At 44.7% G+C, this 72,089-nt stretch overlaps 1 long non-coding RNA gene across 1 annotated transcript; it reads right to left on the reverse strand.

The window, feature by feature from the left end:
- Positions 1-17,476: 17,476 nt before the first annotated feature.
- Positions 17,477-47,296, reverse strand: LOC309643752. Its single transcript, XR_014254054.1, has 2 exons — positions 20,617-47,296; positions 17,477-18,826 (listed from the first exon to the last, which is right to left on the reverse strand). It is a non-coding gene; the product is annotated as an uncharacterized lncRNA (long non-coding RNA).
- Positions 47,297-72,089: the final 24,793 nt, after the last annotated feature.

Here is a 72,089-nt window from a genome sequence, read left to right on the forward strand (position 1 = left end):
TTAAGAAGGATATTAATGATGATACAGAAGAGAAAGGTTTAAAAATGACTGCTATTTATTTAGTTTTATTGAAGTACAGTTGATTTACAATGCTGTATTAGTTTTAGGTATACAGCAAAGTGATTCAGTTATATATATATATATATATATATATATTCTTTTTCAGGTTCTTTTCCATGATAAGTTATTACAAGATATTGAATACAGTTCCCTGTGCCATACAGTAGGTCCTTGTTGTTTATCGCTTTTATATATAGTAGTGTGCGTCTGTTAATGGCTGCTATTTATTGTGTAACAACTGCACACATGCACTTGCTAAGGGCTGACCTCCCCTATCTGCAATCTTTATAAGTAGCGAGTCTACCTGCCTGGTACAGATAAGGACAGTGAAGCTTAGAGAGGACGTGTTCGTCTTGTGGTGGACTTCTGAGTAAGAGGAAACGCTGCTGACACGCTATTAGTGGGCTGTGCTCTACCCCAGGAGGGGTGATGGTGTGTGCTGATTCTCCAGTGACTCTTGCTTGTCTTGAGCTCCTTTTTGTGGCTGACGTTTTGAGCCTGCCTGGGTCTGGGGTTGAGCCTGTGGCAATGGACCACGTGAGCACTCGAGCCATGGGCATCTCGATCCTGGTGAAATCGAGTAATTATTTGAGTTATCAGTTTTCATTGCTGTTCCGTGCATGTCTCCCACTCTAGAAAGCTCAGGGGATGTGTAGCACAGCAGGGTAGGGAACTCAATCCTTGGCAAAACTCAGGGCATGAGCAATACATTTGGAAGAATACTAGCTCAGAGCAAGTTTTTGTTCTGTGTTGCCCTGAGATGAAATAAAGGTTGTAGAGGTTGGAGAAGGGCGGAAGAGATCTGAGAAGTGGCCCAGGGCTCTGTCTTTACCCCCTTACCTCTCACCAGTGCTGAGTCCTTGGCTGGAGTGGTGATGGAGGTCCCTACAGAAACCTCAGATATGTTTGAGAACTCCAAGAGGAGAGAGTTGATCCTTGTCATCCCTGAAATTCCCTCGGTAGGACCTGCGGAAACAGTCTTAACCCAGAGTCTCCCTGGTGCCATCAGGTGAAATAGTTTCATCATGTGTTTGGATGGACAGGCCTGAAGCAGCCTCCTCACAGGCCCCCCCCACCTCATGCCTAGAGAACAAGCAACAGCACAGAATGTTGACTTCAGGGCCAGAGACGCCTAGGGGGCCTCTGCACCTGAAGAGGGTCCACAGATGGGACACGGAGGAAGGAGGGGTCAGTTGCATGAAGTGACGCTAGGAGGCTGGAGGGGACACTTTTGTGGACGCCCAAATGTAGACACTGGTGGATGGCAGTGACCAGGCTCGGAGGCACTCACGCGCCCACCCACCTCATTGTCACTGCAGGGCATCGATGTGAGCCTGTGAAGGAAGAGATGCGACTCTGAAGTTAAATTCGGTCATAAAAATACAGTATTTATGCCGTATTTCTTATGTTCTCTGATCTGCAGGCCAAGATTTGCAGCCACTGCCTGAGTGAACCAGCAACGGCTCTGCTCTCGCATGACACTGGTGGGGAGAGCTGTCGGTTGTGGTACAGATTTCAGGGACACCTTAGTGACAGTGCTGCAAGGTCATGGGGTGAAGGGTCACGGGCGCTAGGAAGCCTGGTGTTTCAGTTCTGCTCTTGACCTTTATTCAGAGCATGGCCTCAGCCACTGATTCACCTCTCTGGACCTCAGAGTTTTCATTTATAAGTTAAGGTTGGGTTAAATTATCTCTGATGTCTCTTAGCATTCTAATTTTGTGAGACCAGGAAATGAAAATCAGATCCTATATTCATTTTAAATGGGGAAAGGAAAATACCACGAGTTCCTTCTCCCCCCTCTTACTTCTATTATCAACCAACTCACGATCTTTTCATTTCTACCCTATTTTGTGCTTAGTTTTTATGCAGCCCTGTAAGCAGTCACTTAAAGAATGTAGACAAGGTGACTCAGTCCCGTTCTGTTCCATGGCTCATTGGTGACATTTCTCCTAGGTGACTGCTTAGGAATTCTAGATATTTGCCTTGGTCCTTGGTTCTCCAGCATTCTTTGTTTGGTCTTAAAATAGGCACATGCTTTATCATGTGCTGACCTACTAATGTGAAGAAATCCCCAGTCTCAGTGATTAAAAAGGGAGCCCCAGGAAGATCATAGCGTACTTGTCCCCGCTGGCGGCCATTAAGGATGCAACCTTCCTCATGTGGACATCTGTCCTTGGATGTAAGTTTTGTACTTTTAAAAAACCATGGAACCAGCGAGACCAAAACGGAGAGTCTTTGATAAATATGTTATTCTCCAAACGAAGAAGAATATCTAGGTCAGAAAACATATGAATTCTAATATTTCACATTTTCACTAATTATCTAGTTGTGGAACGTTATATTTATTTAGTTCCAGTGAATGACTGAATAAAGATGGAAAGAAAAATCGTTACACTTGTATATTGGGGGCATCTTTCTTTGTATGTCCTACAGATGATAATCCGTAGTTCAACGATACAAAAAGTGACTTTGCAGACATAACGGTACTTTTACTTGTGATTGTGATTGCCGTCTGCCCTGCCCCGATGTAGTGCCCAGTGCCCATCTTTGTGCTTCTTTGGTACCCTCAGCTCACCTCTTATAAAACATTTCTCACCCTTTCCTATGATTTTTGTTAATGTGTCTTCTTTCCACACCAGACTGTGAACGCCTTTAAGAGAGCAGTTGTGTCATTTATTATTTTCTACCAGTGCCTAACAACTGTTGAGTGGCTGGAAGGATGGATGGACGGGGTGATGGGTGAGGAGCAGAGATGGTGAGCAGAAATGTGTGACCATTATTTGGCACAATGAATTAATACCAAGTAATGCATGAAATTAAATGGATGCAAGTGAGCTGTTTGATCAATTAGAAGCAAGCCATAGAGCACAAGTGCTGCTAGTAGCTAGAATCCCTGATTTCACACAAGTTTTAAAGAAGGTGAAGACAGGTCATCATGTAAACAACTCACTTGTCCATGATGACTAAGGCATATTTGCCAGTTACCAGCTTGACCAATGAAATGACTTTGGAAGTCAAGGTGGGTTCGAATAAAATAGATGACCAATTGTAAGAAGGATTTCTAATTTGAAACTCTGTTACGTTTGTTTCCAAAATATCAAGCTCATTATAATATATATATTATATAATTACTATTATATATATTATCTTATAGAAGTGGTTCCTAAACTTAATTATACATTAGAATCACCTGGGAAACTAAAACAATCCTGATTCTCACGCTGTGCCCCAGACATTCTGACTCCCTGGGGGTGGAGTCAGGCATCCATAGTTTTTAAAGCTTTCTAGGTGATTCCAATGAGCAGCATGACCTCTTACCTGGACTAAATACATACCCTAACCCTAGACTATAAATTGCAAGAAGAAGTTGGCCCAAATAGAGCAAGAACTTGGTTCAGAGCTTAAAAATGGATACTTTGAAAAAGTATCTTCAATGAATAATAATTCAAAAACTCATACACACTAAGAATAGAGTGAAAATGCTCTACAAATCAATTTTATTGTTTTAAATTCATTGTTAACTAAAACCATTGTTTTATACCCAACTTAATTGGATTTCATGCCCTAGATCGAGCTTTCTCTGTGCTTAGAAGGGTGAAGATGTTTCTAGCACACTGTAGTTGTGGGTGTGAGAGGGCAGGAGTTTCCTGGCTCAGCTGCCACTCACTCTGGAAGCCACCGTCTCAAATGCCACAGGTGCAGCAGGGCCAAATCTTTTAATACCACTTCCACCCCTGGGAATTAAATTCATTCCCAGTGAAAAGGGATTCATAAATCCTGGCCCTGCCTTCCAAACAGCAGTCTGATTTCACCAGGGTGATAAATTGCTCCTATCAAAACAGACATCAAGTCTCCCAGGGAAATAATGCGTTCCAGCATACCAAGTGGAACATCTTATGTGCTTACGAACAGGGGATTCCTGATGAAAAATCAAGTCTTGGGAAATCAGTGACTGTGTATGTGTGTGTGTGTGTGTGTGTACTTGAACATCTTTCAACCTCTCAAATTGTAAGAGGTACAGAAGAGCAGCTGAAAAGGCTAATGGGATTAACTGTATTTTTAAAAAAAATTTTATTGGAGTATAATTGATTTACAATGTTGTGTTAGTTTCTGCTGTACAGCAAAGTGAATCAATTACACATATACAGATATCCATTCTTTTTTAGATTCTTTTCCCATATAGGTCATTACAGAGTACTGAGTAGAGTTCCCTGTGCTATACAATAGGTCCTTATTAGTTATCTATTTTACATATAGATATAGTTATCTATTTTATATATAGTTATCTATTTTATATATATATATATATATATATATATATATATACAAATGTGTATATGTCAATCGCAATCTCCCAATTTATCCCTCCCTCCACCCTTACCCCCTGGTAACCATCAGTTTGTTTTCTACACCTGTAACTCTATTTCTGTTTTGTAAATAAATTCAATTTGTACCCTTTTTTTAGAATCCACATATAAGCGATATCATACGATATTTGTCTTTTTCTGTCTGACTTACTTCACTGAGTATGAGAAGCAGTCTGCAGATTCAATGATTAACTTTAAATGAAAAAAAAAGCCCCATCATAAAAATGTCCCTGGGAGCACATTTGCTTGAGGGCGTTGTTTGAGCTGGGCGTTGGCTGGCCGCAGGAAGGTGTGGGGGCTGATCTTTTGCAGTGCCTCTCTGGCAGGATTCCTGGGTGGGGAAGCGGGCTGTCAGTGAGCCATGATTTACTGCAGGCTGAGGGGCATTCCTGGCCTGAGAGAACCTCTTCCTGCCCGACCCGCCCTAATTCCCTACAATTCTCTCATTACTGGGGGTGAAGTCAGAGGCCGCCCCCCCACCCCCACCCCCGCCTGGTGAAAATGCAAATGTTGTCTGGACAGAAAGACCCATTAAACCCTCGCCAGCTAGTAACCAATTATCTTAAATCATTTTCCCCAAATAGCCACCTGGCCTCTTTAGATGGCCTAGAAAGAAATGGATGGAAGAGTTATGTCACGTGTCTTTTCCCCGTTTCCTAACACATTATCTTGTGCTCCTAAGACAATAGCCTCTTCCCCAACTCACAGTGTGTTTCTGGTTCCTAGGGCTGTTTCTTGGGTCTGGAGATGTCTTGGCTGCATCCTCCAGGACCCGGCTCAATGCCTTAGGAAGCCTTTGTGAATTCCTCCCACCCTACCCTGGGGGATCAACCGCTGCTTTCATAGCCATCTGTAGGTCCTGTAACACTTAGGGGAGCAGAGCAGCATCTGAGAGCACAGGTGACTCATTCATTCAGGCATGTATTCAACAGGAATGAGTTCCCACTATGGACCAGGCACTATGCCGTGCACCCGGGATAGAAGAGAGATCCTGGACAGAGACCCAGGTCAGTGTGCTTTGTATCCAATTCTAATATGCTTTTCCAGGCGGCAGGGAAGCCTAGGTTCTGGGGCTGGTTCTCTATGCAGAGAATGGGGGGCGGCCCTTGTTTCTTCATCAGTAGAGTGAGAGGGTTGCGGTAGATAACGCAAACTTTCTCCCAACTCTGAGAGCCTGTGAACTGTCGAAATCTAAAACAGGAATACTTTTAAAAAATGTGATTCCTTCTGTCTCTGAATTCCTAAAAAAGTAAAATACTTCCCTTGTAGAAAGTTTATATATACAGAGGATCGAAAAGAAAATAAAATCATCATGATTCTACACCTTAGGGGTATCCACCATTAACATTCTACTTTGGTAATTAGGTTTTATTATGCATACATTCCTTTAACGGGGTCAAGAGCAGCTACTGTTTTGTTTCCCCATCAATTCCCACAGGTATGGCTTTTTCCATCGGTCTCTCTTCCCCTTGGACATGATTTTTATGGTTTACTATTACTACTGCTACCATTATTATTCTTACTCTTTTTACTAAGTAGTGTTTATCAAGTAATTACAACATGTCAGGCACGGTGCTGAGCGTGCTATATAGCTTAGGCGCTTTAATGACCCGATGACCAGTGAGGGAGGTACTGTGATTTCCGTTTTACAAATGAGAAAGTTGAGGCTGACAGTGCTGTGCAATGTACTGAAGATTTACCCTGGTAAGTGGGTGTCCTGGCCGTGGAACCCAGATGTCATGGGTTCCACGATGCCCTGTCACTGCACATCTTTTCCAGGTGTGAGCGCTAAGGTATGGGATCAGCTCCCCCATTGTCAGCCCTTTAGACGGTTTCCTGTTTCCCATTGTTATAAACAATACCCTGATGAAATCCTTGGAGCTAAAAATTTGCACAGGATCTGGTCTTATTCTCTTTAGATAAATCCTTAGCTGAAGATTTGCAAAATCAAAGGCCAGGTTCACTCTGAAATATACGTGGCCAAGTTGCTCTTCTCTCCACCACTAGAGGTGTAACAGTGAACACTCCGGCCAGTGCTGTATGAAGTGCTCCAAACCTTGGTGAGCAGACAAAGGGAACCGGTAGAATGCTAAAGAAAAGATGAAAAGATCAGACACATCCAAAGAGAGACAAGCATGCTGAGAATGGAGGGAGGCAACTGACCCCAAATTGGAAGCCTCCCAATTTTACTGGTACCTGGCACCCTTGATTTACAGCAGGTAGAAGGACCACCTTCCAGGTTATGGGTTCTACCCAGTTGTATCATGTCCATCGAGAGATGAATGGATAAAGATGTGGCACATATATACAATGGAATATTACTCAGCCGTTAAAAAGAATGAAATAATGCCATTTGCAACAACTTAGATGGACCTGGAGATTATCATACTAAGCAAAGTAAGTCAGAGAAAGGCAAATATAATATTGCTTATATGCAGAACCTAAAAAAAATGATATAAATGAACTTATTTACAAAACAGAAACAGACTCACAGACATAGAAAACAAACTTATGGTTACCACAGGGGAAAGGTGGGGGGAGGGATAAATTGGGAGTTTTGGGTTGACATATACACACTGCTCTATTTAAAATAGATAACCAACAAGGACCTACTGTAGAGCACAGGGAACTCTGCTCAGTATTCTATAATAACCTAAATGGGAAAAGAATTTGAAAAAGAATAGATATATGTATATGTACAACTGAATCACTTTGCTATACACCTGAAACTAACACAATATTGTAAATCAACTCTAATATAAAATAAAAATTTTTAAAAATAATAAAAAAATTAAAAATAAAGTTACTGATATTCAACAAATGCTGACTTTTCATTTGCCTTGAATTAAAAAGATAATACCGCCTTCATTGTCTTTTTCTGCTATCATCAAGGCTGATGCTTTTGCCAACTTTTCCCCTATAGAAATGTCAGAATAAATTCCAGTGCCATCAGATGAGACCTTTTTTCCTCCACCTGCACATTATGACTCTAATAAACAAGTTATCAGCTCATGAAAATGATGGCAAACAGGTGACTGAAGGATTTGATAAGTCAGCAGCGAAGATGAACAGTTCTTTTCAGAGAAAGCTGTGAGAGGTTCCCCTATTTAAAACAATTGTGGCGTGTGAATTTACAGCACTTAAATCATTATCAGCAATTAGTTCGTGTCAAAAAGGTTGCAGCTGGCTTCAATTACAGGTAAAATTTTTATAATTTGAACTTAGTAGTGTGTCTGATAAGTAGGACTTCGAGGAACACCCTTAGAGGTATTTACAATTTGAGAAAAAGTTCAAGGCATTTCAAAATTCAAAAATTCATTATTTTCAGCAACTCTTTGTTATTGACATTTATTATTAACTTCCAGAAAAATTTCCATAGACTTTATCCTTCAGCTGTTTTCTTCCCTAACAGAAAAATTACTGATTAAAAATTGCTTTTATATTAGAAAAGCACTACATGCACATTATAGAAAAAATCTGAGTAGCACAGAAGATGCAAAATAAAGATAACTTTCTAAATATCTCCTCATCCTTAGTCCTCCTTGCCCCAAAGATAGATGCTTTTGCTTTTAATTCTTCTAGAAATTGCCACCATAACTTCATCTAGAATTATTTTTACCCTTATATCTTGATCAATCAACTTTGGACAGTGTGTATTAACTCTTAACTAGGAAAGATATGAAATTTAATGCCTTTACATATTCTTCCATCTCTCTTTTACCTGTTAACTTTTGTTGATTATGTATTTTTAAAGTTTTTTCAGTAGCTTCATAACTTTAATATGATTCTCTATTTCAAGATCCATTAACTGTAGATTTTCACCATTTTAATAGGTATATAGTGGTCTCTCATTGTTTTAGTTTGCATTTCTCTGATGACGTATGCTGTGAGCATCCTTGAAGATACTTATTTGCCATCTGTTTATCTTCTTCCATGAAGTGTCTGTTCAGATCTTTCACCCATTTTTTAAAATGGAGTTGTTTATTTTCTTATTGTTGAGTTTTAAGTGTTCTTAGTATATTTTGGGTAACAATTTTTTCTCAGATATGTCTTTTGCAGATATTTTCTCCCAGTCTGTGGCTTGTCCTCTTATTCTCTCGACAATGTCTTTCACAGAGCAGAAGTTTTTAATTTTAGTAAAGTCCAGCTTATTATTTCTTTCATGGATGGTATCTTTGGTGTTGTAGATCCATTAACTTCAGATGTTATCTGTTGATTCTCCATTAAGGAAGGTGGAAAAATCAGCATCTTTATAACTTGCATCTTTCCTCTTTGTCCAGCTGTGCCATTATATTTTTGTATTGTCAGAATCAAAAATATTTATGTTTACTACTGTAACTATAATTAAGTTTTCTATGCTTTTAAGGATCAATTCTAAAAATAAAAAAACAGCATTTATATTATTATGATTATTTAATATTTTATGTACTGCAAAATAAAGAAAAGTTATTTCTATGTTAACCCAACTGGTGTATTTGAAGGATGATCTCCTAAGAGTCAATATTAAATCTAATTTTCTTTTCCTAAACTCCATCTATTCCTCAAATTAGGTCACCTGTAAGTTTGCTTCATATTTGGAGCATGCATGTTTTGTACAGCTGTCTTCCTCTTCCTCTAATTCCTCTGGTGTTTCCTTTTTTTTTGTTTTTTAATTTGTTTGTTTGTTTTTTGGTAAGTGTTGACTGCAGGGACATATGTAACCAACATGTCATTTAGACCTTTCAGGCTATCATATAATGTGTGTGATTGGATTTGTTTCTGTCTTGAAGGTGTTCTTCACAAGACATCTTACTTTCTCTTTTAAGTGGTCCATTGCTTTCTAGACATGCTGCACAGCTGTCAACCTTGGATTTCTTTCCATTGGTCTCCTACTTATTTCACTGTGAGTTAAATTTTGTAACATCTTTTTTCTTGAGTTCCTTTTTCAGTTTTTTAGAGTGTAGCCTCTCTGTGCCACTGTCTCTTCATCTATAAATTTGGGATAAAAATAACATCATAGGGTCAATGTGAAGATTCAAGGAGTTAAGTACATGCTAAGTGCTAAGAGGAGTACCTTGCAAGTATTCACTACTCTGCAATTTTTTCAGAAAGGGAAGTAAAACTCTCTGAGTCCTACAACTCTTAAAATATCTTTATTTTCCATCACCCCACTTGGTTAATAGTTTGGAATATACTTTTAGTTCAAAATAACTTTCACCTAAAAATTTGAATGTCTTGCTCCTTTGTCCTTCAGTGTTACATTCTATTGATAAATACCTGGGGATTTTTAGTTGAATCTTCATGAATGAAGGACTGTGTTGTGAGCAAAGGTAGTTGATGTGGTTTCCTTTGCACATGTATTGGTCTGTAAAGCAGAACCACCCCGCTCTTGACCCAGAAAGCTGCCTGCAGGCTCTATGCACATGGGCAGTTTTAGTGACAAATGTGCTTCCCCTGACGTATTAGAGCAGAGAGCAGGCAGGCTTGGGACCTTCCACACTGGCACTTTCCTCAAATTATCCCAATTCCTTGGAGTGAAAAAATATATCAGTAAAATATAAGGGCGATTATATAGTTGTCTCACGGTGCAAACCTGTATATTAACTAAATTTTATTTTCTCTCATTGTTGAAGGGAGAAGGCACATTACAAGGGACTGACTTGTAATAAAGGATTAGATACAGAATTTGTAGATTAGCATAAAGGTTTATAGACATGGAGCCCCATCGCAAGTCTCCATACATGATTGCCTATAGTTTATCCATCTTTTTGCTGTCATTGAAGCCGAACACTTGCTATTGAAGCTTTCACGTGCTCCCCTCCACTCATTCCCAGAAACATCACTTACCAGGTCCTCTTAGCTGAGTCAATGCAATAGTCTCTTCCTAGGGTGTCTCCATCTTTGGGGTCTTCTTAGTATCCTGATACTCCTATAACCTCTCTCAGTGTCAGCCATCCTCTCTGTGCTGATAAATCTCCCAGGTCTCTCTCTGAAGTTCCACTTGGGGGTTCCCACAGGTTTCTTACACCCATGATTCCAAAGCTGAGGTGGGCATTTTTCCCATACTCTTCTTCCCAAGTTTCTATTTTGCTTTATGGTCCCCCGTCTAGCTGCCCAAGAATTAAAGCAGGAAACATCTTACACACGGAGCCCTTTCTTTCGTCCACAGCTCATTAATTACATTATCCTGTCTTTCTTAGCCAGTTTGGGCTGCTATAACAAATATCACAGTTCTGGAGGCTGGAAGTCTGATATCAGGGTGCCAGCATGGTCAGGTGAAGGCCTTCTTCCTGTGTCCTCACATGGCAGAGAGAGAGAGATCATCTCTCTCATGTCTCTTCTTACAAGGGCACTAATTCCATCATGAGGGCTCCACTCTCATGGCCTAATCACCTCCCAATGGCCTCACCTCCTAGTACCATCACAGTAGAGATTAGGCTTCAACACATAACTTTTGGGAGGACGCAAACATTCAGTCCATAGCATTGTCTTGTAACCTCTGGCATCTCCCCCAGGATGTGATGTAACTTTCAATTTTCTATCTTGATGTGTATGTGTGTGTGGATGTGTCGGGGGGTTCATTTCAGAGGCCTTCACCTGATTTTCCCCACTGTGGTTCCTCTTACCTCCTATTCCAAGAAACCAATGTAGTAGTTCTTCCAGTCTCCAAAGGTTGTTTGAATTCTATATTTGGGGGCTGGGGAAACGACCATGGTTGGGTCTGTGGACACAGGGGAGGCACTCTGAGCCAGACCCAGGCAGGTATTCCTTTATAACTGGCCCCACATGCCTTTGCTTTAACAGGGGGTTCAAGATCAGTGTCATCTCAGATCTTGTGCCCGACAGTACTCAAAGTGTCTGGGCATTCCCTGCCCTCCAGCGTGTGGTTACCTGTGTACGTGGCATGATCTCTTTGGGGAAAGAACCAGGGAAATCATTCACATATACACCTGCTGTGATGCTGCAGCTCCTTCTTCCTGGGGACTCACCTGTCCTTTAGTCAATGGGTTCTAGGCCTGAAAACTGGCTCAGGTCCAGATACCAGGTCCACGGCTGAGACTTGGATTTTTATTAGGGTAGTTCTTTCAGCCTCTTGATCATCTTTCCTTGAAAATTTTTTCTTTCTTTGAGTGTATAGATTGAGCCATACCCTTTTGGCCACCCATCCATCTCAACCCTAGGCATGCTGTATCCATCACTGTCTCTGCCTCAGGGCCCTCTGGCTTCCACTCCTGCCATGTGCCTCATTGTAATTGTGCCCCCCTTGCTGCTAATTAAATATCACACTAGCTTCTATTATTTCAAGATTCCATTAGGTAGTCAGTTCTGTAACAACAGGGTGGTCACTTCTGAGCATTTCAACAGTGTGCCTTTCAGCAATGCATTTCTTATCGGCTGACGAATGGAGTGTTTCCCAGCTCTCTTGATGAGCATGGCTGGTTGGTTTTGCAAACTCATGTGATGTATCTGCTCTGGAATGCCCACTTTCCTGACATTCTTCTTCCATTACTCCACAGTCTGGATGGCAGCTTGGAGTTTCTGCTTCCTTAGTATGGACCACTGCTTTCTCCAAGTTACTAGGAACAATTCTAATAGCCTGTTAGCACTGCTGGGGGCCTTGCTGGAATTGAACACTCTGTTATGGGAGAGTACACCCACACGGATGAACACTTTTCCACACTTAGGCTCTGCCATCTCAATCGGCCCCGTATGTTCCTTGGTTCCTGTCAGTGCCTCGTGAGCTTCTGCAGAGTCTTGCCTCCCAGAGAAGGCCAGCACTTTCCCCACTGGCTACTGCTGTGGTCTGTGGTTGGGAGGGCAAGTGGACTCGTTTTAAAAGACAGAAGTGGCGTTTATAATTGCCAAGACATGATAGAACCTAAGTGTCCACCGACAGAGGAGTAGGTAAAGAAGATGTGGTACATATATACAATGGAATACTACTCAGCCATAAAAAAGAATGAAATAATGCCATTGGCAGCAACATGGATGGACATAGAGATTATCATACTAAGTGAAGTAATTCAGACAAAGACAAATATGATACTGCTTATATGTGGAATCTAAAAAATATTACAAATGAACTTATTTACAAAACAGAAACAGACTCATAGACATAGAAAACAAACTTACAGTTTCCAAAGGGGAAAGGGGGGATGGGTAAATTAAGAGTATGGGATTAACAGATACAAACTACTATATGTAAAATAGGTAAACAACAAGGTCCCACTGTATAGCACAGGGAACTGTATTCAATATCTTATAATAACCTATAATGGGAAAGAATTGGAAAAAGAATATATATATTCAGTTATACATATATAACTGAATCATTTTGCTGTATACCCGAAACTAACGCAACATTGTAAATCAACTAAGCTTAAGAAAAAAAAAAAAGAAGTGGCTAAGACTTGATAGCTAAAGATAGAGCAAAACAAGATTTGAAGCACCTGGTACATTAGCCCTTGTGTTTCATAGAACTTAATATTCTCTTAAGATTTTTTTTTCAAACATACAACCAATCCTTTAATTCTCACCATCAAACTAATAAACAAAACCGCGCTATTCTCTACCACTTGCCTTAAGAAATACCTAGGAATAATTTATTGAGACAGGACACCTGGCACCCCACCAACTCCACTTCTGCCCTGTCTGGTCCCACCCACCATCCCCCCATCCCTTCCTTCCATATGTATTTATTGAATGCCCACCCCATGCCTGGCACCATTATAGTTCTGGGATCACAGAGTTAGACGGTCTGCTTTGCCCTTCTCGGTGGCCTCATCAGTATGGGAATGACTTCTGAGAATTGAGATTTCCAGGCGCTGTTCTGACAGATTCCCTCTCTGATGCATCTAGATCTCTTATTGATACAGTGGATGGAAGAATATTTTATAGCAATTTAATCAGCATTAATCATTATTTATAAAGCATGTTGAATATGCCAAGCATAAATGCACCAAATGTTTGACCTTAGATTCAAACACACTTTACTGAGTTTCAGCAATGGCTAATGTGTTGGCCTGGTAAGGCGTCATAAGTTGAATTGTTACCAATTGCATTTATTTCCTCATATTAAAAAAACCTCATTAAGGAACACACAAACTTTAGAGTTATCCTTTACAAAGGAAATCACAGAGAAGCCTGCAGGCATGGTAGTTGTCTCTTTTTTAAATGCAAACACCAGTGCATACAGCAATTAATCTTTTGTTTACTTGAAACTTTCACATTCAAATGTTTAATTTTCACATCCAAGCTCCCTGCTCTTTTGTGCATTGAGTAGTTGTACCCTATTTCTAATTACTCAGCCTCATTGCAAATTTTGAACCCACTTTTTTTCTCCCCCTTTCCTTTTCTTTTAGGAAGTGCTCATGAAAGCAGAATTCTTATTTTTGCTGGTTTGAACTCCCCATTTTGAGGGATGCTCTCTTTGGTCTGGGGCTCTCTCTTCTCTGTGTTTGAAAAACTATAGTGTAGATATAGTTTACTCGATGTTCCCACTGGCGAAGATCTGCTTTTGGTAACCAATCCTTTCAAGCCAGAATTTTTTTAATAATAAAAAGAATTTATAAGAAGCCTCCCCTGGGAGCAGCTGTCAGGCCACACAGCTTGTAATTACAAGGGGATACCTGAAGCGTTCGTGTCCCTTCATTTTCACATATTTCCAGCTGATTTCGTGTTAGTCATGTTGCTTTAAGTTTCGTCATTCTAGGAAATAGTCTTGCATTCATGTTCTTGGGAAAGTGATGGGATAAATAGGGTATGGGGTTGTCTGCCCCAAGCGTTTGGCCAATGGGAGGAAGGAATGGTAGCATCCTCATCTGTGAATTGTCAGGGTTTGGCACACACTCAGGGCTCTGTTGCCAACTGGAGAAGTAAAAGAAAGAATGAGTAAAAGAATGAATGGGTGAAGAGTAGGTGTGCATTAAATGTTGTCTGTGTTAAAGCTGCAGTTATCATCATTCTCAATGGTGAAAAACTGAAAGCATTTCCTCTAAGATCAGGAACAAGACAAGGATGTCCACTCTCACCACTATTATTCAACACAGTTTTGGAAGTCCTAGCCACGGCAATCAGAGAAGAAAAAGAAATAAAAGGAATACAAATTGGAAAAGAAGAAGTAAAACTGTCACTGTTTGCAGATGACATGATACTATACACAGAGAATCCTAAAGATGCCACCAGAAAACTACTAGAGCTAATCAATGAATTTGGTAAAGTTGCAGGATACCAAATTAATGCACAGAAATCTCTTGCATTCCTATACACTAATGATGAAAAATCTGAAAGAGAAATTAAGGAAACACTCCCATTTACCATTGCAACAAAAAGAGTAAAATACCTAGGAATAAACCTACCTAGGGAGACAAAAGACCTGTATGCAGAAAACTATAAGACACTGATGAAAGATATGAAAGATGATACCAACAGATGGAGAGATATACCATGTTCTGGGATTGGAAGAATCAATATTGTGAAAATGACTATACTACCCAAAGCAATCTACAGATTCAATGCAATCCCTATCAAATTACCAATGGCATTTTTTACAGAACTAGAACAAAAAATCTTAAAATTTGTACGGAAGCACAAAAGACCTCGAATAACCAAAGCAGTCTTGAGGGAAAAAAACAGAGCTGGAGGAATCAGACTCCCTGATTTCAGGCTATACTACAAAGCAACAGTAATCAAGACAATATGGTACTGGCACAAAAACAGAAACATAGATCAATGGAACAAGATAGAAAGCCCAGATATAAACCCACGCACCTATGGCCAACTAATCTATGACAAAGGAGGCAAGGATATACAATGGAGAAAAGACAGTCTCTTCAATAAGTGGTGCTGGGAAAACTGGACAGCTACATGTAAAAGAATGAAATGAGAACACTCCCTAACACCATACACAAAAATAAACTCAAAATGGATTCGAGACCTAAATGTAAGACCAGACACTATAAAACTCTTAGAGGAAAACATAGGCAGAACACTCTTTGACATAAATCACAGCAAGATCTTTTTTGATCCACCTCCTAGAGTAATGGAAATAAAAACAAAACTAAACAAATGGGACCTAATGAAACTTAAAAGCTTTTGCACAGCAAAGGAAACCATAAACAAGACGAAAAGACAACCCTCAGAATGGGAGAAAATATTTGCAAACAAGTCAACAGACAAAGGATTAATCTCCAAAATATATAAACAGCTCATGCAGCTCAATATTAAAGAAACAAACAACTCAATCCAAAAATGGGCAGAAGACCTCAATAGACATTTCTCCAAAGAAGACATACAGATGGCCAAGAAGCACATGAAAAGCTGCTCAACATCACTAATTATTAGAGAAATACAAATCAAAACTACAATGAGGTATCACCTCACACCAGTTAGAATGGGCATCATCAGAAAATCTACAAACAACAAATGCTGGAGAGGGTGTGGAGAAAAGGGAACCCTCTTGCACTGTTGGTGGGAATGTAAATTGATACAGCCACTATGGAGAACAGTATGGAGGTTCCTTAAAAAACTAAAAATAGAATTACCATACGATCCAGCAATCCCACTACTGGGCATATACCCAGAGAAAACCATAATTCAAAAAGACACATGCACCCCAATGTTCATTGCAGCACTATTTACAATAGCCAGGTCATGGAAGCAACCTAAATGCCTGTTGACAGACGAATGGATAAAGAAGATGTGGTACATATATACAATGGAATATTACTCAGCCATAAAAAGGAATGAAATTGAGTGATTAGTTGAGACGTGGATGGATATAGAGACTGTCATACGGAATGAAGTAAGTCAGAAAGAGAAAAACAAATATCGTATATTAACGCATGTATGTGGAACCTAGAAAAATGGTACAGATGAACCAGTTTGCAGGGCAGAAGTTGAGACACAGATGTAGAGAACAAACGTATGGACACCAGGGGGGGAAAGCTGCAGGGGGTGTGGGGATGGTGGTGTGATGAATTGGGCGATTGGGATTGACATGTAGACACTGATGTGTATAAAATGGATGACTAATAAGAACCTGCTGTATAAAAAAATAAATAAAATTAAATTAAAAAATTAAAAAAACAAAAAAGCTGCAGTTATATCCGGACAGCCTGTGGAGGCTTGTACCTTGTCCCTAGTACTTGGTTAGACTTTCATTCTTATTTAAATTTCCCATTTGGCTAGAATTTCACTCTTATTTAAATTTCTCTCCCTTCCTCCCTCCCTCCCTTCCTTCTTTCCTCTCTGTCTTCTCCTCTGGATCAGGATCTCAGTGTCTGTGGACCGTTAGCTCACACGTACTGAACCACGAACCTCGCAGCTCCATGGAGACTTCCTTCCCTCACTGACTGTGTTGAAACCTTTACCTTTATAAACACCCCAAAGAGAGCCAATTTATCCCTTAGTGACAGTGACTGAGGCCTACTTTTGCGGGTCTATGAAATGTGTTAACATTTTTTTTTGAATTAGAATTGAAACAGGAAGCTTTAGATTGAAGAAACTGTCTTAATATATAATATCAACATATTTACATTTTTATTAACACATAGCCAAATATAATTTTTCGTATTAGTTTATGGAGGAAAGGGCCCATGGAGGCAAAAATGCCAAGAGCCCATGAAGTCATAATGAGGCTCTGTTCCAAAAGCTTCGTATCCTTTGATACAGATCCTGGCTGGAGGTTACAGTTACCTGGGTAGGTTTTTTAAAAGCCCAGGCTCTACCCCATTCTTAGGGGTTTTGAACTAATGTGTCTGTGGTGGGGCTTAGGCACTGGTTGTTTAAAAGACCCTCAGGTTATTTGAATGTGTGGTCAGGGCTGACACTGAACCATTAGATGCTTTCAAACTCTATTGTCTATAGCAGTTTCCTGGGGGGCTGAGTAGCCTGCGGATTCTGATTTAGTTGGCCTGGGGGAGGGGCTGAGACCCTGGGTTTCTAATCAGCTCCCAGATGATGGCAGGGCTGCCGGTTCACGGCCCACCCTCCCAGGAGGGGGTGGTGGGTCTAGAGCCCAGGGTCTGCGTTGGAGGCACACACCGCTCTCTGCCTGTGGGTTCTAGCTCCCTGATGATGAGAGTGGCTGTCCCTCACTGAGACCCACTGCTTGCTGGTCACCAGTGTGTTTTGGTGCTAATCCTAATGTAACAGCCATCTTATGGGGGAAGTGATATTATCTCTCCTTCACAGATGAAAAAACTGAGGTTCAGAGAAGTTAAGACTGAGGCCAGGATCTCACGTGAACTCGTGGTGCTGGGATTCGAATCAGATCTGAGAAGCGCCAAGTCCGTGGTCCTTCCCCAGCGCCATGAGTGGGCTCCCTTACGGAAAGCTGAACACCCGCCACGCAAGGGGTCATGGCATTCCCACCCACGGTTTTACATGAAATAACCATAGTTTAAAAAGAATGAAAGATAAAAGTCAAAGAATGAAAATATAAAGTACTTAGTTAACTATATTATTTTTGATGTTGCCTAATTCCAGCTTCATTTGTATTCTACTGCTCAGTGAACCCCCCCAACATGGTTCTCATAGCATCACTCCCCTGCTCACATCCTGGCTAAACCTTCTGACCAATGGTCGAGGCCCTCTACAGTCTGGCTTTACCCACCTTACAAATGTCCCAACATTCATTCATTCATTCATCCAGCCGGTCATCCCTTCACTCACTCCACAATCATTTATTGAACAGACGCTCCCAGGTAAGGCCTCCTCTGCGTGTTGGACCTCCTGTTTTATTGAGGGGACAGTGATGTTTGGAAGAGCAATAAGATAAAGACCTACGTAGCTTGTAAATTATCATAGTTTATTCTACATGAAATTTAATTTTCTCACCATAACTTCAGTAGAATAACTAATCATATTGTGATAACTTAAGATTTCCACAAAAATTCATGTCCTATTACCAGTGAAGATCTAAGTGATTAAAATACAAATGCAATGTTTTCAAAGTCTACAAAATTTGAATACATTTTTGTTAAGGTATACATTTTAAAAACTTAAAATTTAAGATATTAAAGTTATTTTTTACATAGGTTTTCCAAGAGTTGTGTTTCTTCCAAATTAGTTAAACTTACCTGTTCAAAGCAAACTCTACATTATAATTAATAATTTTGACAATTAACATCAACATTAATATAACTGAAATCTTTAATTGCTTTTTGAAGAATAAATTAAACTCTCATTATGGTTTTTAATAGAAATAAAAGTCTTCACAGTTCTAGCATTCGATATTCATTTGGTTGCCCAAGTAAGGAGCTGGTATCATGTTTTATGAATATTGTCTATATCTACCTATATACAAATAGAAGAGTATTATGAATCAGTTAATATTACGGAGTGTTCCTCGGTCACCATGTACAAATGTTGCAAATACCACACTGGTTGCGTGTACCTCTGGGACCATGAGTTGAAACCTGGGGAGAAGCAAGAAAAGTACAGTTGGCAGTTTTGGGATCTATTGTAGGCAGGCCTTTGAGAGGAAGGGTAGAGAAAGAAGAGCCATCTGGCTTTTCTCTCCCCTCGTTGCTTCCACTGCTCCATCTTTTCCTTCACCTCAAAGCAGTATCAGTACCCAGCCCTTAGACCTTCCTGGCCTTGGGGTGTAGCCACCTTTTATCTCAAAGACATAGGGTCAAAGGCGTGGGGCTTGAATGGGTGTTACTGTGAGAACAGCTGTTTAAGGATGATGTGTTCATCTCCTATTGCTGCTGTAACGAATTATCCAACCTCGTTACCTACAACAACAGACACTGATTCTCTCTCAGTTCTGGAGAGCAGGAGTCTGGAATCTGTATCACCAGCTGAAGTCTGAGGGCCGCTCTCCCTCACGAGGCTCCGGGGGAGAATCTGTTTCTTGCCTCTTCCGGCTTCTGGTCACTGTTGGCGTTTCTTAGTTTCTGGACACATCACTCCAAACTCTGCCTCCGTGGTCACGTGGCTTCCTCGTCTTCCCCACGTGTCAAGTCTCACTCTGCCTCTCTCATAGCGACACTGCGATGGTATGTAAAGCTCACGCTGATAATGCAGGGTAACCTCCCCACTGCAAGATCCTTACCTTAATCACAGCTGTAAAATCCCATATAAGGTAACAGGTTTGCAGGTTCTGGGGATGGGGATGTGGATTTTGGGGGGCCACTTTTCAGGGGACCACAGATATTCTACACTTGTCAGTGCTGAGTGTTGGGTAGTAAAGCACGGGACTAGGCAGGGCTTCTCTCCTCGCTTGCCTGTCCTGAGGGCAGTACTGGCTACCTAGGTGCCTATGGCTCAGTCCTGGGAGCAGAGCCTGGAGCGTAGTGAGAGCTATGTGAACGTGAGCTCTTACAGTTAGGGCCACATCATGTCAGCTGGTCTCCAGCTGTTGCGCAATGATCTTCGGGACAGGGCCTTTCCAGGTGTCCTTCTTTTAGGCGCATCCATCCCCTCTTGGGACCACAGGTGACATGGTTCTGCTTCCTTGAAAGCCTCTGGGTCTTTGGGAAGCTGGCAACCATCAACGTTCAGGCACCACTTCTGGGAGTCTCTGAGGGCACGTGGCCAGGAGAGCCATGAGGCTGCCAGGGCCACCTGCCCTGCCGCACCCCGACCCCAGGGCTCTGGGCCCCTGCTGCTCACTGCGACCCCACCAGGAGGGCTTCTGCAGGCAGCTGGAGTGTCTGCTTCTGGCTGTCTCTGTACTCTTGCGCCACCCGCATTCCCAATTCTCTTCTCTCCTGTCCGGGCTCAAACTACTTTTATTTCTACTCTGCACTCTGATCTCTTCCATAAAGTTCAAACGTGTATTTTCATTTTCAGAATTTAAGAATTAGCTCTTCCCTTTCCCTCTGCAATAGTGAGGAAGCCATATTCTCACACTAAGGCCTTGCCTGTGTCCACGTCTGGTTGCTTCAGTGGGGTAAGGATCATGAGGAATATCGGAGAAAGCCACTTTGGTTCAACAGGGGGCTTGATAGAGAGAAGCTGTACCCTCCTCCCACCGTGAGCTTGAGCTTGGCTTGTGAGCCCACGTGGGCTGGCCTCTTCCCATGTGTCAGAGCTCTCTGGTCATGCTTCCCACACACTCTGCTCAAGCCAAACAAACGACAGCATCTTGGAGGTCATCTACTGTTACCTGCAAGACCCATCTTCTATCTACTTGCTTTTTCCCCACCCCAAAGAACCAGCTCTAGCTTCTTTGATTCTGTAAAAGAAAAATTAATCCTACTTTCTTTTGAACCACCTCCGTGTGTGGCAGTATCAAGTCGGGAACGTAAGAGAAAAGATCCCTTGAGAAGCAGAAAGCTGTCCTGTTTTTGTACCACTGGGGTCCCTGGTTCCCTGGTCTCCATTCTGTCGGCTGCAGCCGCTACCTTCCAGCCTGGACAGTCCATTCCTCCCGGTGACTCTGTGTCATCCAAAGTGCAGGAGTTGCCACTGTCCACCACACCTGCTTTACAAAAGGTTGGCCATGGTGCCTGGGGAATGACCTTCCCTGTTCTCAACAGATGCCACACGCCCTGATTTAACCAATTCCTATCAAATCCCCTACCTCACACCAGACATCGTGCTTGAAACGGAGATTCAAAGATGGTAAGACCAGGGCCCTGGCCCTCCGGGAGCTCCTGGTCTGGGGCAGTGTTTCTCAAACTCCAGAAATATAGTGACTCCTTTTAAAGGACCAAAAAACCCCTCGGTCACCGGGTGTTGTTTTGAACAAGTTCTGTTTGTATAAACACAGCTAGGAGTCGACCTTTATATGTTTATAGCTCCCACATTTCTATAAAACAAAAACAGTTTTCCGGATTAGGTGTGAACCAAACTGAAATCCACTAAAGTTCAAGTGTGTGCGCTGATGCTTTGCTGACGCACATGGGCCCCGGTGCTGGCAGCCGGGCAGATCCTGGTTAGTTTGGCCGCATCGCTGCCCAGCTTGGGGTGACTCAGCCCTCCCACCGGAGGCCTCTGTTTGAACTGCTGTGAAACTTTCGTTCATGCAGTGCTCGCTGATGTCATTCAACCTTTCACTCAGCCCGAGTTCACTACTTGCGTATCGTCGGCCCGCATCTGCGAAAGCAGAGCTCCACATTCCAACGCTGCCGTAAACACAGAGGCGGCAGAGCTTGGCTGTTAGGAGATTCGCCAGGGGACAAGGAGTACGGAAAGAGAAGCCTCTTCTTTTAAGGTGATGATCACAGTGAAAACAGAAAATGTTAACTTTTTCTAAGAAAAGACACAGACTGTTAAGTATATATCCTGGGATCCGAGTCTGGGAAATGTCAATGTAGCCACCATAGCTGGCATTTTCCAGGCCGTTCCCATTTCAAATGCTCTGCTTCCTTGTCTGTCTGTTTGCTACTCCAGCTTCCTTTGGTTTGAAGAAAGATGGCCTCAGACTTGAGTTCTGACCACCAGCCTTGAGTCACCTGTTTTGTGCCTTTGCTCACTCCTCCCTTCACCCTGGAAGGCTTCTGTCCCTTTATTCCTGTTGAAATTGTCTTCTCCTTCAAGGAGACCAGCTCAGATCGCACTTCCTCCAGGAAGCCCTCTTGGCCGTTGACTTGGTTCTTTTCCATCACGGCGCTGACCTTGAGCGGCCGCGTGTGATCTGCCCATCTCCTGCTCTGAATCCCGTCTTTGCCCCACGGGATGAGGCAGTGTCTGCACCCACCAGGTGCTCAGTGCGCCTTTGGGATTCAACTGGATTTGCGGGTCCCTCTTCTGCATCACGGATCAACCAGGGAAGGAGTGAAACGCTGCTGTGGGAACGGGGATGGCTGCCCCTGTGTCCCTAGAATGAGTTTAATATAACTTTGCAACACTGACGTGCTGAGGAAGACCCAGGAAGAGTCCTGAAGAGGGGCAGACCTGGCACGGGCTGTGTGTCCGCACGTGTGCGTGTGTGTGTGTCAGGGCGAGCATCTTTAACCGTGTGCTGGAGGGCATGTACCTGCTGGTGGAGGTGAGGACAGTGAGACATTCTTCTCACCCAGGGAGGTGCCCCTTCTCAGGTTCCCCCCCGCAAATTCCTTCCCCATTTTTTTCTCCTCCTTCTTCCGGCGGGACTAGTGGTAAACAAAAGGGGCGGTGGGGCTCTCTAGAGGATCTTTCTCATTGGCCGTGTTTAAAATGAATCATATGAAATTATTTACTGGGTGAACCCCTTTGCCGCCTCCTCTGATGTGTGGTACCCTAATCACACCCTTGGGGAGTTGCCAGACACAGGGTGCTTCTGAGCGCCTCTTCTTCCCAAATGGTGTGATTTTATCTCAGACTATTCATTACACTCCATGGCGTTTTGTTTTTGTTTTTTTAACCGGTATAAATAAATCAATTATTTAAGGCAATCACTTTGGTCATTACCAGCTGCCGGTTTGCGGTGGAGAATCTTAGCTGTTCTCGGAAGCCCCGTCCCCTCCCAGCACGCGGTGCAGCCCTGCCCTTCAGTGGGACACTTTATCATCACGCGTCCTGCTGTGGCCAGCAGCTTTGAAATCAGTCACCAGGCGCCCCTCGGAACCCAGAGCAGTGCGGGCTGCATGGAATTCCCGCAGGAGGCCTTTCATCTGAGAAGGCGGGCACAGTGTAGGCTGAGCAGGGATCCCAGGGCAGCCGTGACGCCTGTGATCTGCGCCCCCTTCAAAGGGGGTCCCCAGGGGAAGCCTCTCCTGCCTTCCTGGGAGTCCGGGCGGCATGTTCTCTGAAACAACACTGACACTGGTAGGGCAAAACCAGTGGGATCTGTACAAATTAGCATTTATACCATATTAATGAAGTGTTAATTGCTCTTGCAATCTTTTTAAGACAAATTCTTCTAGTCCTGTTTGCACTGTCCAGTACCCAGTGCAATATATTCTAGCCTGTCCATTACTGTCAAAGTCATCATCAGCGTGTGCGTGGATAAGTAGCGTCTTTCACGGCAGCTCTCCACTACACACTTGACATCTTTTGGGGGAATAAGACTGTTCTAAGCCTGTTAGCGCTGTTTTAAAGTTACGGTGCCTCCCAAGGAGAGGGGCATCGGAAAGGATGCCGCAGTGACATCCTTGTGTAGGCTTTGCGTGGACGGGATTAGCCAGCTGGCCCCGAGCAGGCGGCACCGGTGACCCCGGGAGGCTGGGAGCTGGCTAATGCCATTGGAAGTCCTCCTCCTCGCCCGTCTCCTCTCTGCTTTCTGGGTGCAAGAAGCACTGAGCAGCTGGAGGGAGGGGGCCACACTGGGGCTTGAGGCAGACGCAGGAATAGGTACCCCGTGTATACTTAGCAAAGCCTCCTCCCATGTTTCAAACCAGCCAGAACAAGTGAACAGAAGCTCTGATATCAGAAAACCATGACTATAGATAGCCCGTCATCCCCCAGGCTGTTTGTGCCCCGACGTCAACCCTCACGGGGCTGAAGGCTGCCCCGGCCACAGTAGTGGGTCTGGGGACATGGGAACCACGGCCCGCTAGAAACCACTGCTTCAGAAACCACAGAATCTAACACACAACAGCCTGTCTTTGTTTAAATGTTTGGATATTTTGTTCATGATGGATTTTGGCGTTAATTTTTATTTTTAAAGTTATTGCCTTAAAAATCATGTATCTTGATGACCGAGATTCCGGCTCCTTTTTCCACGGTACCTCACTTGCTGTACCCTAATCCTGGCCCTGAGTTGAAAAGGCCATTGATTCGGTAGCAGAGGTGACAGCCCTGGCGTAGACAGAGTATTGCCAGAGCAGTTGGGGATTCTGGGTCTTTCTTGGACTTCTCATCTTCTTATACGTTTGGGGAAAATTCCAACATTTTTGTTATCTTTGAGGGGCAGGTCATTCAGCTACGTTTTTATAGAGGGTTTTTATAGAGGTAGCTGCTTCAAATCTCCTTAGATATAGGTGGGGTAATTATGAATAATAAAAATCATTCTCCAGATAAAATTAGAGTCATCTGAACACGTGTAACGTTGAAGATGAACTGTGGATTTGGGTCATGTTTGGGTTTTAGTTGGCTCTTCCCCTTTTTAGCTGAGTGATCTTAGACTTTGATTCAAGACCTTTGAGCCTGTTTTCCTATTGGTAAATGAAAATAATGCCTATGTATAGGGTTGTTATAAGGATTCAGTAAAACAATCTGGGCAAAGAATCTGGCATACCTTAGACTCGATAAATTTCTAGTTTCCCTCTTCATCTGAAAAAAAGACCTGTGTTTACAAATGAATTCTGAATTCATGCCCAGCAAATGGTCATTTGGTCTTTTATTTATTCAGTCACACAGCTAGCAGACTCTAGTTGCTGAAGGTCACTGCGCTTCCTGAGGCCCCAGAGCCCCAGGATCCCAATGTAGTTTCAAGCTACAGCAGGACCTCTGCACCCCGCCTCCCCCAGTCATTCCCGGCAGAATTGAGGGCTCCTTAGGGATGCGGGGCGGCCCCTGCTCTTTTCCCTGCAGCATCTCCCTTCTTTCCTCCTTTCCTGCCCCAGCTCCTTGGGGAGACCTTTGCGCGTCACAGAGCTTCTTCCGGGCTTCATGATGGCTCTCTGGGGCAGCCCATTGCTCTAGGGGGAGGGGCACACCAGTGAGGGGGCCCCGTCACCGTGTGGGGTGGTCCTCGGTATGTCCAAGTCACTCTGTGCTCTTGGCAGGCGTCGGGGGAAGCTGCTCTCCAGGTTCGGGGCTGTGGTCTTGCTGTTTACTCTAAAACCGAACCCCGTGTCGTAGGACTCCCTTAGAGGCAGATAGGACAGGCTCGTGGTCCCAACCCCCAGGTGCGATCCCCTTGGTATTTGCTACCTCTCAGCTGGGGGCGGCCACCGGGTCTAGTGCCAGCCAAAGGGCTGAGAGGAAGCAGAGTTTGCTTAGAGTTCCTGAAAACTTGTGCTGCAGGGTGACTTCCTTTTTCTTTCTGATGGAACACACAGACACGGTGGGTGGGACAGTTCTCACCAAACGCAGCCCATGACCGGGTGGCCACGGCAGTCTCAGAATGCGGCCACTGAACCAGAAAAGTGAGCCCCTGATTTGTTTAAGCCACTGCGGTCAGGGCTGCTGTCACTTTCAGCCAAAAGCCTTCCTCTCTGGTACACCACCAACTCCTGCGATCCAGGGAGCACCTGAGGACCTTCTGGAGGATGAACACGAGGCCAGGCCCGTCTAGTGCTCTGGACGGTCACCCCTGTGATCTGAGGCAGCCGGGCTCCTGGCCTTCTCTAGACTTCGGGTGAGTCAGCCTGCTTTCTGATGCACACGGAGCCCTGGAAAGTCCACCTCACCTCTTAGCCGGCCCTGCCCGGATGTGTCAGTTACGGCCACAGACTTCGCTGGTGCTCCAGCTGGGCCCCCTGTTTCTGGAACTGCATTATGACCTCTTGACTGGGAAAAGACACGGTTTCCGCAGAGTAAATACCTGAAAGGGGGGTGAGGTAGGCTTTGTGGACACCACTGTTCAACGCGAAAATATGACCTTGTTCTAAGAAATTCTTAAAAACCTACTCTTATCCACTTAAAGTTTGTTGATGAGATGACGAACGGTAACTTCTGTAAAACTGGAGGGAAAAGGCATTGCAGAGACGGAATAAGTCATGAACTGTGATTTTCAAGGAAGGTGCCTTCCAAATGGATTAAGCACGTCAGAGGGAGGGGGTCACATCCTGTCTACTTTGCCATCACGCTGGGAGGCTATGATGCAGATGTGGGGGTCCTCGGGCTGCTCCTTCAGTGTCCCTCCCTCTTTCATCCTATGGCACCGCCTGGCCCTGGGGTCCCTCTGGCCTCCTTTGCTCCTCCTTCTGGCTGGGTCCTGCCCATCACCAACTGTTGGCAACTGAGCCGATCACTAACGTTGCCCCCAGGTGAACACACAGCTGACACGAACTCAGTTTCCCGGTCATCACTATAAGTTCTAACTCAAAGGCATGAATAGCATTGCAGGCACCAGGACAGACTTGATGGGGCTGGGGGGCTGATGGGCACTGTCGAGTGGTAGAAGAAGGACATGTTTATCAGACGGCACAATGCATAACCCCCTTCCAAAGTTCTGGTTATATATAAGGGTGACATAGGTTTATCTAGAATAGCTCCTGATGAATCTGCTTTTTAAAAAGCTCCAGACAAAAACAATCTTCTGTAGGTTGTGCAACTGCGGGAGGCTAATTTTACAGCGAGCCATAAATTGATAGACAGGAGGCATCACAACCATGGGGTAGAAGATGATCTGTTCAGAGACTGAGGTTGGCAGCTAACAGGACATGACTTGCGTAGCCAAGAGGCTGAGGGCACTCGGAGCAGATACCAGGAAAACAAGCTGGGGGAGGGATTCCAGCCAGAGGTCCGGTGGCTTAGTCCAGGGCCCCAGTTGAGCTTGGGAGAGAAGAGGCCCTGGAAGCCGACCCAGCTGCACTCTCTGGGGGAGAGCCTTGTTGAAGGGACTCTGGGGAAGGGGGTGCTTCCCGAGTGGAGGCCAAGGCAATTATACGGCTCAGGCACAAAGGACCATGCCGCCCACGACCTCCAGAGAGCTCAGACAAAAACAGAAACAAACCAACAAACCAAAACACCTCCAACACTTCACTGGTCTAGGAAAAGGGGCAGAACAAGAGGAAGAGCCCAATCTATGGATTTTTTAATTTCATCTTTACCCCTGTGGTTTGCCTGCCTTTGTTACTTAAACTCAACATCGAGACTTGAGCGATCACACCATCGGGGGTGGGGTGTTTTCACTCTGCTTGTCTCCACATGAAGCCCAATGCTTTGTACGTGCGGCGCCCAGGGGTGTTTGCTGATTGGATGGGAAAGCTCACGTCGGCAGGGAGGCTGGACTGAGAGGTCTGGGGTCCAGGAGAGGAGACCCCCTACTCCTCTCTCCTGCTGCTGGAGGCACTGGCTTCTGGTTTGGGAAATTTCCTGCTGTAGGAGTCTTTCTGTCCCCGTAGACTCCACCCTCCTGCGACAAACGGGAGAGAGACAAGGGATTTCACTTTCTGGGCCCCACATGTGCCTCTGGGGCTACTGGCCCTAATCAAGGATTATAGCAACAGAAGAGAGATGATCGGGGCACATTTTCTCATCGTTTTTCATGAACTGTCTTCTTTGGGAACATTTGGACACCATTCCAAGTGTGATGTTGAATAAAAGTGAAATTTTACTTGATTTACTTTTTAAAATGGGCCCCATTCGTAGAGCTCACTTGTAAACTGAAATTAACCATTCCCTGCCTGTGGCCTCCACCGTACAAGCTTCCATCACAGCATCAATACGCCGGATTCACTTTGCTGTCCTTTTCATGCCCCCTCCTCCCCCCATAAGATGGGGACATCTTTTTGGCATCTACACCTTTCCCAGCACCTGGCACACACGTCAACTCTCATAGACATTTTGCTGAAAATGATTCCAATGCTGAAGATTCCTTTAAAGTGTATCTTTCATATATGGTGGGAAATAGATGCTTCAATTATCTAGCTATTTCAAACCAAGAAATTCACCTCGACGCCAACTGTCTCTGTGCATAGGGCAAAATGTATTTTTGACCTGAAGCATATAGATAACTACCCTCTGCTTCCATGTTGCCCAAATAAACATGTCATTGGTCTTTCCAGGTACAGTGTAGCCTGTGGGTGATACTGTGTGAAGCACTCACAAAATTAGATGCACACATAATTATAATTCAACAGTTCACTTTGGCTGCCCCCTCCTCCGTGTGTGTGCACGTGTGTGTGTGCCTGTGTGTGCGCTGTGATCAGACTGACAGCTGGCATGCACATGGCATGACATGTATTGTATTATGTGGCAGCTCTCTGCCAGGCTAGTCCCCGAGCCTCTTGCTTCTCTGGGTTGCAGATGCTGTAAGAAGTAAGATGATGTACAGAGGGTTACAAAATCCTGGAAGCCTGATACAGAAAGAGAAAAGAGAAGCCCGCATTTTTGTTTAGCAGTGTCTTGTAGTAATTAAAATATTGTTAACTTGATAGAAAGTTGGGTCAGAGTGTAAATTTCACAACGTTAAATCAATTGGCACTTAGTGACTGCCTTCTCTGATGGGTGCAAAGATGAATCAGGAATGGAACCTGTTCCCAAAAAGCTGATAGTCAATGAAAGAAAAAAAATACAGATAGATACAGATATATAGAGACAGGTAAACAGAGAGCCGATAGATACAGTGTACAATTTAACTGAGTGTTTATTGTGTGCCAGGCTCTGATGCCTTAGTCATAGCATCACAATGAATCTTCATGGCCCCCTGTGCGGTAGGTAATATTACTGTTACTCTTTTATATCTAAGTAACCGAGGCACAGAAAGGTGACAAAACGTGTGAAGGCGCACATAGTTAGTAAGCAGGAAAGCCAGAATCCAAGCCAGATTCGATGACCATGAAGTCAGTGGTTCCCCCAGGTGCCAGGTGGACACCGTGTCATTTGCACTTCTGCCTTTAGCTCGCTCAGGACAGGGAAGTGGGGGAGGGCAGACGGGCCCCTTCTCCCTGGCAGCAGCACCAGGGACAGGTCCTGGCCCATGGGGACAGAACCAGGCACGGACTGCCCGAGTTCCCCAGTCTAGTTATGCAACGTGACCATGTGTTGGCGGGACAAGGGGTTTTAGAGGACATTTTAAAAATTGAAGTGCCGGTTAGAATCAAGTTTAATCAGAATCGCGAAAGTTAGAACCTGGTCAAGGTTAAGGGGCGGTTCAAACTTCGGAAGCAACCACATGAAGTTATGAAAGGTTAAAGACTGATCCGTTTTCAATTAAAATAACATTTTGGAGTCAGAGTACAGGTTCTTTGGCAACAATGTATCAGGTAGGGTAACAATAGAAAAACTGAGGTCACAAAGTAATTAAATCCAGCTGACTGCTTGTTTCAGATAAGTGGAAACACTAAAATATATATGAAAAGAAGGCAGCTAGAAATCCTTTCCTTATGTAGTCACGCATTGTTTGCATTCATGGGCTAAATAATCCATGCTGTTTTTAAGAGGGTCTTGACGTAAGCCCACCTTGAGAATATCAGGACTTTGTTCCGCTGCTTGGTTTATTGATGGTATTGGATTTCCTCTTTCCAGAAGATAAGCTCATTGCTATGAACAGGTAGTGTCACATAAGAGATGTTGTTGCCACGAGGTGATTACAGATGCTTGAAGACGAGGTGGCAGTTGAAAGAGGCCAACTGAATATGGGGCCCAGCCCGGCACGATGTGAAGATGCCTGAGAAATTGCAGATGTGGGTCACAGAAACCGGAAGCTTCCTTGTCCACTCAGCTGAGGGACTTTCCATTCTGGGGGAGTAACGGCACCTTTGCAACCTCCTGGTAAAGCTGACATTAAAAAATGATGTCTACACTCCAGCAGGGCTGTAAAAACTGACGCAGGAGGACTGCTGGGCAAAAATGTGGCAGCCCTGATTTACTACTTAATTTCTGAGAGCCGGGAAGTTTCCATAAAGAGGAATGTACAGGAAAAAGTGCTTTCATTCATTCATTCATTCATTCACTTATGCACTGAAGCACTATTGAGAGTTGAATTTGTGCCTAGTGCCTGGCAAGACGCTGGTAACTCCCAGAGACACAGGCTTGGTCCACTGCTGCCTGTGGAGAAAGATGGTGAGGCACATGGGGACGTGCACAGGGCAGTGCAAATGGCAGGCACCCTGACGTGGTCATTAGAATGAAAGGGCCAGGGTCCCCAGAGGGGTCCACGGAGGAGTCGTTGAGCTGAGTTTTGCAGACCACGCAGGTGACTGGAGGTGGTGTGGAAGGGCTCTCCCAGCACATGCAATGTCCCTGATTTGTGTATATTCCGCTCAGTCTCTTGCCTTGCTAAGGTTTTCTGTTTTGCTTGGGCTTAGGATCACAGAATTTGGGATCCAGTTATTCTCTGGTCTTGCCTCCCCAATTAGATTCACTTCCTCTGTAGGGCACAGGGCATGAGATTGGGCACAAAGACAGTGCTAAGTTGGGGAGCAATTGGAAATGTGTGGATCTTCACTTCTAACTATGAAAAGCAGCTCCATCAACACCACTTTCTGCCGGGAGACTAGTATCAAACACTGTAAAATTCAGTTGTTAGTGTTTACTAGACACAGGACCTTTTTTGTTTCAGATTGAAGGAGATGGCATTCATTTGCAATCATTCAGGGAGCAAGCAGTCAGAATTTTAGACTGTTTGAAAGAGTTACAGTGGCACAGCTAAGACAGAAACGTTGCCTTTCAGAGTCTTCAGGGAGCTGCAATACTGAATATTTAACTATGACTTATTTCCTGTAACAATTATTTTGTGAGTGAGTGCTTCCGATGTGCTGAAACAATGTCTTCCCTGATGCATTTTGACACTTTCCCCCCAAATACTGCTTATAAATTTAAATTGCTGTGTGAAAGAAGAAGAGGATTGCTGGGCAAAGTTAAACCTCAGTCCAGTATGAATGATTTCAAATCAGAGAATTCTGGGTTAATGAAATTTTACCTTGGGTCACAGTAATAGGTTTTGCTCTGTCAAAATGTGAAACATGCTTGGGGAAGGGGGCGTGGTGGAGGCAACATTTTGGAGGATTGATGGGACCAATGGAAAACAGTTCAGGGAAGTTCTATTTCTTTCCCAGGGTCCATGCAAAGGACATGCTTGGGGGGAGCTTGGGGGGCCTGAGCTCTCAGCCGCCTGCTTTTTGCATGGTGTCTGCAGCTAAGGAGCGGCAGAGTCAGAGCCTGGTCTCAGGGAAACGCAGGACTTTCTCAAGACCCGTCAGCAGGTGTGCTGAGCCCAGAAGGGGGACTGGCTCACTCTATGCTACACACACCGTGCAGGCTCTCTGGAAGCCAGCTGTCCTGCTCACGGCCTGGCAGTGACCGTGCCCAGCTCTCCTTCCCTCCCATGAGCATCTCCACAATACTTTCCTCATTAAGCACGTTAGGCTCCGCCCCCAGCATCTTCGTCATGAGATAACGGGACTAAGCAAGAGGTGTGAGATGCTGGGGACCCCTCTCTCCTTTAGATTTGCATGAAGTATGGCTCAAGACGACTCAGGTCTATTTGTTTTTTTTTTTTTTTTTCTTTGATGAAAGGATTCAAGATCCAGGAGTAAGAAATGTACTAGCTAATAGAAGAAAATTTTGCAAGACAATCCCCCTCCATTTTTTTTCCCCCTCCATTTTTAAAGCTCGTGGTCACCTTGATTTCAGATTTTTAGGGTGCTTTTATTTTGGGGTGGGGCTGGGCTGGAAGAAAGCTTGTCTCAGATTACCTGACCTTGAAGAAACAGACAAGGGCAGCGCCGTGGAATCAGTCTGTCGGTTCTGAAGTTCTGCAGGAAGCTTTGAAGTCACCAGCACGCATTGTCTGTATATGATCGTCACCTCTTTTTCAACATCACCTGATTGGAATACAGATTATTTTTGCCATGCAGAAACACTTGGACATGGGAGGCAAGGCTTCACTTTCACTTTTATGGCTCATTTTTAAAGGGGAGAAATGCTGATGAGCACCAGCTGACGGTTACCTTGGGATCATATTGTTGCATCTCTAACCAGCTTGTGCACCTCTTGCTAAATACTTTCCTGTTTGCAGAAGCCCGCTGGTGTGGCGAAAGAATTTCACAAGAGCCCTGGCCCATTTCTCTTATAGTTCTTCCCATATTTTATCGTCTGCTTCTGCTGATAAGAAATGCCTGTGTAATTTGGGTTAAACCACATCAGGGAAGAGTCAAAGCACTAAGTCCAGAGAGACCTTCTTTTTAAAAAAAGTACATTTTGGCTTTTATAATCTAGGTACACTTTGTCTTCCACCTGAGGGTTTATTTCACAGAGACACCACTCAGAGCCCTGGGGACCATGCTTGCTCATTTGCCTGGGCAGGACCCGTTAGCACCTTCTCTGTTTGCTCTCAAAAATGTCCTGCTTTGGACAATGTGTATATAATACAGGCACCACACTCAGAGTGTACACCCTGGTGCACCTCTGGCTCACGGAGATTCTGAAACACTCCAGGTTTCTCCTGGTTTCTACAGCGCTCTTACTCTGCATTTTCAAAGATGCAGCTTTACAGCTGGTCCCGTGTGGGGAAACAATCCCTTTTATTTCGAGTTCTTCGTGGCATAGTGACCAGTTATTTTGCTGACCCCGGGCTCCTTTAGAAAAACAAACAAAAAATGTCAAAATGTACCTGATGCTTTTGGACCAGTTTTCAAGTGCAAACTTAGAGTAGGGAAATGTGCTTCCACAATTTCTCAAGCCCTCGAATACCTATGCGGTGGGGATAAAAGCCATCTTTCCAGCAACATTCATGGGGGTTGGGGTGCGTGTGGACAGCCGGCCAGACCAGGGGCTGCGTGGTGTGCTTCCCTCCCCAGGAGTGGTGCCGCGTGGCCACCATGCTCTAACGGAGCTTGTTACCCTAGCCTGCCGTCTGTTGCAGTTTTATAATGTAATTTCCCCAGATTCCTTAAGGAATGTTTCATCACAAAGGCTTGCTCTTGCAATGCCCGGGGGAGTTGCTCTGTCTCTATTTTCCCCTGCACTTTTTATTGCCCCAGCTTTAATGAACTTTTCTTGGCTGTTTCATCTGTCAGTGTTTAAAGTCCACTGGTGAATGTTGGTCGGCTTTCTCTGCCCTGAACTGGACTGTTCAGTGGCAATTATTGTTCTTAATCACCATGAGAAATTCGAGGGAAAGGTGAACCTTCCAAAAGTCTGTCAATACAGCAGCAGGAACTGAGTCTGGCAGAAATGGGAGGGGAGGAAACGAAGGTCCATTCTATTCTCCCGAGACAGAATGTGGCATGCACTGGAACGGTCTATGGAAATAAAGCCAAAAGGAAAGAAAAAGAGATGCCACACTGATTTCTCCCTTTGCTGGTATTGTTTATACGACACAATTGGCATTTGATCCATTCACTGCTGGGTTAATAAATCATTAATGGAATGCCTACTTTAGACCAGGCAATGCCTAGGCTTTATTGCAGGGACTTCTAGATAAGCACACATAATTCTGGACTTCAGAGAACTCTGAGCTTAGTGGGATGACCAGCAATGAAAGGACTCTTAGAGAATAGTCTCTGAAAGGGGAGATAGACCTGGGGAAGGCCCGGAAGCTGACGCGCCAGCAGGGAGCCGGCTAGACTGGGATGAAGATGGGCAGAAGACTGTCTTCCTGGATGACATGCCTAGGGAATCAAAAGGAGTTCAGAATGGCCACAGGAAAGATCTGATGGGGAACCTACGGGAGATTCATTCATTCTTTCATTCATTCACTCATTCATTGCTTCTTTCCAGCTGTTTATGGAGAGCCTGCTCTGTGCTAAGTAGGTGAAACCCACATTTATGAAGATGCGGCTAGAAAAGCAGGAGAGATCATAAAGGGCCTTGAGTACAGACATTAGCCATGGAGAGCCTTGGGAGGGCTTAACCAAGAGAGCGATCTAATTAGATCTGTGTGTTGGCTGTTGCGCGGGAGACATGTTGGAGGGGGGACCCAGCCCAGAGGCAGCGGGGAAGGACAGAGGAGAAACGGTAAGTGAATGGTAGTGAGAGTGGGAAGGGGTTCATCCCATGCGATGTTTTATTTGTGCATCAGGTCTATTTAGGGTTAGAAAATGAAGGGCAGGTCTAGGACGACCATCTGGGTTCTCTCATGGGTAACAGCTGGATGGTGATGTTACTCACCCAGATCGGGGAGGAAAGACAAAAGATTGAAGAAAGATGATGAATCCAGTTTTAGATGGATCTGGAAAGCTGGAGGCGCCTGTCAGAATGGCGAGAGTTACAGGGTAATGCCCACAAGACCGCTGGGCTACAGGGTTGACCGTTAGGAAAGAGAGATGGGCCTTGGGTACAGACTGGGGGGTTATCAGCTTACAAATCATGGTGAGGGCATAGGTGTGAGTGAGATCACTTAGTAAGAAAATAATAACTAATAAGAATTAAACTTTGTGAGCACTCACTCCGTGCTAAGCGTCCTGGGAAGCACCACCCATTTCATCTTCAGTAGAATCCTACGAGATACTATTCTGAACCATTTACAGAGGAGTCGTTTGAGGCAGAGAGCAGTTAAGTAGCTTGCCCAAGGTTGCACAGCATCTTAGGAGCGTGGGGGGAGGCGCCCCCCAGGAGGCTGAGGAGGAAGTGCTGAGCCAGGGCAGGGAGTTGAGCAAGCCGATGGGGCAGGGCCACTCTCTCCTCGCCCTGACTCTCCCGGGTTCCTGGTCTGATAACTGCCCCAGTAGCTGCTGAATGTTGACGCCCTCCTTGTCGGCACAGAGGCCACAGCGCAAAAAACCACTCAAAATACCCCTCGTGCTAAGAGAGCGAGGCTGTGTGCTCTGGATGCAATGCCTGCAGGGCGTGGGACTCCCTCCTTCAAATCCCCAGTAAAGGGAAGGAAGCTCTGGATGTGGCTTTGTGACCTCCCGAGGCTCCCAAGACTTCAGCCCAAACTAACCTCCCATCCCAGCCTGTTGAAACCCCACTCATTCCTGGAGGCTCATTGAAGATGGCAACTTCTCCGGGAAGCCCTCCAGATTGTCCCAAACAGGGCTCCTCTGGCCTCCACACTCCCCTGGTGCTTTGCATGAGCAAATAACTTATCACAAATTCTTTTCCACTGTTGTTTGTGTCCCTGTCTTAAAGTCCTGAAGGGCAGAAACTATACCTTTTTTATTTGTGTGCCTTGCAAGTAGTAGGTGCTTAGTAAATGCTTGTATTAGTTGGTGCCCAATGAATGGATTTGAATGGAGGGAGGAAAGGTCCTGGAAACTTTTTTTTCTTCCTTAACTTTCCCTTTTCTGGTTGATTTCGCAAGCAGGCTCTCCTTGCAGACTATCCTTCTGATGTTTCTTGGTTTCCTCTCTCTATATTCCTGGGGTTCTTGATTGTTTCCTCGTCTGTGCCTTCATTGGCCTGACATTTATTAGAATTAGCTGTGTCTCTGTGTGTCTGGGACCCCCCCCTAGGCTCTAAGTCCGTGGGGACTGGGTTCTTATTCTCCCTGAAGTGCCAAGTCAGTGGCAGTAAGGTAGGGGTGGAATTCTAGTCCCCCTGAAGCCCCTCTCCAATCTTCCCTGGCCCATCTCCCCCACACAGACCATTCTCCCTAAGCCAATCAGCTGCGCCCTTTCCTCCCATCCTAATGGGGGAAGCAGGGGGCCCAGCCTTGCTCCCTGTGCCCTCTGTGCTTCTTCTTGGTCTTCCCAGACCCAGGCTCACACATGATGTTATGACGATATGGGCTTCAGCTCTGATCAAAGCTGAAAACTGCAGCTGAGACCTGAATTGGCTGATAAATGAGCAAAGACTTACTTCAGCTAGTTGGGCCAGAGTCAGTAAATATGCAGTGCCAAGAGCCTTTGCCACAGCTACAAGTCAGACCCTCTAAGCCATTCCTCAAAGAGTGACACACCGTGGTGGGGGGGAAACAGGTGCATTGCCCAGGTAGGATGATGGTTAAGGGCTCCTGGTGACTGAGAGGCAGGCGGTTGCACTTGTCATGTTGATTTTCTGCCAGGTCACTTCCACTCTCTTGATAAAGAGCATAGGATGAGGTAGGAAAAGAGCAAAAGCAAAGGAGAGAGCATGCACGTTTCTGTTACTTATTTCCAATGTAAACATTACGGGCAAGCTCATGAGGGTAATATTCTCAGTGGAAATAACGTATTTCCACTGGACACAATGCAAGAATGTTTTGCTCATGGAATTTTCACTCAACAATAGGGAAAAAAATTGTTTTCACACAGGCAGTTTTGGCTCCAAATATGGCTTTGACAAGTGTTTCCCCAAATGCCACTAGGAGTGAAGCATGCGGCTGCTATGGAAATTTCAGAACTCTCCAAAGAACCCCAAATGCAGTTTTTAAAAAATATCACTGAATCGCATATTTAAACCGTGCTTTCTATTGTTATTAACATTGGCGTATGATAATTAGAGAAACCTCAGAGATCTCGTCGAAGAAACATGAAACATTCATTTTGCTGCTGGACTTTTCTGCACTTTCATTTAGCATCATGGCGAAATGAGAACAGTCTGTTTGGCTAGTTTCACATCCTATTCATTGTCAGTTTTACTTTCTGGGCCGAAGACATTGATGTTTGGGTTTTCAGAACAGAAGGATGATCTTGAATTTGAAACTCATGTATCTTTGTAGCATTTTTGTTGAAGTCTCACCTCTGTTCTCTGCATCCCAGGTCAAAAGCTGTCCACGCATCTCTCTCTTGATCTGATGTGATTTCTGGTCAGTTTAATGCAGTTCCCTTACAGCCCGCCATCAAAATCAAAGAAAGGCCATGTCTTCTATTCTGAGTCACAGTGTTATCAACTCAGCCCAGTGATGCCATCACCACAGGGCTGGATGCAGTTGGTTGGCTCCGAGAAGAAGACAATTGTGAGACCCTCCCTCTTATGCTCATGCTGGGGACTTCCACGGGGCCTTGAAATTTAGTCAAAAATGACTCAGCTTTCTCATGGTTTTATTTTTCAAGCTCTTTTTTTCTTTTTTCCACTCAAGCCTGATATTGGTTTTCTCTCTCTGTTCCTTCTGGTTAATCTTATTATCTTCGAAATGTAAAATTAAGCTGCTCAATTTTAAATTAATTTACATGCTGAGGATTCTTTTTAGGTGACTTTCTGTCATGATGACATTCAGCAGGGAAAGATCTGCTGAATTCTTTGAGTCCATTCTGAGATGAATTGACAATTCGGTTTACGCACATTAAAAATCTGTATAAAAATCTCCCCCAATGTTCCCATTAACTGAATAGTGTGGCTTATTGAGGGTAACTTGGACATTACTGTTAGGATAGAAACAGGAGGTCTCATTTGTTTTATAGGCTTTGTTATGTACCCATCACAGACAGATAGGTAGTGGGATCAAGTAACTGAGTGAGAATAACTTTTCATTATAAAAGAACTTTTCTTTCTCAATTTTTAGTGTTACACCTATAGAACTTTGACCCAATTTCACCTTTTCCCAATCACCTGAATTAGCATTGTTACTGGGATCTTTAGTAAGCATAACTGTACAAACTAGATTCAACTTTCTTTTGACGATTGAAGTGTCAGGAAGTTCACTTTTTTTTTTAAATTAATTTTTATTGGAGTAGAGTTGATTTACAGTGTTGAGTCAGTTTCTGCTGTACAGCAAAGTGAATCAGTTATACACACACACATGTCCACTCTTTTTTAGATTCTTTTCCCATCTAGGTCATTACTTCCCTGTTCTACACAGTAGGTTCTTATTAGTTATCTCTTTTATATAGAGTAGTGTGTATATGTCAATCCCAATCTCCCAGTTTATCCCTCCCCTCCTTTCCCTCTTGGTAACCGCGAGTTTCACTTTGGTTAAGAAGTTGGGAGGTGGCAAAATCTGTACCTCATAAAAAACGTTCCTATCTCGAAGCTCAGGAAGTATTTTCAGTGAATTGCTGGTTCTGGGGAAAGCTGGAGAGGAGAGTGATGATTCTGGACGTAACTTCATCCGTGCTGGGTCTACCTGGGAAGCAGACCTGCTCTGCAGTCTTCTGTGCAACTTTAACAAAGACCACGCTAGAATTCAGCTGTTTCCTTGATGGCTTTATCCGGTATGTTGAATAAGCGTGGAAATTCATGATGAATGGAAAGGCTGGCTTAGTCTTTTCACGTTGTCCGGTTACTGGAGAGGTAGGTCTCAGGTACCTGTGTCTTCCTCGGTGCCCAGGGTAGGCAAAGCATGAAACTGGGGCTCCACCTGCATCCCGAGGCTGTGACCTATTCAGGGATGGGGCTGCCTGGCCCCCGGCCCCAAAGCAGGGAGCAGGGGGCCCAGATACAGTGTGGGGTTCTCCAGCATCCTTGGGCTCAAAGGCACAGAGGCACATGCTGGAGTTTCTGCTGGAAGGGCAGGCAAGGGGGCGTCACTCTTAGGAGGCGCCCAGAGCACAGGTCACTTAGCACCAGTACCCACCCCATGTTCCCTCACAACATCCGCCCCCCCGGGCGCTCCCATCCCCTCCCCGGCTTGGCCCCTTTCCACCCAAGCCTGGGTGAGGCCTCCCTCCCTGGTTGCTCTGGTCTCAGAGCCCTTTCGCGGCCTAAATACGTTCTCTCTGGTGCACAGGACCTCCGGTGTCACTGCTCTCCAGCTCTTCCAGCAGCCTGCAGGCTGGAGACGCCCCCCTTTTCCAGCCAGGGCTCCAGGAAACCACCCAGAGGGCTTCCCTCAAGCTCCGTCTGCCTGTCCGGTCTGCAGCTGGGGGAGGAGGAGTGAGGGGTTGCCGATTGGAGAATGACTTTCCCCAGAAACAGGGGTGAAAAACCCCTCCAGGGGTCCACAGGAGCGGTCAGTCAATTGTCATCAGAGCAAATGGGCATTTGTCAGCTGGCCTGAGAACATTTTTTCCACGGGACATTACAGTCCGAAATAAAAAATATCTACTAACAAATGCACTTTTAAAACAAGTGTTTTTTTTTGACCACTTACAATTTTTAAAGTTAATTTTGGGCTGTAAAATAACGGAACTGCATTATAGAAGTTGGAAAAGGAGGAATGTGCATGCCCACCCTCCTAAGCCATCTACTCTTGTACTTCTCATCTCATTTCTTCCCTATGCATCAGTATTTTACATTGCTGCGATCTTGGTGCTGATCAAACTTTGCATATTGCTTTTTTTTCCTTGAGGTTTGGATTCTAGGCCCATTCGATGCGGCTATGAATCCCTGCGACCCAACAAAGATAGCGAGTGAATAGCCTGCCCCTGAATGAATGGGCTGTGAGTCACTCAGGTCGTTGAGACACCGTCAGTGTGAGACCTGGGAAGTGCCTATCGTTGGAAGTTTCATTAACAGCCTCATCCAAGTTCTAAAAAGGGAATGGAAAAATTAAATGTCAAGTCACAGGAAGTGGAAAAATCAGGGTGTCTTGGCGTATCCTCGCACCTAATTAGGCTACTGGCAGTGTCAGCATCACCGGCTAGAAAGTATGGTCGTACAAGAAACCTGGGATCTGGGAGTGTGTTTTGGTGAATTTCCTCTCATCTCTTCTCCCCTCCTGCCCAGCAAACCCGAGCTCCTCATTCTCTCTCCCCTTCTTCCTGTTGCAGCTTTTCGTCTTCACTTGTGCACCTGGGGATCCAGGCTATATAACAGGAGGGGGTCTTAAGACAAGTGGGTTTGTGAGTGCTGTTGCTCCCCCTCCCCCTTCCTCCCTGGCTCCATCCTCAGAAGTTGGCATAAAGCTCAAATATGGCACATTTGCCTAGATCTTTTCTCTGATTGCCTGAGATATTGCATTATTTAGTAGCAGAAGCACTGCCTTTTCAAAAACTATAATTTGGGTGCAGAGCCTTGTACACCCAGGTGGCATTTGGGGAGCATTGCTTTGGATATTGTTTTGCAATGAGCCTTATTTTCTCGGGGAGCAGAGCTGCTTCCTGACATGTGAGGAGCTGGTCTGGTGACTTCTGCCTATCTATGATCCAGGAGCGGTGATCTAGCTGGATTCCGGTCCTGTGGCGTTAAAAGCTAAATCAGACCCCGAAGTATACAGAAGGCAAGAGGCGTCCCTAGTCATTGTTGGGGAACACAGGGAGGGAGGGACAAGAGGGGAGCTTTCCTCCAGGGAGGTTCAGCAAATGTCTTCAGGACAAGGGAAGGGACCGCAGGCAGTGGCTGGTGGCCCGTGACAGGCACTGTGCTAGGAGGTGCGCTTGGGTCATCTTACATCCCCACAGCAGCCTTGCGAGGCTGGAGCTAGGATCCCATCCTGCTGATGAAGGAATGGCGCTCAGGGAGGGTCAGCCCATCACTCTGCGGCTAAGGGGCAGAGCCGAGCCTCCTCCTGGGTCCGGCTGAGTCTGCTGGAAAGGAGTCTGTGGCCGGCTTCCTCCTGTGTGCCAAGCAAGGGGGGAAGAGGAGGAAGGGAGGGGAGAGACATCTGGGAGCAGTGACTGTGACTAAGGGCATACCCGGCTCGTCTATTCTCAGGGAGGCTGCTGATTTCCACTCTGCAGAGCCATCTCACACCGGTACTGATGCAGACCCGTCAGCCACAGCCTTCTGGGGTTGGGCGTCTGGATCCTGAAGCCCCACGCACTGCCCAGCGCGGCTTTTGCACTCTTTTCAAAAACAGTTAAACGTGATCCAACTGTGGTCCCAGAAACAAATAATTTAAGACCAATTACCCACCGAAAAGGTAATGTCATTCGTGGGCTATGTACAGTCTCTCTCACATTTTAAAGCGCAGAACAAAATAAATCAAGTCAGCTTAGAATTTAATAAAGCTACCCTGACACGCATTTTAAGATGTTGACCTGCGTACTGCAATGAAGCTAAACTTAGAGATGGAAAATTAGGAGAAAACCACCTATTTATTTACTCACCACTTGACGGTGAACGCTTGTCATATTTTGGGTCGGTCTCTGGATAGTTGACATGTATCACCTGACCTATGGAAACCATAAAATTTACATTTTCTGGAGTATCTTGCCTTTGATGAACTTTCCTCTATGCTCTGTTTTAAGAGCTTTGTTTCCTTTTCATCTTATTTCTTTACTAAATATATATTTCTAAGGTTTTGCACTTTTCCTTTACGGAAACAACTTGATTTCACCGTGGTTCTTTTTGTGTTTTCAGGTTTACTGTAATTATTGGCTGCCAATTACTCTTCGATTAAGGGACACTCTAAGGCTTATTTTAAGAGCATTTCTGCTCATGAAACTGACACAACAAAAAGGCCTCCGTGATGGTCAGGCCTAAACAAGAGACATGCCTGCTCTGAAGGCCGAGTGGCTTCTTTCTTTCCAAAGCAGTGTTGAACTCTGCAAAGAGGCAAGGATGAAAAATGGCCCTCTGGCTCCTGACGGGAGAGTGGAGATCACTCACTAAATAGTGCACTGAAAGTGGGGGCCCAACCCTTCATCAGAAGGGAAATTGTCAAAGTGAGTGTTTCTCTCTAGGTAACCAGTTCTTAAATTTTGAACATTGTAAACGTAGACCGAGTATCTGAGGAGGGCTAATGGAGAGCATAAGTCATTCATTAATTTGTTTGTTCTTTGAAAGATTTGTCTGTTATCGAGTTGATAAAACCAGAGGTCAGATATTCACACATCTTTAACTGCAACTCCACTGCGTGGAACAGTCAGTCCTTAAGAGAATAGCGGCCTGTGGGATCAGGCAGCATCTGAATTGACTCATCGGCTGAGTTATTTAGCATCTCTAAGCCATCAGTTTCCCTGCCCTCAAGTTGTTTTTACTCAATGGAGATACAGAGAACAGCCAAACAAGGACCCAAATAAAACACGTAAATTCACAATTGGGTAGGTGCTTAGGAGGCTGCAGCAGGACTCTCTAAGAGGTTAGGGAGATGGAGAAAGCATCTGGAGGACGTGAGGTTGAGCCGAGCTGAAGGATGGGTGAGAGCTGACTGACGGCGGGGAGGGGAGGAAAGGGGGCTCTCGGCCGAGGAAGTGTGTGGGCAAAGGCCCTGTGGTCAGAGGGAGTGAGGCAAGTGTGGGGGCTGGCCAGTGTGCTGGGAGGGAGGGCAGAGACCAGGACATATAGGGTCTCGAAGACCAAGGTCAGAAGTTGCATTTCTTAAGAGCGCTGGAAAGCCAGGCGCCCATTCCTGTACATGCGTGAGTGTGCAGGCAGGTTGGGGGGGAGTGGTAATCAGGACTTGTTGTGCATTTGGAAGGGTCCCCGTGACTCCAGCTGAGAGAGCCGAGTGGATGCAGGAAGTCTAGAGGAGGGCGCACCACTGGGGTCCAGGTTAGAGCTGCCGGCAATTTGTGCAGGGGGGCGGTACCGAGATTGGAGAGAATTGGATGGGTTTGACAGTATTTTGGAAGTCACCGCACATTTTGGTGATGGTTTAGTTATGGCCCTTGGGAAGAGTGAAGGGGAAAGAATGACCTTCACTCCAGCCCCACAACTGGGTAAATGGAAGCCATCCCCAAGCCAGCCAGGGAGCGCTGGGAGGGGACAAGGATGAGGAAGGGAGACCAGGAGTTTGGGTTATGCCTCAGGCATTTGTTTTAAGCTGCCTTAGAGATGTCCTAGGGAGAGGACAGCCAGGAAGGCGGTTGATGCACGTGGAATGCAGAGCCTTGGGCTGGAATCGTACATTCTGAGTTGTCCATGCTGGGAGGGGCTGAGGCTGAGGTGTGGCCGAGCTTTCCCAGGCAAAGAGCCCACCGGGAGAGAAGGGGAGGGTCTGGCCTTGAGCCTTGAGGGGCTCCAGTGGCAACTGGCCTGGGGAAGGTCTTCGAAGTGGCAGAGAAGGTGAGGCTGCAGACGTAGCAGTCAGACAGAGAAGTTTTCTGAGCTGGGAACGTGGTGGGCTGGGCTGAATGCTGCCCAGAGGTCAAATGAGATGTAGGAGGAACATTTTTGGTTGGATTTAGGGATAGTGAGGTCATTGACAATTTTTGGTCACACTTGGATTTTGTAGAACACAAACTTTCAGGTCACATTAGACAAGATTGTTTCAGATAGAAGCAGGATTAAATGAGATCATCTCAGCAAAGCACTGGTGCATTCAAAGCACTCAAGTCCAGGGAACTCTCTCTCTTATTTTCTATAAGAAGGAGAGTTCCTGTTGATATATCAGATGTCATTGCCCTTGGGACTGTTGACATTCTGGGTGGGATGAATCTTGGTTATGTGGCTGTCCTCTGCATTGTAGGATGTCTAGAATCATCCCTGGCCTCTACCAGGTGCTGGTATATCCCCCCCTCAGCAGGAGTGACAACACAAAGTGACATTATCAAATGTCTCCTGGGGGCAGAGGGCAAAATTGCCCCTAGTTTAAATAAAATAAATTTTAGAAATGAGTTCGATAGGCTCATATTTTTTCTTACTTTTAGAACCAAACAGCTGTAAGGGTTTGGCATCCTTGAAGTAGCTATGATGTCACAAATATAAGTCACAGGGAGGGAACAAAAATCACTGATTTAGTATTTGAACGTCTTAGTTGCCACCGAATATGCAGCTACTGTGAAAGATAAAATTAAAAATATGGATGGGCTGACTCTAAATGTTTTCTAGTTCTTTAGGAATCATGAAAGCAGACAGTTTATGTCCTAGGGGAGAAACAAGCCAGCTCTCCCTGGGAAAGGCACAGTCCGTACCTGGGGGTACAATCTGCCAGTTGACCATCCCCCGCACTTCGGGGCTTATGTTTTGTAACAAATTTTGTTAATATTTATGAAGAGATTTAATGCCCTTTGGTGTTAAAAAAAAATCTAAATGAACATCGCTCATAGGACAGTGCCCTATCTCCCAAAACATATAATCTCCTTTCTGGGGGTTGGCAAAGTTTGCAAAATACATCTCCTCCATGCCACACACTGACTGCAGGATTTATCTCTGACACCCTGTGCTATTGAAGTTCTTAATGCCTTCCAGCTGACTTCAGCAAACAAATTTAACAACCTAGTTAAAACCAAATAGTTTTATAGAGATGCTGTAACTTCTTTTTTAAGTTCTAGCAGGGCAGATTTAGACAGGCAGACAATAAAAGTCCTGTAGTTGCTCATATACTATATATCACTGCAGAACACGGGCGCATAACTCCGACGCCAAGGCAGCCCGGGATGGCTGGCTTCTGGAATCCAGGACTCCTTTTGCTGGTCACTCTTTGGTGCCAGAACAAAAGGCATTTCAGCTTCCTGCTATATTGCAGCATTGCGGGACATGTGTTTAATGATTTTTTACCCTAAATGAACCATAACAGGAATGTACTAATAGGCTCTGATGATTCTGTGACAAAGGGAGAAGCTTCCCAACAGGGTGGCATGGATTTTATTTTCCTGCAGAAGCCGTTCCCCCCGGAACAGGCGCTTTAGGCTGTTCAGGTCGGGCAGTTCACAGAACAAGGCTCCTGAGCCTGTGGGCGAGGAATCCCAGGCTTTGCCTTGTCTTTCTTCTCTGAATTAGTTTCAAGAATATTGATTGATGATTGATCGATTGATTATAAGGAATTGGCTTTTGCAATTATGGAGTCCCATGGTCTGCCGTCTGCAGGCTGGACGCCCAGGGAAGTTGGTGGAGAAATTCAGTCTGAGTCTGAAGGCCTGAGAACAGGAGCACCAAGGACAGGAGGGGATCAAGGTCCCAGCTCTGTAGTCAGGCAGAAAGGGCCCAAGTCTCCCCTTCTCCAGACCCTCAATGGACTGAATGAAATCCCCTCTACCCCACACTGGGGAGGGCAAAGTACTTTACAGAGTCCACCAATTCAAATGCTGATTTCATCTGGAAACACCTCGCAGATACACCCAGAAAGAATCTTCAGCCAAATATCTGGGCACCCTGTGATCTAGTCAAGTTGACAGATAAAATGAACCGTCATAATGGGTCTTTGGGGAAAGCTGTTCTCATTCTAGGAATGCTGGGATTTCTATCATGGAATGAGGGTATTGTTGCTGAAGGGAACCCGTAGAGCTTCAGATGCAACTAGCTCATGGGACAGAAGGGAAACCAAGGCTCAGAGTGAGGTTCAGAGCGACGACGTGAGTTGCCCTGAGTCTCACACTAAGCGCGGCAGAGCGGGGCCAGGACCTCAGTCTTCGGAACCCCAAGCAGTCTACTCATCCCACTAGCATCTTGGGTTGATCCCTGGGCCTGGCCCCCCAAAAAGGCAAAATGCAAAATGGCGCAGGAGCTCTGGGCTGCTGGGCAGGCCTAGGTGGCTGGGCCTGGGTGGTCAGCTGGTTTCACTGTGGCCAGCGGTGGGCAGTCCCCTGTGACCGAACTGTGACGTGATAATGTTGCCTTCTTTGTGCACCACTGAGCTATCCCACCCTTTCTCTCCTTTTTCCATCGTCTTTGCCTTCTTGTTATCTGCCATTCATATCTTAGGAATTAGTTTAGTTACCTCTCCCAGGGGATGTTTGCCTGGGAAACCTTTTTCCTCATTGGTTTCCAGCATTGATTTGAGCAGAAGCCCCCAGAGGCTCCCGCAAAGCCCTGTTGTGTGGGGTGAGGTTCTCTGTGTCAAGATCCCCTGCAGAGCGGGGGTCAAGGGGGCCTCAGACTCGGCGGACCTCGCAAACTTCCCCTCAACCTAACCCACCGCCTAGAAACCTGGGAAAGCCTGTGGTCAGAGCTCCTGACCACAGAGGGGAGGGAGCCTTCCTGTTTCCGGTTCTGGAAGATGGTGCCCATTGGGAGCTTCTGCAAATGACCCTGAAACGGCTCCCTGTGCCCCAGGCTGGGACGTGTCCTCCAGGAACAAGAAGCTACCTGTGCTGCTTTTGCCTGAGCTTAGCAGCTGGAGCAAAAGCACAGAGGATGCTGGCAACCTCTGCAGGCACCCCTCCTTTTACGGCGCTTCGCAGATACTGCATTTCTTACAAATTGAAGGTTGGTGGCAACCCTGCCTTGAGCAAGTCTTCTGGCGCCATTTCTCCAACACCATTTGCTCACTTTGTGTCTCTGTGTCATGTTCTGTTAATTCTCACAATGTTTCAAATGTTTTTTTTTATCATTGCTATATTTGTCAGGGTGATCTGAGATCAGCAATGTCACTACTATAACTTGCTGAAGGCCGGGATGATGGTCAGCATTTTTCAGCAAGAAAGGATTTTTTAAATTAAGATACGTACATTGTGTTTTAGACATAATGCTATTGCATACTTTATAGACCACAGTAGAGTGTAAACATGACTATTTGTGTGAGTAAAGTGTTTTATTTTTCAATAACTACATTCACAACATCTATAGCTCTCTTTAATCATCAAGTATGTTAATGTTTCAGAGCATCTTTCTCTCACTAGGTAAGGTTCTGAGAAGGAACATAATAATTATATGCACTGGGAATTGGAAAAATTCACGTGATTCACTTTATTGCAATATTTGCTTTATTGCAGTGGGCTGGAACTAAACCAGTTTTATCTCCGAGGTCTGTCCGTATAATGATTTTTCAAAGAGAACATTAATTTTGTGTCTCTATGTTTAGAACCTTTAATGTATTTAAAGAAATATCCTCTTTACTTTGCAAGTGTGAAATTCTTGCAGAGAAGTTTCCAATTTGTTGGTTTCATTTATTCTGAGGCTCTTTGGTATTTTCAAGTAAGTTTTTAAAACCCAGCGAATATTTACTGACTGTGGAACACAGGCTACCTATTGTGGAGATTCAATGGAAGGTGTGATACAGTCCTGCCTTCATGGGGCTTCTAATCTAGGAGGAAAGAGAAGCTGAAGCCAGGAGATGTCAGCTGCTGATAAAGTAGCCACAATTTAAATAATGATGATTTCCCAGAGCAGTTTAGGAGCCCGAGGTCTAAAGCGCTGTGGTTTTGAGGGGAGCGGCGTTTGTCTGGGACCCCGGGTCTGAGTCGATTGCTTAGTGGGAGACGCACAGAAAGGTCATCTGCGTTTGCACCTACAGTGGCAGGAACATGCTTTTCCTTATTTTTTAAAATTTGCTCAATATTGGTTTCATCTTAGAATTTCAAACGATTTTATCCACAAAAGTCTTGTGCGGGAGCTTTCTCGGAGGAGACTGGGGATTCCCTTCCTTCTCAGGAGGTTACAGGAACCTAGAATCCGCGGGGTGGGGACTTGGACAAAGCCGACGGCTGAGGTCGCCGCGTGCGGGACAACAGCTGCTGGGGTGCCACCTGCCACGTGGCAAGGCCAAGTGGAGCTGGCGGTCATGATTGTCCCTGCCTTCGCCAGCCTCTACCACTGTGTCGCATACAAGGAAGACGGGGCCCAAGACTGCCCGTCCTGTCACGTGTATCGTGTGGCCCCCCCTGGCCAGTGTCTGTCTTGGAGGATGCGAGTACTGATGGCATAGTCATGCTGATTTTCAGGTTATAAAAAGCCCCATTTTAGGACTGACTGCAAAGCCAGCGTGAAAAGATAAAGAAGCTGCAGGGGCTTTCAAGGCTGCACTCAATTTTATCGAGAACATTTCTTTCTTCTTTTATTTTTTTTCCCTTCAGATCAAGATAGTGTGTTTTCCTGTAAATGCTAAAAAAAAAAAAAAAAAAAAAAAAAGAAAAAGAAGAAAATCAACCTTTTTTTCTTCCCCCTATATACCTCATAACCTATTTTGATGTCCTTGCTCCAGAAGCGTTCTGAAGCGGTTACCCCCGGGGGATGAGAGTGAAATTACAAGGACAGCGTGATCATTTGGAAAGGAACTCGTTCCCTCAAAAGTGAGAAACAGCTTACTGTATATAGCACAAGGAACTCTACTCAATACTCTGTAATGACCTGTATGGGAATAGAATCTAAAAAAGCGTGGATATATGTATATGTATAGCTCATTCACTTTGCTGTACAGCCGAAGGTCATGCAACATTGTAAATCAACTGTACTCCAATGAAAATTAATTTAAAAAAAGCTGAGCATCAATCAGTCAACAGACTTACTGTGATGGAGACATTGTGTAAGATGAAATGGTGGATAAAACAATTTGAGCAGTAAATAAACCAACGTTTGAAAAGACAAAAAAAAAAAAAAAAAAAGAAAGTAAGCAGCAGTTGCTTCTGATCTAACCCGTTTCTGGCGCCATTGTGCTAACATTTACTTCTTTGCATAAATGCCTCCTCCAGCCTGGGCCTCCGCCCATGCTTCTCGAGAGCACTCCCGCGTCCCCGGGACCCAGGCTGGAGACCAGGACTCCGCGTGACTCCCCTTCTCCCCGGTCTCTGTCCACACCAAGCAGCTGCTGAAACCTCACCCCTCCAGCCTCTCATGCCTTCTCTCCCCAGAACCATCACCCAGGGCACCTTCCCTGGCCCTTTAGTGGGCTGGCCAAGGAGAGGGGGCAGACAGGAGGGCTCAGAGGTCTCCCCGCGGGCGCCCCAGGCCTGAGCCCTCCCCAAAGCAGGATGAAAGTGGATGAGGATGGGGCCGACCAAGGGACCCCCCAGGATGCAGCAAAGACCAGTGGAGAGCGGAGTGGGAGTTTTGGGGCCTCAGGAGAGCCAGGCAGGTCTGTCTCAGAGCGTGGCTGGCCAGCGGGCCCCTGGGTTACCCACGCACTGGGATCTCAGGGCCTCCAGGACAGGTATTGCCCCCCCAGACCTGGCAATGGAGCTCGAGGTCTTGTTGGGCCTGAAAGAATTAGGTTGAATCTAAGTGAGTTCTGGGGACCCGCATTTCCACTAGCAGGGAACACACTCGGGTCTGGAAGTCCAGGTCTGCACAGACCACTCCCCGCTTGTCCAATACCCACACTAGTACTTGCCCGGACTCTGAGAATTTGCTCAGGGAGGGGCTGCACATAGGCCCTCCTTGGGCCCCAGGGAGATATTGGAGGCTGGCTAATCCCCCTGGAGATGCGTTGAGTATTCCGATGGAGCAAGCCTTGTTTTGCCCAGTAGACGTTATTTGAAGAATCCTTTCCCCAAGCCCATTTCCAGAGCCCTCTGCTGGATAGGATTTTTCGGGACTACTTGATTCCTCTGAGCTTGGTTTGAGATGGAGACTACAGAAGACAAATGTTAAGTGCTCTCATCTCTAAAATCCCGTGATTTATTTCTAAAAAGGGGTTTCCTTATAAGGAGTTTGCCTTAGGTAAGTGAATTCTGACTGTCCAGGGCATTAAAATACCCCAAAGTAGTTTCCTGTGCAGCTGGTGACTGCGCAGAGCCCCCAGGTTGGCTCTCCTCAGGGTGGAGGCTGGTTCTCAAGCTCCTTAGATGCCTCTCTCCCCACATAGGGTCCCCATGGCTTCTGGGTTCCATCTTCTCCCAGAAGCTGGCCTCCCGGTGTTACCCCGGGAATACTGGCGCTGCTTCCAAGAAGGACCTCGAGGCCTGTCCCATGAGTGGAAGCCGCAGGTCTAAGGAGCGTGGGCTGATGTTTAAGGAGGTATAATGCGATTTGGAGTCGTGTTTGGCCTGGACACTCGTCCCTCCTAAAAGTGGCAGAGGACCCCAGAAGGGTGGCCCATGAGGACCCTCTCCCTGGACATTCTGGCTGGTGCATAGACAGTTTTGGCCAGATGTGACACTTTTTAACATCTGAAGGCCCACAGCGGGTTGACCATGTCTTGGTCCTTTGGGATGGGACTGAGGGCTCCTTGTTGAGAGGCTGACCTCTCAACCAAGAGCAGCTGCTGCGTTTAGGTCCAGGCTGTCTCTTTTTAGCTCCTTCCAAGTCCCAGGCCCCATGGACTTCACCAATGGCCGGTGTCAGGGGACCTCTGAGCAGGGCCCCTGTGCCACCTCCGCCTTGGGTTCTGTAAGGAAACTGGAATCTTGTCCTGCTGTTTGCAAGCCTCGAAGACAAAACCAAACCCGTGCTGCATTCTCTGGAAAGAAAATCCAACATTTTCCAGTACTTCACCTCTTCCAGGCACCTGGAGGAAAGACGTAAGTACAGGTGCGTGCAAGATCTGGAGCGTCAGGGGCCCCTCACCTGGTCCTCACGGCCTGTGTCCTGACGTCCCTGTGGCTCCTGTCTCCGGAGCCACCTGTGCGTTCAGCTCATCCCACCCCTTCCCGTGAGTTCCCTTTGGTTGAACTCCCCCAGCCCCAGCCCCTCCGCGTTCATTAAACACCTTCTGTGCAGGACTGGTTCCACTGTCCGCACCCCCCGCTGACTAGCTGTGTGTCCCTGGGCTGCTATTTCACCTCTCACAGCCTCAGTTTTCCCACCTGTACAAGGGGAATTTACAAGTGATCTCCCTTTTGTGGGTGAGGAAGTACCAGGTACCCAGTAAATTATAGTAAATGCTCTTTTGCTTGTTCCCATGTCCACGAACAAGGCAGAGCCTGACCTCTCCACCAAGTGTGAATCCAGCCCAGTGATCAAGGTCCCGGCGATGTCCCTTAGTCTTTTCTCATACCCTCAGCCAGATTCAGTTTTATGTTCTACCTGGGCCTCAGGAGAGATAATTGAAAAAAAAATTGAATTAGAAAAAAGAGGAGTTAAATACTACTTACAGCTTCTCAGCTGCTTCAACTGTTTCTGCCCTTTTTGAAGGAGCTGGGGGTGGAGAATGTGTATCCGCCAGCTCTGTGGCTGTTATCACTATCCACACTGTCACACAACTGTTTGTACGACATGTCTCTCTCCTCCTAGGGCGTCCGCTACTCACAGCAGAATAAAGGAAGGAAGGAGGGAATAAATGAATAATTCTGTGCTTGTGATACATGACCCAAGATTTGGAAAGTGATTAATATGCCCTGCTGTCTTCTCCTTTTCTGGTTAGGGTTGATAATTCTCTACCGTGCAACAATTTATTTCTTTTAATTTAAACAATCCTATAGCTGAAGCTGTCTCAGAAATATTTAGAAGAATATGTTTCATATCACTTTTTTTTTCTATGAATGTTGGGAGGAAGGTGTGGGATATGGACCCTGGTTGGAATTTGAGAGTGTAAAGGGATCAAGTTAGGTATTTTCTGACTGCTCAGTTTCTATTTATAGTGCTGCAATGACTTTCCTTCACTACCAGCCAGGGTGGAATTTAAATGATTGACCAAGGAGGAAGTAATTCATTTCTCTCTGCCATCCTATCCCTTGCCCTCTCTTCTGCTGTTCAGCTCCTATTGTGATCTTTCTTCGCCAAGGACGTTTCTCAAAATTAGGTGCTTGTATCTGCAGCTCCCCATCATATCTGTTTAGATATATTTAGGACAGATACAAATGCTAAAAGCAGCCTGGATTCCCTCTGCTCTAGACAGAAATGCAAGGAAGATTGTTAACTCATGGCATTTGACTTGTTTCAATTATTACAAAGTTATAAAGCGTTGAGTTCTGTATTCCTCTAAAAGTCTAGATCTTTTTGGTATTGAAGAAAACACGAGAAGCTTGAGTGAACTACCCAGTTCCACCTAATCCTTTTTATTTGGCCCCTGGGAAGACCCATGCAAAACAAAGGGGGCTTGGATCCCAACCTGGACCCTGACTCTGTATGAAACGGGTGATGGTGTTAATAAAAACTTGTTGCTTTAAGCCAATTTCCTTCTGGTGAAGTCTGTACTTGAAGTTCCTCTGCTAACGTATGTTTGCAGGTGGGCAGAGCTGATGGAGAGCCTTGACCGACAACCCTCCCACCTTGGGGCCCTTTCAGTAACCACCAGGTCTATGGGGAAGTGCAACTCGAGGGCTCGTGGAAGTGAAAACTGCAGTGGGAGCCCCCAACCCCAGTGTCTATTTCAAGGCTTCTGACTTGGGACACTCACCTATCTGAAGGGCTGGCTTCTAGTGGACTGACTTAGGACCTTTCTTTATAGAACTCAAAAGCTTTGGTTTGTGGCCTCATCTTATTTGTCCTCGTAAGGTCTCTTGTCATCAGAAGCAAAGACATCTTCAACTACAGTTTTCCATAACTTACATTTTTGTCCCAAGTTCTGTGGCCATTGGTGGAACTGATGCTGGTCTTGTTGCCAGACTGTAGCCTGGGTCTGAAGAGCTGGGACCAGGAATGTCTGACATGGTGGGGTTGGACCCCTGGCTCACAACTTACTTGTGTCACCAAAAAGGTACATTGATACACAGAAAGTCATTACTGCTGTTCTCATTCCCTCATCCTTGAGAAGGGGCAGAAGCTGAATTTAAAGGAGCTAAAAAGCTGTAAAGGGTATTTGACTTCTGTTTTTTCCCATTCTGGTTTTTTGATGATTCATCCTGAAGTCCACTTAGAACATGGAGTGGAATTTGATAAGAGAAAAGCCAGTGCAACTTGTATAACCTCCTTCAACCACTTCAGATAAAAGATATCACTTTTATATTTCCAATTAATTTATTACAAGTCCATATGCCCCTGTATACCTGCATCTTGAGGGTATCCTCCAAAATGTATGTAAACTTGGGGAGGAGGGATTACTCAGCCCAAAGAGGCCCAGTCAATTCTGCTTCTAAATGTCAGCCCTGGAGGGAGTGGGAAGTTGCTCATCTCCACTGTTGCAGTTGTCCCTTCCTACCACATGGTGTCACTGTTGTAGACCAGCCCTGCGCAGCCCTGTGAATACTTGCCTACTACGTGTCCTCCATCCCTGCATAGGCTGGTGTGCAGGTCCCTAAGTGGCCTCCCACACAGACAGGCTTAGCCAGGCTTTCCCAGGAGCAGGGCGCAGTGCCCGGGTACCATGCTCTGAGGAGTTACCAGCACAAGCTGTGCCAGACCAGCACCCCCTGCACCCACCGCAAGACTTCAGGGCATGCATTGAGCCCAAGCAAACAGTGAGACTCCCAATGACTCTCTGCTGAATTGCTCTTTGGGACCTTTGATACCTTTTCTTACAGACCTTGGGTCAGGGCCACCACAGTTCTTCCTGACAGGTCCTTAATTTTGAATGTCTGGTTCTGTATTTTATTTTCTCGACAGGCTTTGGGCTTCTTTTACAGATATCTCAACCCCGTCTTCAGTGGTCAGTTCATCATACCAAGGCGGAGGAGATGTTTTCTTTTGTTGGAATGCAAAATGTTCATTAGACCCTAAAGGAAACCCTCCAGAGACTCATCGCTGAGCAAATAAGAGGTGTTCTGGAGTGGACTGATATTTTCACTTGGACAAGGAAGGATGTGTGTGTCCCTGGAGAAGGGTGGTGGGTACGGTGGATAGCAAATAGTCTTTGACATTCAGTTACAAAAGAGTCAAAACCACATAGATGATGGTTTGAATATAGCACTTATGATCTGTGGGCTACAGAAGCCTTAATCTCTCTACAAACTCTGTTCACTATCAGAAAGTCTCACTGGTTATTTGCTGGCAAATTGACCCATATTTCTGAAGTTTCAAAATTGGTTTCTAAAATTTACATAATTTCTTTTCACAAGAACAAAGCCTTTAAAATTGGGGGGAATATTTCTTTAAAAATAACTTTTGGAATTTTTAATATTAGAAAGTAGACCTATGTTAAAGGATAATTTTTTAAAAGGGTTAAAATCCTGACCCTTAGACAAACACAAATGAATGCCTATCAGAGGTTTTATTTAGCTCATTAATTAATGAAGGAACAAATAAGATGTTATAAACAGTTCAAAAGAGAATTCAAAATGAACACATAGAGTTAATCAAGAACACTGAAGTGAATTTACAAATAGATGCAAAATTGATCAAAATCCAGAGAGCAATAATCAATTGCATCAACACTAAACACAATTTGAATTTCTATGGAAAAAAATCATTTGAAGTTCTACCAGTTTCCTACAATTTTTTCTATTTCTACAACTATTGTAAAATAGCTCAAAGACAATAAAAGGTGGAGAGAACCTGAAAGGAAAACTAGACAAGGCACACAGTCATCTTTTTTGGGTCCATTTCAAAGTCTTACAAAATTTTTATAGACACTAGACTGGTTCTACGGTCAGAAAAGGGATGATGGATAGCTGGAAGGATATGTTAACGATTGTGGTAATTAGTTTTGGTACCTGAACTTTAAATCAATACCTGTGTAATCAAAAGAGTAAATTTCTGATATGTTAATTTTGGATGATTCTTAGGCACTCTCTTCTTGGACTCTGTGTGCTTCTCAGTTTCTGAATGGCATGGTGGAAAGGATACTAGATTTGGAGGAGGTGATTCTATTCTCAGAGATTTACCTGTTGCTGCAGCTTTAGTAGCGCTAACTCAATCTCTCTGAGGCTCAGTGTTACCCCTGAAAAATGGGGATAATAGTTACTCTGTGTACCTCGCCATTAGTGGATTAAATGAGATGATGTGTGGTGATGAAGTACAAAAGTGTACCTCTTTTCAGATCAGATGCCAAGGAGTTTCAGATTCACGTATCCGATGATCTATGCTATAGCTCCACTTTGATGTCTTATCATCATCTCAAAGTTAATGAGGCCAAAAACTCAACTCCCGGTTGCCACTGCCCCTCCTCAAGCCTGTCCTCTTGTCTTACTTGTTTCAATTAACGGCACCACCATCCACCCAGTTGCTTGATCCCAAAACTCAAAGGATTGCCTGATTCCTTTACCCCTGATTCCATACATGGAATTTAACAATGTCTTGTTAGCTTTACTTCCAAAGTATCTTTCCAGTCTAACCAACCCCCATAATTTTCAATGTTGCCCCCCTGGACCAAGGCAACATCAGCTCTTTTCTGGGTTACGGTTCTTGAGTCTTAATCTCAAGTTGGTCTTTCTATACCCAGTCTTTCCCAGCTAAATTCCTTTCCCCCAAGGCGGCCAGATGACTTTTAAAAACTGTATAGCACAGCATATTGCCCCTCTGCTTAAAATCTTCGGATGGATTTTTCTTGCAATTATAATGAAAATCTAAAGTCATCCTCCCCCACCTCCCCACATCTCAGAAGGTCTACGTGATCTGCCTGCAGTCTGACTCTCTGACTTTTTATCTTTATGTTCCAGCCCCGCTGGTTTTCCTGCTCCAGGCCAGGCTCATTCCTGCTGTGAGGACCTCTGGTTGGCTGTGACTTCCGCTGAGAACATTCCTTCTCAAGATTCAGTCTCAGGGCAAACGTCACCTTCTCAAAGAGGTCTTCCTTCCCCATCCTTGTAGGATTTGTTATCGTTTTTGTCTGTCCTCTGATTTTGTGTTTTCTCCCTCTTTTCCTGACTCCTTCCCTCCTCCTCTCCTTCTCCCACTGCTTTTTCATCTGTTTTCCCTCTTTTCTTCCCTTTTCATCTATAACAGACCAGACATAACATACACTGGGCTTGCCTATTGATGGTGCCTTTTACTGAAATCATTTTATGCGCCCCATTCTTAATTTTAAAGGCAATGAGTCACATTATTCATATTTTTGGTCTCTAAAACACTCTTTGCACACCCAACCAAAACATATGGATTTTAACATGTTTATAGTTCTTAGTGCATATTTCTGTAAATCAATGGCTCTTAAGGAAAAAACAAAAACAAAAACAAAACAAAACCAGGAGAACAGCAAAGGTCTTCACTGCTCTTCTAGACACAGGTCTTAGTTCCTGTCCTTCAAGGAGGAAATTCTAGAGCAGTCAATTTCTGTTACTGGTGAAAAAATGCAATGACAAATGTTCTATGAAAACAGGCTGCAACTTAGGTTCATGCATTCTTGAACTTGACTTATTTTCCTTTCTAATTGTTGCACTGACAGGCTGTGTTTTACACAATTATTATTATTTTTCTCTCCCAGGAAGATAAAAAGTCTTTTCATGATGCACATTAATTATAGAATCCTTAAAGTAATTCAAAAAGGCGGGTGAGATAAATTTAGAAGTCATTAATAAATTTGTAAAATGGTTTGACTTTAGAAGACCTTTATAATTAAAATCTTTCTTTTTAGCCTTAAAAATATTGCCTGAATCAAAGCAAACAACTAAACAGAAAAATGGACTGTAAAGAAAGGTGAACACATTGCTCCTGGGTGAACACATCCTTGAGCGAAGTTGGTAAGATATACTCTTGCCTGAGGTCCCCACAGGCTGCTACTCATGGAACAGAGTGATGTGTAAGTCCTTCCCATAGGGAGAACCCAGCATCATCTTATAAAGTGTGAACATGGCTTTAATTTAGTTGAAGTTTATAAACCGTCTTGCTGTATACATTAGCCTGGTTTGCTTTGACTGGCCACTAAACTATGCAGAGTTTGTATTCTATCTGGAAGGCAGCCTTGGCACCAAGCATTTTATCTGTCAATTTAGTCTTGGATTTGGGGAATTTTCTCCATACACACTTCACAAGAACAGCCTTTGTGTCACTACCAAGTGTTGAGTGCATTTTGAAAAACACTTGAACCTTACAAATCACGTGTGTGTGGATGGCACACACTCAAGAGTCTAAGAAGGATGAAGCAAGGCAGGTGTTTTATAGTTTGACTTAACCTGCACTTCTGGGGATCAATTTACAGATATTTTTTTCATGGATTTTATTGCAAGGATTGTTGTCACTATTACTGTTTGGATTTTATTTGGGGTTTTGTTTTTGTCTCCACCTGCCTGTCGTTCTTCTGTTAGGACCTGCTCACTCAGCTGCGATGGTTTGCATGTAGGTTTGGCCTCCCCACCAGCCTGTGGACTCGTGGAGGACACAGCGTCTGGCTTGTTCACAGGTGAGGAATTTGGGGCCTTGCTCAGGATCAGGCACGGATACAACTCCTGGTGAATGTCTAGTAAGTTATTGATAGTGCATCTTAGTGATGGATGGCTTAGCGGCCAAAGGGGAATTTTGTATTTCAGTATCAAATCTAGCTCAGTCTGTAACCTGAGAGACATACAATATTTGTTCTCTTTCCCCGTGTTTTGTTTATAACATATTAACGTTGCTATTTATGTTTGGAAAATGTCCAAGATCACCAATATGGTGAAGGCACTGCCATCTGAGAATAGACCGAAGGTAGGACGGAAGGTGTGATCTGACAGTGATGTCAAGAATAGAACTGGTAGAGTGAAACCATTAGGGAGTGTTCAGACCCAGCCCTGTAGTTACCCTTAAATCGGGACTAGATCTCGGGTGTGCTGCCTGCATCCAGCCATCTTTGCCCTCGGTCAAGCTCACTCCCTCCATCCCTAAGGGCTAGAATGTGGAACTTGAAGGAATGAAATACGGAGACACCAGTGATATCGTGAAAACACCACTTGGGTTTGCAGTCAGAGGGTTCCAGAATCAAGGTTTCGTACTCCTAGTCATGCAAACTGGAACCCTTGCAAAACAAAATGGGGAGAATACCACTGAATTCATAGGGTGGTTTTCACATGGCTTAAATATTTATAAAATAATGTATGTGAAAGCATGTCTGGCACACATGAGTTGGGTCCCACCATGACCTGACCTGCTGTGGGGTGGGCAGCCCTCCAGTGTTCCACCGTTCCCGTTTATATTTTTTCATCCACAAGTCCGACTGTGCCGACCAAGGCTGTACTGTGAACGAGGGCTGCTCTAGGTGCTGGGGATTTAAAGATGAAAGTGTCATCCTTTGCTAGCCTTTTGGTGTGGGGCAGAGATGGTTTGATTTCATACCATCTTCATTGTCCCTCATGCAGGGAAGCCCCGAGGACACAGTGAGATGACAGTCCAAGTAAGCAGGACCCCCTAATGCTGGTTCTGAGAGCCTCCTCCAGAGAAGGCATGCAGGTGATTTAGGAGATTCTCCAAAATCTTACTTACAATGAGAGAATCCTGCAGTCTGGAAGCCAAATGGTGTAATACTTGTTGGCCAACCTGTAAATTAGGTGAAAGAATTCTATTCCATACAAAGCAGACCTGCTCTCTCGTTCAAGATCTCCCTTTGTATGTAGAACAGAACAATATACCCACAAGACCCAGACCTGGGCGGTGCTCTATAGAAAAGGGTGCCGGGGTCCAACAATTTGGGGACACTTTTCTTGCTTCATCCGTCCTAGAGAGTCATGACCTATAAAGGTTGGAGAGGATGCACAGACCTACCAAACCCTAGTGTCGTTACCTGGGGCGGGAGATAGAGCAGAGAAGGTGAGATTATCAGTATTGATTTTATAAACCTCCATATTGTTTGTTTACCAGGACCATGCCATTGTCCTGTAAGTAAAAAAATCCTATAAAATAAATAAAAATAATCATAGGAGGAGACCTGAAAAAGTTCCTGAGAAGTCCTGTCGTAAGAAAACCTAGCACTTCCCAAATGTTTCTGGTCATGCCACCCTTAGCTGGTTCTCTGGAACATTCTCTGGGCAGTACTGCTCTAAAAAACATCCATCTTCCTTGACTGTATAAATCTTAGAATAATGCAACTTTAGCGTTAGAAGAGAGTTAAAACATAACCCGAATGCCTCATAAAAGGAGGCCTAAGGAGGTTAGTTAGAGCCCTTGCCTAAGGTGACATGGCTCAGTGGTGGTAGCAGGGGGGTGGTCCCATGTCCTTCACCAGGAAGGAGAGGGGTCCGTAGCCCACTCCCATGGGGCACGACACCCCTCCCACCATAGCTTCAGCAACAGGGCAGTGCAAGCAGGGGTGTGCACTGGGAATGCAGACCTCCAGCTCGCTGTGTGCTTTGCACCAGGGCGTGTACCATCTCAGGCCTTCCTCAGAGATAAATATGCTTTCACATCTGGGCGCAGGGACCTGCTGTCACTACCCTGGGCGATGAGAATATATTGTGTCTTTTTTCTCTCCCGACACAGCGTCCTCTCCCAGGAGGGTCTGCCCTGCATCTGAGCCGCTCTCCCAGGCATTACAGCTGTGATCTTGGGTCCTTACTTCCTTGACATGCTTCCGCCTGGCTTCCCGGAGACCCTGCAGGGGCTGGACGGAAACAGAAGGCACAGGAAATGACTGACTGGGCATCTCTCACCCAAGTCCCAACAGGACATTTCATGGGAAATTTTGTGGGTATCAACCAGCTCCCTCTGCCAAATGGGAAAGCCACCTGGCCTCAGCACTCCAGCTCCTGCAAAGGCCAGACTCCTGCCCCCATCCACGTCCCAGGTAAGAGAAGAGACTCCCAGGTAAAGGAGCTGTCACTGGAAGCAGGGAACACCCGGCACGGCTGTATTTCTGTAGCTGGCAAAGCACAGGGGGCAGAGCCACAGATTTTAATTTCGACGTTCCTTAATTTAAGAAATAAAAACAAAACAGGCTTGCAAAAACTGGGTCTGAAGTCCCCGTGGGAATCACGAGCAAAGGCAGAGTGAAGGCGGGGAGGGGAGGCTGGGAGAGCGTGGGACAACCTCACAATCAGAGGTCCCCCCCAGTCATTTATAAAAGGCAAGTGCTGCCTTCCCCGGGGGCCCCGAGCGCCACACTGCAGGTGTGATTTATGAGGAAGAGACTGGCTATAAATCAAACCCCCTTGTTTTAAGCAGTAGTTTCAGTGTAGCCGATCAATTCACATGCAAAAGAGAGTGAGGAAAAACTGCACCATATTATAATCTACAAATATCATAGATTCCAATTTCAAACTTGAACAAAGTTTCCACTCTCTGACCAAGGGCCCTCCGTGGAGTTCTTTGCAGGGCAGAGACCAGAGAGCGACCGCTGGGGGCCTCCAGGTCACAGGGGGGTGGCCTGATGGGCCCCAGGTGCGGGGCTTCAGAGCTGGGACCTGAGGGGTTCGCTCCTTGTGGGGCTGACCTGACGCGCGGGGCTCTCAGAGGATTCTCATCAGGGACAGACCTTGGCCATCATCATCTTCATCATTAGTTTTGCCCCTTGCTGTGTGGCCGCTCCGGTGTTTGCTGCATCAGGAAGGGCTGATTCTCATCAACCCCATGTATCTGGGGATGAGAAAGCAGGTCTGGTTCAAAAACACCCAACCGGCTCTCGGAGTTTCTATGGGACGTTTGTTCTACTGATTGGGACTTGGATACTGTTTACTGTCTTAATGGTTCATAATGATTTCACTTCTTGTTTCCTTTGAGAGATGAACTTCCCAGAGCAGGGCTCAGACTTTGGTCCTCTTGCATTTCTCAGAATGCCTAGCGCTTTGTTTGGGAAATAAGAGATTCTGCTCCATCCTTGTTGGCTTGAATATCCAAATATCTATGGAAACAGGGGAGAAACCATTGCATGAATCATCAAAACCCTGGGGAAATTCAAAGCCTTCATTTCAGCTCTGAAATTTTGTTCTATTTCCCCTCCAACCTTTTATCATAAATACCACTAGAAAAAAAAAAAAAAGGGAGATTATGATATCACCTCTTTTTGCTTCTCCTGGCCTCCTGCTGGTATTGAAATGATCAAGAGAGTAGAAAAGTGGCCAGAAACAGGTAGAAGGGAAGAGATGCAAAGGACTTAGAGAACCACAGAGAAGAGGCTGGTGTCGCCCTGACTGGCACCTTCCAAACACCTGCCTATTTCTTTCGAAACTGTCATGTCTCAGAGGCCATAAATAACAGAGGCTTCTTTGTGGTGCGGTGATGGCTTTCCCAGTGGGGCAAACTTAATTTTACACATTTGCATATGTTTTCACATTAGGGTTTCAGGTTGACTTTGAAGTTCATTCTTTCAAGGACGGAAGGGAATTCCTAAGGGTTCACTGACAGTAAAGTTTATGATAAAGCACTTCATCTGCATACCAGGGCTGTAGATTTGGATGTTCTTGGAAACTGTTATCCTTTTCACTCTTAAAAAAAATCTGTTTATTGAATACAAATGCTCTGTTTTTAATAAAATTTTGTAGCGTCATTGGCATCTGTTAGAGGTGATCTACCGGTTATCAGTATTTTCTAGATTGTCATAACTGCTGGCAGGGAGAACCAGGCCATGTTACCAGAGAGTAGCCTCAATGGATTCCAGCTAAGACAGACCATGAGGGTCAAATCCCAGAGGGGAATTGAGGTTGAATTGGGTAAAGGGAAAGCCAGAAACTTTCTGGAACTGCTCGCTGGTTCCTTCAGCAACCATTTACGGAGTGCCCTGCACTCACTGAGAACAGTGATGAGGGCTTGGGCCTCTCAGGGGAGAGGGGCTGTGGTCATGGATGTGTCCAGGGCCGCGGAAAGGAGAGGAGGGGCTGGAGGAAGGGCGCTGCCGGGCAGGACAACTGACCTACTTTTGAGAGACGCACTCTTTAGGCAAAGAAGTGGGGAAGGGTGTTTCAGCTGTGTAGACACATGCCAGGATTTGTAAAGAAAATATCCGGGTAAGGCATTTTCCAAAACACAACTATGATACAAAATCAAACCCTTTAATCTTAAAACACTGGTTACTGGCACGTTAGAGGAGGTACTGGACCGTGAATTGCTCAAAAGCATACCCTCCGGCATCTTTTCTGTATCCTCAACAATTAGCATAACCTCCTGGCACAGAATAGGGGCTCAGTTTGTGTTTATGGAAGAATCAGTTTACCTCTTTTTTTTTTCTAGCCGTGCGGCTTGTGGGATCTTAGTTCCCTGACCAGGGATCAAACCCATGCCCCCTGCAATGGAAGGACGGAATCCTAAGCACTGCACTGCCAGGGAATTCCCTCAGTTTACCTCTTATATGTGTATTTCCTTCATCTTCTTTTAACACTGAGCAATTAGTAGTAGAATAAAATGTCACCATAGCTGGTAATTCAATGGCTATCTTGGAGATAAGCATGAGATTTTTAATCACTAAGAAAGTTTACTCTGTTTGTAATAACCACATTTTCTCCATCTAAATCAGGATGGTTCTTCTAGGGTGATGAATGATTTTGCTAAGTGATCTACTAAGCCTCCAGGACCCAATGGAAGAAGGCAGTGGTTTTATTTTTGAGAGTGAGAATTTTAAAATAAGAGAAGTTTGTAAGCTGTGGGTTCCCTTTGTGCCAAACTCAGAAGGAGAGCACAGGTTTCTGGCTTTTCAGTCTCCTTACCTTCCCACACGAAGAAACCACAAACAAGGAATCAGGACCAAAAGAGTCCGGCATCACACACAAAGCCGGGCTAACCCTTTCTCTGCTGGCAGCCTAAGAAGGCACTCGCTTCTCAAAAGAATTGAACTGAGGGACTTCCCTGGGGGTCCAGTGGTTAAGATTTCATCTTCCAGTGCAGCGGGTGTGGGTTTGATCCCTTTTCAGGGAACTAAGATCCCACACGCCTTGCAGCCAAAAAAAAAAAAAAAACAAAACCCATAAAACAGAAGTAATAATGTAACAAATTCAATAGACAAAGAAAAAAATGGTTCACGTTAAAGGAAATCACAGCTGAACACGTTTAAAAAAAAAAAAGAACTGAACTGAGACCCCAAATCTGAAAAATAATCATTTGTCACTTCTGGACCACGTGCCATGGGCTAGTCACTCTTAGGTGTCCTACAAGAATGAACTCATGTAATCCTCACAACAGATTTAGGACAAGGACACTGTGATCATCTTCATTTCACAGATGGGGAATCTGAGGCATGAGGAGGTTACAAATTGCTCAGGGTCACAGACTGGTAAATGCCAGGGCTGGGCTCTGAGTCCTGGCAGCCTGGCTGCTGGGTGATGTGCAGACTTCCCATCTCCGTTCTGAACAAGGCAAAATACTCGAAAATGGAGGAGACCATCACACGGTAATGATGCTAAAGTGTTTTGTGGTCAAAAACAACATGGAAATCGATGGCACTCTGTGTTCTGGTTTAAAACAACTTTAAATGTTGTTATAAGAGCATAACAGAACGGTTATTGCTTTTTTTTCAACAGTTACTGAGATGTGAGTTTTGAGACCCAGAATTTTTATGAGCATTTTAAGGCTCCAAAGAATCCTTAAGAACTAATCATGAAATGAGAAACACAGCCAGTAAGAATATACTCCTTTCCTATTGATTAGAATAGATTTTATTTATATTTTGGATAGTTCTTATACGCATGTGATACAACATTCAAAGCTATGAATAGAATACCGTGAAAAGTGAGTCTCTCTTCCATTTCTGATTCCCATTCACCAAATTCCCTTCCTCAGAGGCAACCACAAATAGGTCTTGTGTATCCTTCTACTGATAGTCTATGTGTATATAAGCCTATGTGTCTCTATAGTTTATTTTTGGGAGGGAGCGAGGCACAAATCGTAACTTACTATTTATAAATAGTTCAGGACTTTGCTATTTTTACTTAAGACTGTAGACTTTGCTATTTTTACTTAAGGCCTTACGCTGGAATTCAATATGAACTTGGTCCAAAGTAGTACACTGAATCTTATCAAACGAGTCATTATTTATAAAAGCAATGATTTTTCTACATAAAATTTGCATCTTACAAAATTATCTTATTCTTGATAGTTTCTCAATGATTCCTTTTTATTTTCCAAATTAGAGGTCAGAAAATCTGAATTCCTCTTTCTAATTTTTATACTTCATTTGTATTTCTTTTATCAAATTGGATGAGCTACTGCTTCTAGAACAATGTCAACAGCTGTGGTAACGGACATTCTTTTCTTTTTCTTGACTGAATTGGAAGCTACTAGCTTTTCTCCATTAAACATATTGCTAACTTTCGGGTTGATACACACACAAACTAAATATACATACACACATACTTAATTGACATTCTTTCAATAGATGTTATATCTTTATATCATATTGAGGAATCATCCATCTTTTCCATCTTTCCTATTAAAAATAGATGTTAATGTATATAAAATGCTTCTTTATCTTACGTGGAGATGATTATTTGTTTTTTTCTTTTGATATACTCATATGATGGTTTGTGAAAATTAACAATAAATTTTAACCATTCTTGCATTTTGAGATCAATGTTACTTGGTTGTTGTATATTTTTCCTTTAATATTTGGTTTAGGATTTTGAATTGCTATTCAGAAATGCGATTTTTTCATGTCCTCTTTGTTTTTATTGTTGTTGTTGTTCTTAATCAATGTTATGCTAGCTTGAAGGAAAATGAATGGATTGCCAGCCTCCCTTATTCTTCCATGATCTAGAATAGTCTGAAAGAACACCGGAGTGAATCTGTTTCTTAAGGGTTTGGTAGATGTCTATTATCAAATCATTAAAGCTCGCTGCTTTTGGGGGATGTTAGCACTTAAACAATTCTTTCTACTTCCTCTACAGTAATTGATCTACTTTGAATTCTTAATTTTTTTTGATGTGAATTTTAGTGATTTATCTTTTCCAGAAAATATTTCAACTCAGATTCTTAATTAGAGCCACATAGAAAACTGGTCTTGTATGATTCCTAAAATGTCTGCCCTTATCATTTCTTATAGCGTTTGTTTGTGGTTTCTTATTTGTTAAAATTAAGCTAATTAATAGCTGACTTATTTATTTACTTATTTAAGCTCCTGTATTTATCGTGACTATCATTTTTCAGTTTTCTAATTAATCAATTTCACATTTTATGTCTATCAATTCCTTCCCTCTCATTCTTGGCTTTATCTATGTTCTTTCACCTTTCATTGGATGATCTATTCATGTATTTTTGTCTTTTTCTTAACGTGTATAAGCAATTCTATGCCTTTTTTTCCTGAGCCCTGCTGTAAATGTAAACCATAGGTTCTGCTCTATAGCTTTAAAAATGGTTGCTGTTTTCTAGTTATAATAAAATTCCAGCTTTGATTTCTTCTTTGACTATGAATTGAAAGTGTTTAAGTTTCCAAGTAGGAAGGACTTGTTTGTTTGTGTGTTTTTGTTTCATTGTTAATTTCTAGTTTGCTTATTGTGGTCAGGGCATTTGGTTTCATTATTTCTACTTTTGGGAATTACTTGATGGGTTTCTGGGGGCCTAATTATCTTGGTATGCGTATGCATATTTCTTCCAATAGTTTCCAAGGTTTGCATTTTTGTGCTCATGTTCTTTATATTATTTTAGAATATACTTAATCCTCTGTTTCTTCAGTGTATCTATTGACCCTGTCAATTTTTCCTTGGACATATCTTTTGAGTCTGCCTACTAAAGCCTTTTATTTCTGGAAAGTTTTCTTAACATATCATTTAAATATATGTATTTAGCCCTGTTCCATCCTGGGGACACCAATTAGGCATATGTTGGATCTCTTGATCTGTCTTATTTATCTTTCATTTTCTTCCTAGCCCTTCCTAATTCTTTGTTTATTTTAATTTTATTTTGATTGTGCTTCTCTGTCTCTTGATTGCTGTGTCTTTTGCTAGGTTTTCAGTAGTTTCTTTACTCTTCAGAGCTGCTGTCAATGTGGCCTTCATTTCTGTGATGGCTTCATTTTTCTCTCCCACATCTTTTCTGAGCTCTATTAACTTGTTTTATCTCCTGTTCTTAGAAAACCATGGATTCCCTGAGCTCCTGTACCTGCTTTGACATCATGTTTTGTCAAGGTGGTTGCTTTTCAGTTTTTTAAAATACAAGTTGATATGCTGTAGATCACAATTTCAAGCTTCCCCTTAGTAACATTTTTCTGGTCGGTGTTTGTCTTTTCTTTGTTTTACTGGATCTTTACTTCCTTTTCATGCAGTATTTTAAAAAAATGATCTGGGTGTTGGATTCTTTTTGGTCATTAGTTATATTTGAAAGAGGCAAATTCTTTCTGGTCCAGCTAATTTCAAAGTGACACAATGGAGAGCAGGACCATGTATCATTCAGCAGGAGTGACTACCTAACATGGACACTTAACAGAGTTCTTCAGAGGACACAGGGCCTTGTGTTTAAGAGCATTCTTTCCAACCTTTACTTTCAAAATCACCTGACATGCTCAGAGGCAACTCTGCCCTGAATAATGCTGGGTTTCTCTTCTGCTTCCTGCTTCACTGATGGACAGCTTCCCGCAGATATGGTGGGCCTGACTGATTTCCCATCCAGCCCACCACATCCTGCTTTCCTTTTGAGTTTTGTATGAAACTCAGTCCATGGAAACTTCCCACTTCCCACCTCTGCCTGCTGTCCTCAAGAAAGGAGGTGAGCTTGACCCTTAGGCTTGGCACTTTCTTTGGGACGTTTACCCTCTCAGCCTTGTCTACAGTCTGCAGCCATGGAATCCCCTCTCCTGTTTGACCATCACTGAATTTCACTTCCATTCCTTATACAGCATGGTTTGGGGTTTCCTATGCCTCTGAGTTTTGTTAAAACTTGCAAGTTGATTTTGCAAGAAGGTTGAAATATCTTCTTTACTCTTCTGTATTAAAACTGGAGGTCTCCATCATGTTTGAAAAATATTTGTGTTTTAAATACAGAGAAATTCAAATTTTGGAAAGCATTTTGTACTGCAACATGTGTAATATTTTTGGATTCTCTCTTGGCAGATATTTCCTAGCAATTCAAGAATTTTGTTAAATACATAGTTTTATATGGCTTATAAATTTAACTTAGATCATCAGATAAAATGTTTTGATGTGAAGAAGTAATGATGTGATTTATGAATTCTTATACTCAAATAGTTATAGTTTATATTCTATATAAATACCATTTTGGTAGATTTTGCATGAAAATCTCTTACAAATTTTCAATTTCTAAGAAAATTGATGCCACATGCTGAAATCCTCAAAATGCTGTCTGTTGTAAAACATACACATTTATATTAAAAAAAATCATAATTTCCCTTTGCATGATTCAAACATTAAGGCCTGTTCTCATCTCTCTTTTGTACCATCAGGTGGTGCTAAATATGTCATCTTCTGATGATTATATTTTCAGGAACATTCTCTATGCATAGTTAATGAAGTTAGAATCTTTGAGTAGATTGACATGATTATTACATCAAAATTAAAAATAGCATGATTAGAAAGTACAACAGCTTAATATAATTACATAAACTATAGAGGATGTTAAGTACCCACAGCATTTTTAGTGTTTCAACATGAATATCATCATATGTGAAAGTGAATCCATGGCCTTTTGTAAGGAATGGCTCAGGCGTATCTTATCCATGTCTAACAGAGAAGTTATGTAACCTTCCTTCAATGTCATTTCACCCCTTTGTTCTTTGGTAAGTGAAAGTTTGCTTAGTTTATTTGTCTAACATCAGCATATCTGATTTCTCCATGTCATATTTGATTGGGGTTTATTGCATTAATCTCGACCCTGGGATGAAAAATCGTTTCTATAATTTGCTTAACTGCAGAACCTGGAGGAGGAACTCCACATACCCGTGACCTCAACACATTCCTTTTCTTACATTTACTCTTCTGCTCATTATGGAGGTAGAAACGTAATAGACTTTCCAGAGGGGAGCGGGTGACTTTTAGTGACTCTTGATTGAATTTCAGAGGCCAGACATTATACTGAATAGTTTGCATTTAGCAGCAACATAATTACTAAATTTCTTTAGCAAGGGAAAAAAAGAGAGAGAGGTCATATGTTACTGATTTCCAAATCCCTGGGGAGCTCTTGCAGTTATTCAATGTTGTATGTTTTTTAAAACAGATTTTCTGCTTAAAAACAAATGTTCACTTCCTATATTTCAAAACTACAGTATCACCATGAATGCAAATATTTGGTGATTCTCCATTATCTCATATTTAGTAAGTGTTTTTTAAATCATTAAAAGCTTTCATAGCTTCTCTGTTTAACCATCATCAGGCTAGGCAGTGGAGAGCTGGATGTGGAAAGCACAGATGCAGGGACGTGGTTACCTGAGCCAGGTAAAAGCCAGTTTAGGGGCCAGAGGTCAGAAGAACAGGGAGGTCGGTCTTTCCTGTTATGCACAGGCAGCTCACACACAGAAAGGATGGGATGAGACTCAAAACTAGGATTTCATATTCTCTCCCTGGCACTCCCCGGGCCATCCTTAATTATCGTGATGATCACAATCATGACAAAGACCCAGAAGAATAGCCTACTATGATTAGTTAACTGCCTGACACACCTCCATGATACATTTTTCCCCTAGAGTTTTTGGCTGTGTATCCCTTGCTTACCTCTTCATAGGACAAAAATTTTATAAAATTATTTTCTGTTTAGTGAGTAGAAAGAGAATGCAGTCTTTCTCCTGGTGTAAATGATGGATACTTGTTTCAGATTATTGGCGGTTTAGGGGGGCTCTTTCAGCTGTGGGACTCCATGCTGGTGGTGACACTTTCTGCAGAGCTGCCTCCCGGGATGGCCTGGGAGAAGGGCAGCCTCACACTTCTAGGCGTGGGCTGGTGCACGACTACCTCAGCAGCTCCGCCAGGTCCTTGCATCCCCGGTCCCCAAGCTCAAGAATTGTTGGTGGTCAGCTGGCCCTTCAGACTGGGCTGTGAGAGCCCCAAGCACAGAGCAAGACCAGCAGGACAGAAAGCTGCTGTTCAGATCCTTCCTGATGGTCAGACCCGGGGCCTGGATGCACAGTTTGCGCCAGTTTGTTGGCAGTGGGCTGGCCAGTGTGGCCACAGGGCTGCCACCTGAAGCTTCGGTCCATCCCCACGACCATCCCCAGGGCAGAGAGGGAGGCCTGCAGGCTGGGGCTGAGCTGCGTTCTTCCAGGGAGGGGCTGGAGGGGCTGCTTCCTCCCACGTCTGGGAGGAGAGCATGTGGGGGCTTGGAAGGGCACTTGTAAGTGATGGGCCCTGAAGCTTAGGCTGCGTAAGCAGATGGCATCTGCTTGGAGAGCATCCTTGGCTGTCATGACCCTCCCTGAAAGTGAAGATGGATGTGGGATTTTTTTCTTTCCTAAGCTCATAATATGGAACAGCTATGAGATGTGTAAATGTGTAGCTGAGCTTCTGTCTCATGGTAACTGCTCAATGACTGGCAGCTATTATGGTTATTAGTAAATTACCATCTGCTTTAATCCTTATCCTGTGAGTTTTATCTGAGCTTAGCTCCCCAGAGTCTGCTTATGCTGGGAGAACTCAACAGGCTGAGGACAAACTGTGACCAGGGCTCTCCCGGCCCTGTCATTGACACCCTTTGCTGGAACACCTTGAGTAGAAGTGTGGATCCTGCCTGGTGAACAGCGTGCGAATTACCCTTCAATGTCATGACCTGGGCTGTCCATCCTCTCTGTAAGCACTGAATGAGCAGGTCCTCTGGGGAGCACCGTGCTGGGTCCAGTGGAGGATACAGGAGAAGATACAGGGCTCTTGCCCTAATCGATTACCCCAGAATCAGGTGAATTCAACACATCGTTAATGTAGATGCTTTGATTGCAAGACAGAAATTCTCTTCTGTAGCTTAAGCCAAAGAAGGGAGTTTATTGATTCATGCAATTGAAAAGTTTAGGGTTGGGCCACTTGGCTTACATGAGTAGAACTGGAGAAATGGGTTAAGAAACCATCAGGACCTTGTGTCTCCCAGCCTGTGGCTTCGTGCTCAGCTGCATGTTCTCCACACAGCGGGTTCAGGCAACTTCAGCTTTACGTCCCAGATCCGATAAACCAGAGAAAAGAAAACTTCAGTGTCCTAGTTTCCTCCCGTATTCTGGAGGCTGATGTTCTGGTTCTAACTGGCCTGTATTGGGTCACACTGTCCCTCGACCCAGTTGCTGTGCCAGAGTGGCAGAATGGTCCAATGGCCCAGGCCTGAGCACTCTGTCCACCCTGGGAGTCGGGCTTCTTGCCAGTCCAACCCTTGCCATCTGGCCTGACAGTGGATGGGGGGGACCCCTAAGAGTAAGCCTGGTCCTTCCCCAAAGTGGAGGCTTCAATACGCAAATATCAAGTGGGCGTTAAATAGGCAAATACTGTAAACACACAATAAAACAATGTAAGATTTAACTGTATTAGAACTCCATTGCTGTCACTGCAGCATTCTACATAAATGATAAATTCGGTCACAGTTCTTAGCAAGTGATCAGAAAATGCTTCCTGATTTGATCAGCCACCAGATAAAGAGTTCTGGCCACAAACACTGGTGTATCCTTGTCACCGAGCAGACTACTTAGCATGTACAGGTGTTTCTTAAGTATGTGTTGAGTGACTTTGCTATAGGATTTCCAGAAAGGAAGAGAGCATATCAAGACTGATTGCTTTAACTTGGTTAACTGGGAGGCTGAGATGATAAACTTCTGGGGTCACAGCTATATTTTTCTGAAAATGCAATGTTGCCATTTTCTCCTGCATTTAGAAGTTTTCCAATGAAAATGTGAGTGGAGCCATAAGTTTGTGGCCTCTGATAACAAGCTGTCAATTTTACAAACATTTGTCAAACCTATTTATTTATGCTGTGTTGGGAGTGCTTACCTTTTCTTGTATTTTTAGGCTTTTTTTCACCTTGCAGTGTTTCTTTGGAGGCCATGGAAGCAGATGGGTTTCAATATTTGTTCCCTGATACAAACAATCCTGGCGTGTTCCTGTCTATAAACACATCTTCACCCTCGAGTGCTGCGTGGGAAGCCCAGAGGCAGATAGTTTAAAGTTGCAGAGTTGGGGCTTCCCCTTTGGGGCTCCCACCCTCGTGCTCTGCCCTGATCTTTCTCACACTGCCGGGCATGTGTATGTTATCTGGACTGTTCGCCTCTTCAGCTAGGCAGGAGCCCTGTCACGCAGACACCTGGGTCGCCGGCACACGGCACCAGCACATAGTAAGTGCTCAAGAAAATATGTAGCGACTGAAAGAATGAGTGGGGCTATTTTGAGGAATATTGCCTTTCAAAGGCAGGGGTGGATAGTAGTTGTTTGGGGAAAAATTCTATTGAAAACGAAGGCAGCACATCTAAGGTTATGCTAGACGGTACCCACAGAAGGTTCTACTTATTGAGCATTTATTACTGGGTACTCAGGCCACAGGAGTCACAGGAGAATGTAGAATCAGACACTCTGGTTGAGGCGCTCGGGATATATTCAAGAAGGCGGTAGAGAAAACTGCAAAGCAGCACGTCCTCTATCCCACAGAAATGATGCACGTGGGTTCTCTCTATGCTTTCAAGGGGCAAGAGCTTCTGTGGAGATGGGGACAGTGAACGAACTGTCAGTGGTCTGTCAGTCAGGATTCTTCCAGGGCGATGACAGGACACCTAATCAAAGCAGACTTGGAATAAAAGAAAGGATGGGGGAGGGCTCTATTAGCTCAATTAACGGAAATGACCTGGGAGTTCAGGCCTGGAGAGCCTGGGGCTGGCACGGCGTCATCGGGGGACCCCTTTGCTCTGTGTTCTGGCTCTGGTTTCCTCTGGGCCTTTGCTTCAGGCCATCACCACATAGCCCCGCACTTACATCCACATGGGTCTAGCTTAAGGTGGGGCTCTCTTTTCTGACGGCTCCGGCAAATGTCCAGGCTTAATTCTGGTCCTCTCTGCTCATCTCTGCACCAAGCAAGGCTCTGTGTCTGAGCCTGCACCACATGCTTACTCCCGGACCAGTGGCGGGTCAGAAATTCCACCTGTCAGGGCAGTGCATTGGGTAAATAATGATACATAAATAAACCGTGGATGAGGGAACCCATGCCAGGATCAATTACGGATTTGGGGAGACCCAAGGACATGGCATAGAGAGGAAAGTGCCTCTGGCTTCTGTGGGTGTGAAACCGTCTCACTTGCAGCCCCAAAGGAAGCCCAAGCACGGATTCAGAGATGCGTTGCTCATGTGGTCCCCATGTGCACAGTCTGGTCTGCTTATGATAGAGCCATACCCACTTTTTTTTTTACTGAGCAGGTGCAGTGTCCGCTTAAGGCTGAAGCTACTGGACCTTTCTTGCCCCTGGATGCCTGAGGCCAGGAGTGGGCTCTGGGCATGGGAGGGGACACGTGAGGTTGCTTAAGCCCTGAGGGGAGGCAAAGCCTTGTCCTGTCCCTGCCTCCATGGTTCGGACAGGCTTGCCCTTCCAAGTGGTAGAATCCAGGCTCTGAGGTTGGGAAGATGTGGTTCAATGGAGACTTCAAAATTCGCGTTGCTTCGAATGGCCTGTAGGCCCTTCACTGATGGGTTCTCTGGTCCCTGGTGTACAGCGTGTCACCTGTAACGCCCGACCCTTACCATTAAGACCTGACTCCACATCTGGGGGTCAGAATATAAGCAGCGCTCTGCGGGCAGCGTGACCCTGCCCCGTCGGGTCCTGCAGGCTGCTTCCTGCTGAGGCGGCGGGGATCCAGCCCTTGGCCGGCAGCTGGTCTTGCCCCTAGTGAACATGCACAACTGCCCCATGTGGAGTGCTGATCACATAGACACCCCTTCTTCTCCATCTCCCACCTTCGCTTTCCTTTCTTCTGGAAGTATTTTAAATGAAAATACTATGTGACATACAGAAATTAGCAGAGTGTTGTATCAAAGTGCGGATACCCCATACGTCATACTATCACCAGTGGCGTTGGAGTCTCCTTTAATTATCTGTCACCTTTCAGATTGAGGTGAAACAAATTTTTATTATTAGCCAGCTTCCCAAGTCAATACCTGGGAGTTGCCCTGAAGTCTGTCTTCCCCTCGTGCTCCGGCCAATCAGTCACCAAGTCTAATCAATTTCACATCCTTCAGATCTCTTGAATTGCTTCTTGCGTGGCTTTCTTATTCAAATCACCTAATTGTCTCTCTGCCTTCAATTCTGCTTACCTCCCATGCATTTTCCACACTTGCGCCTGCGTGATGCCACTGAAACCCCATCCGTCTACCACGTTCGCTGGCCTCCCCTATCTTAGGGGACACCTGCAGACCCCCGGGAGCTGGTCTCCACCTCCCTCTG

This window comes from Balaenoptera physalus (assembly GCF_965194825.1).
Source record: "Balaenoptera physalus genome assembly, chromosome: 15".
Taxonomy (NCBI): Eukaryota; Metazoa; Chordata; class Mammalia; order Artiodactyla; family Balaenopteridae; genus Balaenoptera; species Balaenoptera physalus.